Genomic DNA, 71,003 nt, shown 5'->3' with positions numbered 1-71,003 from the left:
GGAGCGTCACACATGTTCTCTGCTGAGTAAGTCGTGCTGATCACTGAAGAGTCCTGGCTGAGGACTAATTTTGGGATCTGCTCTGCTCTGTGATTGAGGACCCTGTATCCCGTCGCCCTCTCACTTCTGGGAGCCGAGCACTTGAGGGAGACTGACTCCCCTTGGACAGAGATGGGGTGCAGGGAGCCAAGAGACAGCGTGGGGGTGGTGGAGGGTCTGGAATGGAGATCGAGGGGGGAACCTCCACAAAGTGAGGAGGATGGGGAGATAAATGAACAAAGTTCCTAACATACACAAATCAACCTGATCTCCCTGCCCAGTGCCGCCTCCCCCAGGCTGGTGGAGAGGGGCTGGTTCATCCCAGCTGGGATCACCCGGTCAGACAGGCGCCAGTACACACACGTGCATGACCCAGAGCCCCCCTGACCCTGTGACATTCAGGGTTTGAGGGAAGCTACCCCCAGATGAGCCCCCAGGTGAGATGCTCCATGGCCCCAACACGTCGAATTGGATCCTGCATCTTTGTGACCCCAGTGGCAGCCCAGCCTGTGAGGGGAACAGGCTCTCCGGGGAGGTACACAGGGAGACCAGGGCTCAGGGAGAGGAATGGAGTTGCAGGGGGGGTTGGAAAAAGAAGGATCAGGATTAGTTACTGAAGAGTGTCACACCTGGCCGGGATCTCTGGAAGGCCTGGGAGGTGAGGGCAAATGTTACCAGGTTACATTCATCTCAGCAATTAGAGAGCGCTGGAGACTTATCTGGTCCCTGTCTCAGGTGTGAGCATCACCCAGTCATGCCACTGGGACTGAGGACCTCTTTGCAGATCAGATCCCTGCTTTCAGAGAAGAATTTGGATCTTATGGTGCTTTCACCCCTGGGGCCCTAGCACCTCAGGGTGCACCTTTGTCTCCCATAGACATGGGCAGTAGGGGATCCTGGTGTATTGGTGATGGCAGGGGGACGGGGTGACAAGAGAAACTGATCCATCTCCTGGTGATAATCATGAAAGAAGCAGCAGGGCTGGGTCCTCTGTGAGTCAGGAGAACAGGGCTGCGAGCTCTCCACAGCAGTGCCCAGGGCTGTGAGCTTGCCCCACAGCAGTGCTCTCTTAGTGCCAAACATTAGTGATCAGCTGGGACCCTCTCTCCCCACGGCGTGTCGGACACCAGGGCCTGACACTGACCAGAGAGGGGGGAGATTTGGGGTTTGTTTCAATAACCATCTTCAAGTTTTCAAATATTACGTCTGCCTGGGATCCTCCAAAATTTAAAATAGCACCAATGCCCCCCCCCAAACCCACCACAGGATCCAGAGAGCCAGGGAGTGACACTGACCCGGTGGGTGCCCTGTCACGAGCTGAGTGACTGGGCTGTGATTCACCCTGTGAATGGAGGAGAGATATCCTGCCAGAGGGCCAGGAAACAGCAGGAGACAGGGGGGTCTCACCTCTCAGTGCTATGGAGATGGGTTGGCTCGTCTTCGATGCAATTTCTCGCCCAGACACTGTCTTCCAGGATTTACAGCTGTACTCTCCAGCTCGCAATCCAGACACCCCCGACAGTCGAATCAACTCAGAGTAACTGTACCGGGGTGAGCGGAATTCCTTGGAGTGGATTTTTTGGCCGTTCCTGAAGAACCGGACCCCGGACACGGTGGACACCCCAGCTGAGCACGTCAGGGTCACAGCTTCTCCAGTTACGTAGACAGGCTGCTGCGGGGACACGGTGAGCTGGGGAGCCGGGTCAGGGTCTGGAAAAGACAAGGGGGTCGGTGAGGTGACGGTTCCTACTTGGGCGGCTGGTGACACAGACGCAGAGGAAGGGCCAAGAAAAGAGGAGACGCGGGAAAGATCCTGGCCACACACCCCAGCCAGCCCCAGCTCAGTGCCCAGTAATTTCATCACTACCAGTCCATGCAAACACTGAGCAGCAGAGATCTCACTGCCCGGGAAAGCACACGGGATCAGCGTCCCCTCCTTGGTACCTGAGGGGGGCAGCTCCTGCCCAGGGCCAGCTCAGCCTGCAGTGGCTGAGGCCGGGGGTGGCAGGGAGCTGCCCCCAGCAGGCACAGACCAGGGATCCCTGTCCTAAGGGCAGGTGGTAGCGACGTGTCTAACAGCCCCGGGCACTCCCTGGGGAGCATCACACAAGCTAACTGGGATCTGGCCCCATTGACTCCAAAGGAGTCAGGGTCATTTACATTGATCTGGCTCTACCCATAGACTCCTTTGGAGATTTTGCTCATTCTCACCTGCTGGGATCTCGCTCAATCCTAGCGAAGACTCTGAAACCAGCCCCTGGTCCCACTGGCCCCTTGGGCTGTTTTTTTAACCAATGTTTCTTCTGCGTCAGAGGGAGCGTTTGCACAGACGGGGAGTGACGGGCCCGGGGAGCTTTTCCAGTCCCCCAAACCCTGACCCTGTGCGATGGGTATTTACCCTGCACTGGCACTAAGAGGGGTAACAGGAGCTGGAGAACTTGTTACATCAGAATCCTGCAAGTTGGTGATCCCCAGAGTAGCCCAGCCTGTGAGGGGAACCGGCTCTCCAGGGAGGTACCCAGGGAGATCACGGCTCAGGGAGAGGCACCGGGCTACAAAGGGGTCTGGAAAACAGGGGTCAGTGTTAGATACAGAAAGTCTCACCCGGCAGAGATCTCTGGAAGGACCTGGGAGGTGAGGGGCAGATGTTATCCGTTGAGCCATGCAAACGCTGAACAGCAGAGATCTCACTGCCAGGGAACCCCAGTGGGACCAGCGTCCCCTCCTTGGTACCTGAGGGGGCAGCTCCTGCCCAGGGCCAGCTCAGCCTGCAGGGGCTAGGAGGGGAGGGCTCGTGTGGCTGAGACCAGGCAGTCAGGGAGCTGCCCCCAGCAAGCACAGACCAGGCTTCCTCACGCTAAGGGCAGGTGGTAGGAACATGCCTCAGAGCCCTGGATGTCCCCGGGGAGCGTCACACATGTTTTCTGCTGAGTAAGTCGTGCTGATCACTGAGGTGCCCTGGCTGAAGACTCATTTGGTGATCTGTTCTGTGATTGAGGACCCTGTATCCCGTCGCCCTCTCACTCCTGGGAGACAGGCACTTGAGGGTGACTGACTCCCCTCGGATAGAGATGGGGTGCAGGGAGCCAAGAGAGAGCGTGGGGGTGGCGGAGGGTCTGGAATGGAGATCGAGGGGGGAACCTCCACAAAGTGAGGAGGACGGGGAGCTAAATGAACAAAGTCCCTAACACACACAAACCAGCCTGATCTCCCTGCCCAATGCCGCCTCCCCCAGGCTGGTGGAGAGGGGCTGGCTCTTCCCAGCTGGGATCTCCCGGTCGGACAGGCATATCCAGTACACGCAGGAGCATGACCCAGAGCCCCCCTGGCCCTGTGACATTTGGGGTTTGAGGGAAGCTGCTCCCAGATGGAGCTGAGATGCTCCATGGCCCCACCACGTCGAATTGGAATCCTGCAGCTTTGTGACTACAAGGGCAGCCCAGCCTGTGAGGGGAACAGGCTCTCCGGGGAGGTACCCAGGGAGACCTGGTCTCAGGGAGAGGAACAAAGTTGCAGGGGGGTTTGGAAAAAGAGGGATCAGGGTTATTTACAGAAGAAAGTCACACCCGGCCAGGATCTCTAGAAGGCGTGGGAGGCGAGGGGCAGATGTTACCAGGTTACATTCATCTCAGCAATTAGAGAGGGCTGGAGACTTCTCTGTGGGAAACTCCCTGCACCCCTGTACCACACTGAACCCCAATGCAGCACTGTGCTCACATCTTACCCAGAGAGAGGTAGGGCCTCCCGGTCTGGGATCTGCTGGCTGGAATAGGTTTCCCAGTGCACAGCAGGGCTAAGGGACGGCTGGTCCCTGTCTCGGGTGTGAGCATAAGCCAGGCACTCCACTGGGACTGGCGACCTTTTGCAGATCAGATCTTATGGTGCTTTCACCCCCGGGGCGCGAGCACCTCAGGGTGCACCTTTGTCTCCCATACACATGGGCAGTAGGGGATCCTGGTGTATTGGTGATGGCAGGGGGACGGGGTGACAAGAGAAACTGATCCATCTCCTGGTGATAACCATGAAAGAAGCAGCAGGGCTGGGTCCTCTGTGAGTCAGGAGAACAGGGCTGTGAGCTCTCCACAGCAGTGCCCAGGGCTGTGAGCTTGCCCCACAACAGTGCCCTCTTAGTGCCAAACATTAGTGATCAGCTGGGACCCTCTCCCCCCACGGCGTGTCGGACACCAGGGCCTGACACTGACCAGAGAGGGGGGAGATTTGGGGTTTGTTTCAATAACCATCTCCAAGTTTTCAAATGTTACTTCTGCCTGGGATCCCCCAAAACTTAAAATAGCACCAATGGCCCCCCAAACCCACCACAGGATCCAGAGAGCCAGGGAGTGACATTGACCCGATGGGTGCCCTTTCACGAGCTGAGTGACTGGGCTGATTCACCCCGTGAATGGAGGAGAGAGACCCCGCCAGAGGGCCAGGAAACAGCAGAAGACGGGGGGGGGACTCACCTCTCACTGCTATGGAGATGGGTTGGCTCGTCTCCGATGCAATTTCTCGCCCAGACACTGTCTTCCAGGATGCACAGCTGTACTCTCCAGCTTGCAATCCAGACACCCCCGACAGTGGAATCGACTCAGAGTAACTGTACGGCGGTGAGGGGAGTTCCTTGGAGTGGATTTTTTGGCCGTTCCTGAAGAACCGGACCCCGGACACGGTGGACACCCCAGCTGAGCACGTCAGGGTCACAGCTTCTCCAGTTACGTAGACAGGCTCCTGCGGGGACACGGTGAGCTGGGGAGCCGGGAGGGGGTCTGGAAAAGACAAGGGGGTCGGGGAGGAGACAGTTCCTACTTGGGCGGCTGGTGACACAGAAGCAGAGGAAGGGCCAACGAAGAGCAGAGGAGGGAGGGATCCTGGACACAGACCCCAGCCAGCCCCAGCTCAGTGCCCAGTAACCACGTCCCCATCGGGCAATGCAAACACGGAGCAGCAGAGATCTCACTGACGGGGAAGCCAGCGGTACCAGCGTCCCCTCCTTGGTACCTGAGGGGGCAGCTCCTGCCCAGGGCCAGCTCAGCCTGCAGGGGCGGGGAGGGGAGGGCTTGTGTGGCTGAGGCTGGGGGTGTCGGGGAGCTGCCCCCAGCAGGCACAGACCAGGGTTCCCTGCACTAAGGACAGGTGGTAGGAAGGTGCCTCAGAGCCCCGGGCACCCCCTGGGGAGCATCACACACGCCAGCTGGGATCTGGCCCCATTGACTCCAAAGGAGCCAGGGTCATTTACATTGATCTGGCTCTACCCATAGACTCCTTTGGAGATTTTGCTGATTCTCACCAGCCAGGATCTCGCTCATTGCTGGCGAAGACTCTGATACCAGCCCTGGTTCCACTGGGCCCTTGGGGTGTGTTTTAAACCAATGTTTCTTCTGTGTCACAGGGAGGATTTGCACAGATGGGGAGTGAGGGGGATGGGGAGGGTTTCCAATCCCCAAACCCTGACCCTGTGTGATGGGTATTGACCCCGCTCTGGCACTACGAGGTTTAACAGGCACTGGAGAGCTTGTCCCATGAGAATCCTGCCGGTTGGTGACCCCCAGGGCTGAAAGTGAGCCGGTACGGGCCGGTACAGTGTACCGGTAAGAAGTCGGTACTGGTCCATAGCAGCCCACATTAAAGCGCTGCCGTGAGTGCTTTAACGTCCCTGCCCCTTTTGTGCCCCCCAACGGCGGCCCTGCCGGTAGGGTCCGTACTGGCCGGGTGACCGACGGGGAAGGGGAGTGACATTACAGCACTGCCGCTGCATCACTTTAAGGACCCTCAAAGTGCTGCTGTGGTGCCGCTTTAACGTTGCTGCCAATGCGGGGGGGGGAGTAAAAGGAGTATCTGCCCTGGGGCCGGCGATTTAAAAGGGCCTGGGGCTCTGGCCGACGCTGACACTACCGCAGCAGCAGCTGAAGCCCTGGGCCCTTTAAATTGCCACTGGAGCCCTGGGCAGTGCGGATGGGTTGGCTGGGGGACGCTGACCCCCCCCAGCTCTGCCCCTTCTGCCCGAGGCCCTGCCCCTTCTTTGCACTTACTTAGGGTTACCATATTCTGTGCCTCCAAATGGAGGACACTCCACGGCCCCCGGCCCCGCCCCCAGCCCCGCCCCCTCCCAAAAGTCTCCGCCCCCTCCCCTGCTTCCCGCGAACATTTGATTCGCGGGAAGCCTGAAGCAGGTAAGGGGGGTGTGGGGGGGAGGAGGAGGCGCGGCCCAGGCTGGCCCCCCGGCGGCTCCAGCCTGGGTCGGCTCGGGCCCTGGGGTGCCGGCCCCGGCCGACCACCCCCGGCCTGCCCAGCACTGCCGGCCCCCGGCAGCCCGGCGCACCCCCGGGCTCCCCGCGGGCCCGGCTCCCCGCGGGCCTGGCTGACCTGCTCCCCGCCGGCCCGGCTCCCCGCGGGCCCGGCTGACCTGCTCCCCGCCGGCCCGGCTGACCTGCTCCCCGCCGGCCCGGCTCCCCGCGGGCCCGGCTGACCTGCTCCCCGCGGGCCCGGCTGACCTGCTCCCCGCCGGCCCGGCTGACCTGCTCCCCGCCGGCCCGGCTCCCCGCGGGCCCGGCTGACCGGCTCCCCGCGGGCCCGGCTCCCCGGCTCCCCGCCGGCCCGGCTCCCCGCGGGCTCGGCTGACCTGCTCCCCGCCGGCCCGGCTCCCCGCGGGCCCGGCTGACCTGCTCCCCGCCGGCCCGGCTCCCCGCGGGCCCGGCTGACCTGCTCCCCGCCGGCCCGGCTCCCCGCGGGCCCGGCTGACCTGCTCCCCGCCGGCCCGGCTCCCCGCGGGCCCGGCTGACCTGCTCCCCGCCGGCCCGGCTCCCCGCGGGCCCGGCTCCCCGGCTCCCCGCCGGCCCGGCTCCCCGCGGGCCCGGCTGACCGGCTCCCCGCGGGCCCGGCTGACCGGCTCCCCGCCGGCCCGGCTCCCCGCGGGCCCGGCTGACCGGCTCCCCGCTGGCCCGGCTGACCGGCTCCCAGCCCGGACCCCGGCCCGGCACTGCGCCCCCGGCTCCCCGTCCGGCCCCGCGCCCAGCACTGCGCCCCTAGTTCCCGGCCCGGCACCATGCCCCCGGCCCCGCACCGGCCCCGCACCGCCGGCCCTGGCCGAGCACCACCCAGCCCTCCCGATTTTCCCGGACATGCCCGGCTTTTGGGGATTTCCCCCCGGACGGGGATTTGAGCCCCCAAAAGCCGGACATGTCCGGGAAAATCCGGACGTATGGTAACCCTACACTTACTTTCACCCCTGATGAACCCCGGGGCAGTGAAGTGTGTGAATGTCACAGACTCTCTGGGGAGGTACATGGGGTGCTCAGGGCTCAGGGAGAGAGGTGGGTTCACGGAGGGGGTGGGGGTCTGGAAACAGGGGTCAGTGTTACATACAGAAGAAGGGTCACACCCGGCTGGGATCTCTGGAAGGATCTGGGAGGTGAGGGGCAGATGGTACCAGGTTACATTCATCTCAGAAATTACAAGGGGATGGAGACTTCTCCGTGGGAAACTCCCTGTACCTCACTGAGGCCCAGCCCTGCACTGTGCCCACATATTACCAAGCAGGAGGCAGGGCCTCTCTGTGTGTAGGAGTCACTGGCTGGACTGGATTGCCCAGTGCACACCAGGAGTATGGGAGGTCTCTGTCTGAGCTGTGAGCTTCAGCCGATAACGCCACAGGTCTCAGGGACCTCTTCAGAAATCTTCCATAGAAAAATTTGCATCCGTTGGTGCCTTCACCCATGGGTGCAGAGTAACTTAGGGTAGCACCTTTCCCTCTCATACACATATGCAATAGGGGAACCTGGTGTATTGTTACCCGCAGGGGAACTGGGTAAGACGCCATAAACTTATCCATGTCCTGATGAGAATCATGAATGAAGCTGCAGGGCAGAGGACTTAGTATTGGGTCCCGTCAGCAGGGATCAGGGCTGTGAGCTTCCCTCCAGCAGTGCCATTATAAGCCAAACTTTAGTGTCTGACAGCAGGGTCTGACACGGGGCACAGACAGGGGAGATTTGGTGTTCATTGCATTAAACGTCCCCAAGTTCTCAAATGTTATTGCGGGCTGGCGCCCCCGAACCTCAAAGTAGCACCGACCCCCCGTTCAAAAAACCATCGTAGGGGCCAGAAATTCCAGTGGGTGGCTCTGTGCAGAGCTGAGTAACCAGGCTGTGTCTCACCCCATCCATAGAGAAGAGATACCTGCCACTGGGCCAGCAAACATCGGGAGACAGGGGCTCTCACCTGTTACTGCTATGGAGATGGGTCGGCTCCTCGCCGATGGGGTCTCTTCCCCAGACTCTGTCTCCCAGTAATCACAGGTGTACGCTCCGGCTCGCAGTCCAGACACCCCCGACAGCGGAATCGAGCTGGTGTAACTGTACCGAGGTGAGGGGAGATCCTTGGAGTGGATTTTCTGACCGTCTCTGAAGAACCGGACCCCGGACACGGTGGACACCTCAGCTGAGCACGTCAGGGTCACAGTTTCTCCAGTTACATAGACAGGCGGCTGCGGGGACACGGTGAGCTGGGGAGCCGGGGCGGGGTCTGGAACAGACAAGGGGGTCGGGGAAGAGATGGTTCCTACTTGTGCGGCTGGTGACACAGAAGCAGAGGAAGGGCCAGTGAAGAGCAGAAGAGGGCGGGATCCTGGCCACAGGCCCCAGCCAGCCCCAGCCCAGTGCCCAGGAATCAGGTCCCCTCCGGGGCAGGTAAATATAAGGGGACGGTTGCCCCCTTACTAACAGTCAATGGGGGATGTTTTGGTTGGCTGCTCCCAGCACTAAAAGGGGAAGAGTCAATGGAAATCAGGAGCCTGAGACTGACAGTCCCCAGGGGCAATGGGGAGAGGCCAATGCTCCAGGTCAGCCTGATTGACAGGACGGGCAGCTAATCAGAGAGTAAGGAGGCCAGGGGGGTCCCGCCCTGTGAGCTGGAATTGCCTGGGTCAGACAGAGGGGGGCCGAGCTAAGGAGAGAGCAGGGGCCCAAGCTGAGCTGGGAGCAGAGCTGGGCCAGCCGGAGGGGCCAGACAAGTGCCCAGGGAGCAGGTCAGAGCTGGGAGCAGAGTCACAGAAGCAGCCCCCAGAGCAGAGCTGCAGCCACCGCAGCCAGAGGGGCCAGAGACGCCGCCCAGGGAGACAGAGCAGCAGCAGCCGAGCTGGGGCAGGTGGTGGGGCTGGAGCTGGGGCAGGTGGTGGGGCTGGAGCTGAGGCAGGAGCCGGAGCTGGGGCTGGCGCAGTCCGGAGCCGGGTGCGGTGAGCAGCTGGGGAGAGCGGGGGTGGGGGACCCTGGGCAGTGGCCCCAGCACAGGGAGACGCCCCCAGCCAAGAGGCTCTGCAGGCCAGACTGGGAGGGGGATCGTAACCCCGACGGGGCGGGGGCGACGCTGGGAAGAAGGGTCCTGCCACCTAGAGCCTGAGAGCGTGTGGCCACCACCAGAGCAAGTGTCCGACCCGCAGCGTCCCTGCAGCACGGCCAGGGCTGGAGAAGGAGACCTGGGACGTGTGGGGAACAGACTGAACTTCCCGGGCATTGCAGAGACACTGGTTGTGCTGTCCCCGTGCCACAGAGCAGGGTGATGTGTTTTCCTTTCACCTTTCCCATTTCCCCCTTGTTTGTCTATATTGGTTGCTGTTTAATAAATTGTACATTTGCTTTGAACTGTGTGGCTGGGTATCACTGCATGTATATCAGTAGGCCAGGGAAGCGCCCAGTGCAGAGAGAGCACCCGGAGTGGGGACACCCCAGCCCCGCCCTAAGTGCCCACGACAAGGTTGGGGGTTGAGCCCCCAGGAATCCTGGGCCCAGCCTCATCGGGGTTACGAGGACTCTGCCACACAGGAGAGTGGAAGGGGAGCCTTGAGGTCAGGCAGCCTCTGGGGAAAGGGAGTGGGAGCGAGGACTCAGTTCCTTCCACTAGCCCATTTCACCAGGATAGTGTATAAACCAGGGAAGTTCCCCACAATAGTGGGACCATCCCCCACTAACATAATCCCTGAGCAGCAGAGATCTCACTGCCGGGGAACCCAGTGGGGCCAGCGTCCCCTCCTTGGTACCTGAGGGGGCAGCTCCTGCCCAGGGCCAGCTCAGCCTGCAGGGGCTGGGAGAGGGGGGCTTGTGCGGCTGAGGCTGGGGGTGTCGGGGAGCTGCCCCCAGCAGGCACAGAACAGGCTTCCTCACGCTAAGGGCAGGTGGTAGCGACGTGCCTCACAGCCCTGGGTACCGCCAGGGACCATCACACACACCAGCTGGGGTCTGTGCCACTGACTGAATGGAGCTACGGCCGATTGACACCAGCTGAGGATGTGGCCCCCTTGACTATAATGGAGCGACAGCGTTTTTCCATTGGGCTGGCTGTACATATAGGCTCCTTTGGAGGTGTTGCTGAGTCTCACCAGCTGGGATCTCGCTCATTCACAGCAAAGACTCTGATACCAGCCCCCTGGTCCAAATGGGCCCTTGGTGTGTTTTAAACTAATGTCTGGAGGTTCTGCGGTGGCTCAGGGAGCCTTTGCACAGACAGGGGCTGACGGGACGGGGGAGGGTTTCCAATCCCCAAACCCTGACCCCGTGTGTTGGGTTTTGACCCCGCACTGGCACAAAAAGGGGTAACAGGAGCTGCAGAGCTCGTCACATTGGAATCCTGCAAGTTAGTAACCCCAGGGTCAACCCCGTGTGTGAGAAGAACAGGTTCTCCGGAGAGGTACCCAGGGAGATCAGGGCTCAGGGAGAGGGTTGGGGCCGCAGAGAGGCCTGGAAAAGAGGGGTCAATGTTAGAAACAGGAGAAGAGTCACACCCAGCAGGGATCTCTGGAAGGACCAGGGACTTTAGGGTGAAATTCATCTCAGAAATTACAGGGGTATTGAGATTTCTCTGTGGGAAACACCCTGCACCCCTGTACCTCACTGAACCCCAAGCCTGCACTGTGCCCACATGTTACCCAGCAGGAGACAGAGCCTCTCTGTGTGGGATTCACTGGCTTTACTGGGTTGTCTAGTGCACAGCAGGGGTAAGGGACGGGTAATCTCTGTCTCAGCTGTGAGCATCAGCCGGTCACTCCACTGGGACCAGGGAGCCCTTCACAGACCAAATCCTGACCTGATAGAGGAACTTTGTGTCCTATTGTTTTTTTGCTGCCAGGCGCTGAGCACCTCAGCGGAGCACCTTCCCCTGCGATACACATGGCAGTAGGGGATCCTGGCACATTGGCGCCAGCAGGGGGATGTTGTAACATGATAGAAACCAATCCCTCTCTCGAGAGAAACCATGACCAAGGAATCCAGGCAGCTGCAGGGCTGAAGATTTACAGTGGGTGGCCCTGACAGTGCCCAGCCGTGTCCCTAGCACTGTGAGCCTCCCCACAGCAGTGCCCACCTTACCCAGCATTGTAAGCTTCCCTGTAGCAGTGCCCATTTTTTGTTGATCAGGTGGGACACCTCTGCCCACCACAGAATGTCTGAGATGAGGGGAGTGGCCCTGACCAGAGACGGGGTGAAGCTGAAGTGTTGGGATGTGTGACCATATGGGGTTTTTCCATAATATTTCCTATGATTTCTGTGCATGCCTCAGTTTCCCCTATGTGGTGCATGGCTAACTAGGTAGAGGGAAAACGTTGTTTAGTCTTTGCAGAGACGCAGAGATCTGGGTGTGAGTAATGCCTAGCGGCTTGGGTCTTGGGTCCCCATTCCCATGGAGAGCTCAAGAAGACAATGATCACTCCAAGTGCCTGGACATTTGTTGCCTTGCAACTAATGACCATGGATGGCCCACCCTCTGCAGGAAGGCAACCAGCATTGACCAACTAGAGAACAAAACTCCAGCCAGGCTTCTGCATTAGTGCTGAGGACTGCACTGGGACACTGCTCCCCTGTTTGATAGAAGAATCCGTATCCCGAAAACTGCTCATGCCGAGGAACCAAGCACCTGAGGGTAGCTCGCTCCTCTGGGAGATGCACTGTGTACCCATGGTCCGGAGAGACCATGGAGGCCAGTGGGTGAGCTGGAACAGAGGCAGAGGGGTCAGTGGAGAGGGAGAGGCCACAACGGAATGAGGAGATTGGAGAAGGGGGGAAGAGATGAGTCCTGAACAGACATGATCACAAACCAGGCTCATCTGACTGCACGGCACCCACCCCCCACGCTGAGAAATACACCACGGCAAATAAACCACGGCCCCCTCTCTCTCTCTCGGGGATCTTTCCATAGATCCCAAGACCAGAATGGACCATTGTGATCATGGAGTCTGACCCCCTGTGTCACTCAAGCCCTAGGACTTCCCTGAATTGATTCCTATGTGACCTAGAGCAGATCTCTGAGAAAAACATTTAGGGCATGGCTATACTTGCAGATGTAGAGCGCTGAGAGTTAAACCAGCCTTCAGAAACCACAGCAGGGAAAACACCGACGTGTGTTTATACTATCAGCTGCAAGCGCACTGGTGTGGCCACATTAGCAGCTCTTGCAACGGCCACAGAGAGCCGTGCATTGCGGTAGCTATCCCAGCGGGCAAGTGGCTGCAACGTGCTTCTCAAATACTGGGGGGGGGGGGGGGGGTGGAGTGTGACAGGCAGTGTGTTGTGTGTATGTGGGGGGAGAGGCAGTGTGTTTTGGGGGGCTGAGAGTGTGTCAGCATGCTGTCTTGTAAGTTCAGACAGCAGCAGACCCCCTCCTCCCCCTAATACACACTCACAACAAGAGCATTCCACACTAACGGTTGCTTTGTCGTGGAGCAGGTAAGCATGTGGGCTGTCAGAAACAGAGCTTTCAAAACAATGGGAAAAGTGGCCACTTGACTTGAGGGGATTATGGGACGTTTCTGGAGGCCAATCACAGCGCAGTAATGCAACACCTCGTTCACACTGACACATGGGCATTTCAGTCAGGGCGCAGAAAGCTTTATGCTTCTCGTAGAGGTGGATTACCAGGAGCTCTCCAGCTGCAGAGTCCAGGCCCTCTATGTGCCTTGCCAGTGTGGACACATCGGGAGTTAGGGCACCCAGGGCTGCTTTAATGCGCTCTCACTTTCAAGTGTAGCCAAGCCCGCAGGCTTGATTCAGAAGTTGCCAGCGCTGGAGAATCCACCACGACCCCTGGGGAACTGTCCCAGTGGTGAATTCCCCTCACTGCTAAAATCTGCACCTTATTTCCTGCCTGAATTTGTCTAGCTCCAGCTTCCAGGCACTGGGTCGTGTTAGATCGTTGTCTGTCGATTGCCCAATTTCTGTTCCCATGTGGGAACTGCTAGACTGTGATCAACTCCCTCTTAACCTTCTCTTTGTTACACTAAACACATCCAGCTCCTGGAGTCTCTCACTATCAGATGGACCCACCCTTTGTGCTGCTGGGCAAATTCCAGCTCCCCCCATCTGTGAAACTTAACACCCTCCATCCCACAGCCTGCTCCCCCCATATCCTCCCACTGACCCCAAATCTGCTGCTCCACCATCCTGTGCACAGAGGAGATGACAGGGTGGATGGAACTAGACTGTTGCAAGGAGCAATTCAGGGAAAAGGACAGGAGCCAAGGAGAGAATCTGCCTTTCTCACCAGGGATTAGGGGCATGAGCAGCAGAGCTGGGGTGGGATGGGTCCTTCATGTGCCTGGGGAGCACAGGACCCCCTCTGTGTCCATCCTGGGGGAGCGGGTGGGGGATGATGAGCATAGGAGGGTCCTTAATCCACCTGGGGCACCTGAAGATCCCCCACTTTCCCTCCTGGAGAAAGGGGGTTCAAATGGGGGCATGGTTGTTAATGCAAATATTCACCCCAAGTTCTCTGTCTGGGGGGAGGGGAAGAATAGAGGGAAGAACCCATCAGCCGGCCATGAGACCTGCCGAGCTGTAGCTAGAAGGCTTCAAACAGAAAGAGAAATGAGGAAGCTCAGGCGGATGAGGGGAAGGGAGGGGGGAGTTTTTCTACCCACCGCATTTCCTCTGGGGTCTCTGCAGAACCTGCTGGTAATGTTCTGCTGGGCAGTGCTGAACTGCTTCTGTGCCCCTTGACCCTGAGCCCTGTGTGGGAGCCCAGAGCTGGGGTAGGGAGAGCTCCCACCTCCACACAGCCCCACCCCTATGGACCCCTGCCCGGGGGTGGACTCAGTGTAATGAAGAGGTGGGTGCTCAGTCTCCACAGCCAGTCCAGCCCTCGCTCTCTCCGCTGAGGGTGCCAATGAGGGGCTGACTAGAGCCCATGGGGATGGAGGCATCTTCTTCCCTACAGCCTGTGCTGGGACCCACCACATGGACCCCCACCAAGCAGCCATCAGCTGAGGTCGCTCTCCCACCCCCATGGATGTAGCTCTGAAGTGGAGCTGCGGCTGCTGCAGGTTCCACAGGAGACACCTGTGAATGGGGCAGCCTGACCCACTCAGTGGATGACATGAGGGCACCCGGGGATCCCCTGTTCTTTGGAATGCCAAAAATCACAGTGTGAGAGGAGGGGGATCTGTGCCACCACCCCCATTGTCCAAGACCCCACCCCCACCGCGAGCATCTCAGCAAGGACAGGAGACGTTGTTACCTTGAGGGGACACCGGCCTGGGGAGCATCTGGAGAGAGGCTGGAAGGGAAGAGAAGAGCGGGGGTGAGAGCTCTGGGGAGAGGGTGAAGAGAGTAGAGGGATGGAGGGACGTGGGTGGGAGGATCACCAGGCAGACTGACAGAGGGAGGGATGTGGACCAAGGGAAGTGACTTACCCAGCAGAGGCAGAAGGAGAGTTAGCGCCATGCTGAGCTGGTTGCTCTGGGCTTGGAGCTGGGTTCTTAGCTCAACCACCGGCCCTGTCTGGACGCAGGGAGGGGAATGGGCTCCTCCTCTCTGACGAAGGCAGAGGAAGTCACAGCCTCAGGCGTGGTCACCGCTCAGCTCAGGGACTGGAGAGACACTGGTTCCTTATCAAGTATCGGGGGTAGCCGCGTTAGTCTGTATCTACAAAAACAACAAGGAGTCTGGTGGCACCTTAAAGACTAACAGATTTATTTGGGCATAAGCTTTCGTGGGTAAACACCTCACTTCTTCAGATGCATAGAGTGAAAGTTACAGATGCAGGCATTATATACTGACACATGGAGAGCAGGGAGTTACTTCGCAACTGGAGAACCAGTGTTGACAGGGCCAATTCAATCAGGGTGGATGTAGTCCACTCCCAATAATAGATGAGGAGATGTCAATTCCAGGAGAGGAAAAGCTGCTTCTGTAATGAGCCAGCCACTCCCAGTCCCTATTCAAGCCCAGATTAATGGTGTTAAATTTGCAAATGAATGTTAGTTCTGCTGTTTCTCTTTGAAGTCTGTTTCTGACGTTTTTTGTTCAATGATAGTGACTTTTAACTCTGTAATAGAATGACCAGGGAGATTGAAGTGTTCACTTACTGGCTTTTGTATGTTACCATTCCTGATGTGTGATTTGTGTCCATTTATTCTTTTGCGGAGGGACTGTCTGGTTTGGCCGATGTACATGGCAGAGGGGCATTGCTGGCACATGATGGCATATATAACATTAGTAGATGTGCAGGTGAATGAGCCCTTGATGGTGTGGCTGATATGGTTGGGTCTTCCGATGGTGTCGCCAGAGTAGATATGGGGACAGAGTAGGCAACGAGGTTTGCTACAGGGATTGGTTCCTGGGCTGGTGTTTCTGTGGTGTGGTGTGTAGTTGCTGGTGAGTATTTGCTTCAGGTTAGGGGGTTGTCTGTAAGCGAGGACTGGCCTGCCTCTCAAGGTCTGTGAGAGTGAGGGATCATTTTCCAGGATAGGTTGTAGATCGTGGATAATGCGCTGGAGAGGTTTTAGCTGGGGGCTGTATGTGATGGCCAGTGGTGTTCTGTTATTGTCCTTGTTGGGCCTGTCCTGTAGTAGGTGATTTCTGGGTACCCGTCTTGCTCTGTCAATCTGTTTCCTCACTTCCCCAGGTGGTTCCTTATGCGCAGGGCGTGCGGAGGGGAGCTGGCCTTTTCACATGGCTGACACTGTTGGGGAGGGCTAAAGCAACAGCCCCAGGTAACTGACACCTCCAGGTGTGGGCTAGGGACTCAGCGGGGCTAAAGGAACCTAAGGTGAGTTAAACTGGTTTACACCAGCTGGGGATCTTCCCCTTTGAGTCCAGTGGAGCTACGTCCCGATGACCCCAGCTGGGATCTGGCCTCATTGACTCCGGTGGAGCAATGTAACATGGCACTGACTGTAAAACCAGCCCCCTGGTCCTGCTGTGGCCTTGGGGTGTGTTTTAAACTAACATTTAGAAGTTCTGTGCCTCTGTCATGGACTCACAGGACTCGTGCTCTCTCGGCTCCGTACGGTTCCTGGGGGGAAAACCCTTCAGAGCCACAGCCCTTCTCGGGAAGCCACTCTCTCTCTCTCGGGGGTTAAGCCGTAGGTAGGGTTACCATATTTTGTGCCTCCTAATGGAGGACACTCCCGGGGGGCCCGGCCCCGCCCCCAGCCCCGCCCACGCCCCCGCCCCAACTCCGCCCCCTCCCAAAGTCTCCGCCCTCTCCCCTGCTTGAAGCCTGAAGCAGGTAAGGTAAGGTAAGGGAAGGGAAGGGAAGAGGGGGGGGGAGGGGAGGGAGAAGGAGGCGCGGCGCGGCCCAGGCTGGCCCCCGGCGGCTCCAGCCTGGGTCGGCTCGGGCCCTGGCCGACCACCCCCGGCGCACCCCCCGGCTCCCAGCCCCGCGGCCCGGCTCCCAGCCCCCCGACCCCGGCCCGGCTCCCAGCCCCGTGGCCCGGCTCCCAGCCCCGCGGCCCGGCTCCCAGCCCCCCGACCCCGGCCCGGCTCCCAGCCCCGCGGGCCCGGCTCGACTCCCAGCCCCGCGGGCCCGGCTCGACTCCCAGCCCCGCGGGCCCGGCCCGGCTCCCAGCCCCGCGGGCCCGGCCCCGTGGGCCCGGACCGGCCCGGCACTGCGACCCTGGCCTGGCCTGGCCCCCGGCCCGGCTCCCGGCCGGGCACCATGCCCCCGGCCCCGCACAAAGAGGCCCCGGCCGAGCCTCCCGATTTTCCCGGACATGCCCGGCTTTGGGGGATTTCCCCCCGGACGGGGATTTGAGCCCCCAAAAGCCGGACATGTCCGGGAAAATCCGGACGTATGGTAACCCTAGCCGTAGGCCTCTCTGCCTCCTGGAACCACACCTCTCTGAAACTTCAGCACGCCTTTCGCTCGCCTAGGCCCCCTCAGTGAGTCCACTCGCTCTGGCCCCCCGGGGCCTCCATGGCCAGAGGGAGCAATGCAACCCTGATCTCTTGACTGGAGTGACTCCCAGCTGGTGTAAAGCAGAAGGGTTTATTGAATGTCTGAACACAGTATAGGAAACTATCTGGGCCCTCGGGCCTAGCAACCCTCAGCACAGCACATCTAGGTCTCTCCTGCATCCAGGGGGGCTCTGGCTGCTCTCTCTCCCCAGTCCAGAAGCCCTCTCCTTCCAGCTAGCCATCCAATATCACTTTCCCCTAAGCCCCACCTCTGTTCTTTGTCTTTTGTCCCAGGTAAACAGGTCACCTGGGCCTCCTCTCCTCTCAGCCTCTCCTCTCATCCATGCTGTTTCCCCATTGGCTCGAACCAGCTGGTCGGGTCACTGGGGTCCTCTCTCCGCAGCCATTGTCCTCCCAGTGGCCAGAACCAGCTGTGACTTCTGAGCTGAGCCTCCCAGTCACCAGGTCACCAGTCGCTGGGGTATCCATTCTCCAGGCCCTGGTCCAGGATCCCTAGTGCCACCACTGGCCCTCTGTAACAACAAACTCCATCTCCCACCACCTCGCTAAGCCAGTAACACACAGGGAAACTGAGTCCCACACCCTCTGCATGCAAACCAGTGGGAAAAAAGAAACCCTCCTGCTTCGTCACATCTCTCCCACTTTTGAGTCGGAACAATAGAAAACTCTCCAGCATGAACCTTCAGCAAAACAAATGGAGTGTCTCAGAGATGGAGGGTGCCAGAGAATTTCACTGTTGTCCTACAGCTGTGTGGGCACTTCCTGGGAGCATCTTGTAGATCCTGGAGGACACAAACACAAGGAGCAATGCAGGGTCATCAACCCTTCTGGTTCCATTTCACACCATGTCCTTCCTCGTGAGCTGTGATTCACTCTGATCTCTCATTCTCAGCAAGATTGGGTGACCCCAACCGTGTTCAGTGCATTGCCCTGGGGGCGCCCTGCTGTAGGGAGCAGGACAGGGGATCAGCAGGGGGCGCTCTCCCCTGGCAGGCAGTGCTGGCTGCCATATCCTGTGTGGTGCCAGGGGGCGCTGTGCTTCAGGAAGGGGTGTGAGTGTCTCCTTGGGGTGCATTGTGCTGCTGGATTTGTCATCTCAGGAAAGGTGTCCATAGATGCTAATGACATGCCTGGTTGTTAAATACCCACTCTTCACATGCACAGTTCTTGTCCCCAAAATTCCCACGTCCACTTCAACTGGGCACATCAATCTCGCTCTGCTGAGCTCATGGATAGAGGTCCTGTGTCTTTGTACAACAGCTCCTGTGTCTTAACATAAGAACATAAGAACGGCCATGCTGGGTCAGACCAAAGGTCCATCTTCCCAGTATCCTGTCTACCGACAGTGGCCAACACCAGGTGCCCCAGAGGGAGTGGACCTAACAGGCAATGATCAAGTGATCTCCCTCTTGCCAGCCATCTCCACCCTCTGGCAAACAGAGACTAGGGACACCATTCCTTACCCATCCTGGCTAATAGCCATTAATGGACTTAACCTCCATGAATTTATCCAGTTCTCTTTTAAACGCTGTTATAGTCCTAGCCTTCACAACCTCCTCAGGTAAGGAGTTCCACAAGTTGACCGTGCGCCGCGTGAAGAAGAACTTCTTTTATTTGTTTTGAACCTGCTGCCCATTAATTTCATTTGGTGGCCCCTAGTTCTTGTATTATGGGAATAAGTAAATAACTTTTCCTTATCTACTTTCTCCACATCACTCATGATTTTATATAGCTCTATCATATCCCCCCTTAGTCTCGTCATTTCCAAGCTGAAAAGATCTAGCCTCTTTATTCTCTCCTCATATGGGACCCGTTCCAAACCCTTAATCATTTTAGTTGCCCTTCTCTGAACCTTTTCTAGTGCCAGTATATCTTTTTTGAGATGAGGAGACCACATCTGTACGCAGTATTCGAGATGAGGGCGTACCATCGATTTATATAAGGGCAATAATATATTCTCTGTCTTATTCTCTATCCCCTTTTTAATGATTCCTAACATCCTGTTTGCTTTTTTGACCGCCTCTGCACACTGCGTGGACATCTTCAGAGAACTATCCACGATGACTCCAAGATCTTTTTCCTGACTTGTTGTAGCTAAATTAGCCCCCATCATATTGCATGTATAGTTGGGGTTATTTTTTCCAAGGTGCATTACTTTACATTTATCCACATTAAATTTTATTTGCCATTTTGTTGCCCAATCACTTAGACTCATCCACCCTCCCCTAGCGTAAGACTATTTTGGCTGGGATCACTGGTCACTGACTGTGCAAAAGCCGCTATGCCAACAGCAAGGGGGTTGCATGGAAGTGCTGGGTGTCACGTTGGGGTTTGATCCAAAACCTCCTGCCCTGTAATCCTGGGTCCCTTGGAATGATCAGCTGCTACAGCTCCCTGCTGGACATTCCCCGACAGCAGACAACCGTGTACCAGGGCCGGCTCCAGGCACCAGCGCAGGAAGCAGGTGCTTGGGGCGGCCAATGGAAAGGGGTGGTCCGTCCGGCTCTTCGGCGGCAATTCGGTGGCGGGTCCCTAGAGGGAGGGAGGGACCCGGTGCCGAATTGCTGCCGAAGAATGAAGCGGCGCGGTAGAGCTGCCGCTGAAGTGCCGCTGATCGTGGCTTTTCTTCTTTTTTTTTTTTTGGCTTTGCCACTTGGGGCAGCAAAAAAGCTGGAGCCGGCCCTGCCGTGTACTGATGATGTACTGATTGATCGGTGTGTGACCCACCGCCACCGCTGCCCCTTCCGGAACAGGCTCAGGGCCCCGCGCCCCAGCGGCAGCTCACATGCCTGGGGAGCCGCAGAACCCGAGCACAGCGAGGCAGGAGCCGGGCGGCACATGGGGGCCGGCGCCCGCATGCATCTGTTGCAGCCTGCAGGAGCCCCCGGGGGGGGCGGGCCGCAGCCTGGGCAGGAAGGGTGCGGGACATGGCTGCTCCCTGGTAGCGGCACCACCGCCTTTGCAGGGCTGCTCCATGGCTGGAGCTCGCCGCCCCCGCAAGCCGACGCTCTGGCTCTCCTGTGCCTCCGGAAGGCGGCTCCTCCCTGCCGACCAAGGGCACCGCTTTTTCACGCCCACAACCACTTGGCGCACTAGGCGATCGCCTAGTTCACCTAGTGGTTGCACCGGCCCTGAGCCTCCGGCATTACACAGGCCAGAGAACTAGAGCAGAACCAGCGCTTACTTCCCTCTGGCCCCTACTCCTACTTCTGATTATTATCCTCTCTCCCTCCTTCTATGCTGGACTCCAGCCTTTGAATTAACATCTGCTCCTTTTATTCCCCTCCTTTTCTGCCCCCTCTTTGCTCGGTCATGTTCCTGACAAGCCTCACGACACAAAAGTCACACCCAACATAGCTGCACAGGTGAGAAAATGACCTCCTCCCTGCCCTACATGCCCACCCAATTAGCAACATGGCCGCTATACAGAGGTCAACACAGCCATAAAACATGACTTCTCAACACAGCCAAGGACAAATCTACCCACTGTGGCAGCTTGATTTCCAATATGGCCGCCCTTCAGAGAGCAGCACAACGTATGGCCGCTCAACATGGCCAAGAACAGCTGCCCAGTAGACATAGATCAATATGGCTGCTTTGCACATCTACCCTCTGGGATGGAAGAAACCAGCAGGACCATCGTACCCTCAGCCAGTCTGGTCAGAGGGGGTGAGATTGCCAGATGCTCTAGGCCCTCCCTATCTGCAGAGGGCTCCATAAATATCAGGCGCTGGGGCATTAGTAACGTGGAGGCAACAGAAAATTAGGCATCTCCTGGTGACCCTGGCTGCCTTCTGACCCCACTTCCCAGCTCCAGGTTATGTCTGAAGGACGCAATCCCCAGCCCCTAGCCTGGCTCTTGCTCATTTCTGTGGGGAGCCCCTCAGGATCCTCAGGTGAAGCAAGAGGCTCTGGAGAGAGAGCACAGGTCAGCTTTGAATTCTGGGCACCATCTCCACATTCCCCACTGCCATGTCCCAGCTGAGCTCTCCCCTTTGCTGCTCCCCACAGATCCCCCTCCCCAGCCAGTGCTGAGCATGGATCCCCATCTAGTGCGGTGAGCAAAGGGCTCCCCCTGTTGATCACCGGTGCGGCCCCTGGGGATGCTGGTGAACGGAGATTTCATTTCTACAAGAATGGAGCCGAGATCATCCCTGGGGAAACGGTGTCTGAGATCAGCACCACAGAGCTCGGCAGTGGCTCTGTGAATGTCTCTGTGCTCAGTATCCCGCGGGCCAGTTCCAACAACACTGGGGAAATTCACCTGTGGGTACAAGGAGAATGTGGGTGGGAGATGGATCCCATCCCCCAGCAGCCGGGCCGTGACTGTCACCGGGAACATCACAGAGACAGGTGAGGCAGCTCTTGGCTCCTAACATCTCCCCAGACAAATTCACCCTCCTAACCCCACACAGGGACATCATGTGCAACACGCTCAGCAGTGATGTTCACCTGCCGGATCCTCTCATGATTTTCCGCTCCCTTCAGCTCCAAGCTTCCTCTGGTTACAGAAGCTGGCGGTGGGTGGCTCCTTTTTCCTCATCAGTGGCCTCATCTTCCTTGTCTCCCACTGCTGCGTCTAGATTCAGGTAACTGGCGTGTTCTGGGAAGGGGGCCTTTCATTCTGTGCCTTGCATTGTCTCCACAAAGAAGCCCATTTGGGCTGCAATCGCTCCCCTTGAATTTCAGCCTGGGGGGAGGAAGGTTCTGGTGGAAAGTCCAAGAGTGAGATCTGAGAAACCTCCCCAGGATCTGAAAGGGCTTTAGGCACCATGAACGCTTTAGCAACTGTAACCCTTCTGCCCATCTGAGTTCTCAGCAACAAAGGCCAGGTTCAGTATCTAGGGGTTCCGTTTCAATAACGCAATGCAAAGCCGGCTCAAACCCCCAACCAGTGACCTGGGACAATTACATACCACTCCTTGGGTGCCTCTAAGAGGCAATACTTCCCCTCTCGCAAGCACGGAGTCTGAGTATAGCAGAAAACATTTAATAACATGAGGTAAACGACAGCAGCAGTAAATTGGAAAAACACCACAAACAAGATTCATAACACAAACCCTGAGCAAAAGACCCACCCCAGCAAATTGGGCCGTGTCCTTTCCCTTTGGTTCTTGAATCCAGCAACCCAAAAATCACCCAAAGTCCCAAAAGTCCAACAACCCAAAAGTCTTTGCCCCTGGTCAGTGCAGCCCCAGAGTTCTAAAGTTTATCTGCAGGGCTTTACCCCCCCAGCCTGGGTGGAAATGGGGGGGAGGGGCACACAGGGTCTTAAGGGGCACCTTACATGGTCCGAGGCCGACTGCCCACCTCTCCGTGGGGTTCCGCTGCAGCCTTAACCACGAGCCACTCCACTCCACCAGCTGTCCCATGAGCCGCTCCTGCTGCCCCATGAACTGCTCCGCTCTACCAGCTCCTCCAGCCATCCCCGCAAACTGCTCAGCTCCGCTCCACTCACCATTCCATGGGTCACTCCAACCATCCCACAAACTGCTCAGCTCCACTCCGCTCACCATTCCATGGGCTGCTCCACCAGCCATCCCACAAACTGCTCCACTCTACCAGCCGCTTAGCAATATAGCTTCAGGCTCCCCCACTAGTTAAGACAGCACTCAGTGATCTCAGCTCTTAGTGATTTTAGTTTGGAGTAGGGGAGCCCTAGTGCTAGTACGCTATTGGGCCAAAGTGAATTCCACATAGTAGCCTGTAAGTAGACTCTCAGTAGAATCAAAATTACTTCTGCCATTCAATATGAAAAGAGATGGTGCAATGGGTGCTTCAGACCCTCAAAGAAAGACCACCATGCTATCAGCTATAAATACCCATGCTCCCTCAATTCACTGTGCGTTGGAACCCATGTCCCTTGTCTAGTGAGTGCTACTTAGGTGATGGTGAGACCCTCTGTCATAAAATAGTTTCATTGTCCTTGATTCACATAATCAGGGTAACAACACTTTATTCCTCCTGCCCCAATAACAGAGAAACTGGGGATCCCACAGCAACCAAAGTGACCACTTTGGGCTGCCGTGGGCTCATGCTAAGCAGGATGGGTGTGCCTTATGCAAACAAGATCAGCCCCTGGAGTTCTTTTCCACACTCGCCATAATTCACCACCAGATGTCAGGGTAGAGCTCATCCTGACTCTGCTTACACAACCAACCAAAATACAGCTGCATCTGGGGTGGTGCATGGCCACTGTTTCACAGCTGCACAACCCTTGTGCACAGAGTTTGCTTGCTCGGTGAGGACCCAGGCACCCCTGCATTCACACCCTACACATGGCTGCAATGTCGTGTTTACACACTCTGCTTTGCAAGGTATCATTTCAAACTCCCACCACACTGGTCAATAATATCACTGTGGAGTATATGTGAGAATGCCACAGGTGGAGATATGGCTGAACTCCGTGAGTCTGTTTTAAAGCCTGCATTTGAACAAAGGGGAACCAAGTCTGCCCAGGGATTGAATACAAACGAAGCAGGGTGACTGGTGAGAAGACAATTAGGAAGTACATGTCTGGTAAACAAAGCCATCGAGCCACCAAGGAGAGGAAGTGATGACTCAGCTATCCACAGGGGCTGGAGATGGCACCCCCAGGAGACCTTCCTGATTCTTGAAGCAGTGTCAATGGATATAGCGAGACATGCTTTCCTGGTCGATAGAGAGAGGGGCAGCAAACCCCCAAGTTACCTTCCCCCAAGACAACAAGGGAAACCAGCACCTCGGTGGAAAGTACTGACCGAGAGCCAGTCAGACAGGCTGGACCAAACGTACTTGGAGAGTGAAACCATCTTCAATGCAGTCCATCCTTTGCTACATTGAGTTTGAGCCTTTCAGCTGTGTGCTCTCCCTTTGATTTACTTGTAACCGTCTGTAACTTGGTGTCACTTAACCCATAGCCTGTTGTTAATAAACGTGATTTATTTTAATCTAATCCAATCATAGTTTAGAATCATAGACTATCAGGGTTGGAAGGGATCTCAGGAGGTCATCTAGTTCAACCCTCTGCTGAAAGCAGGGCCAATCCCCGGACAGATTTTTGCCTCAGATCCCTAAATGGCCCCCTCCGGGCTTGAACTCACAACCCTGGGGTTAGCAGGCCAATGCTCAAACCACTGAGCTATCCCTCCCCAAGTTATCCTTTGCTGGTTAGTCACTGGTAACTCCAGTTAACCTGGCAAGCAGCTTGGGATTGTCTCTTTAAAGGAGCAAGCGACTCTTGTTATTTATGTAGATGGTCCAAGAGAGGGCTGCACATTTCAGGGTGGACGGTCTGGGGGGAACTTGGGTTGGGGCGGGGAAGGGTTTGGGGTCCCTTGGCTAGCACTAACCAAGGCTGGGGGAACCCAGAGCATGACAGGAAGAACCAAGCAGGCTGCTGGAGGTGGAGTTTCTACACCAGGGCTGTTGATCACACAGACACTCAGTACTGGCTTGTCTCCTGGCTAGGAGCATCCAGACAGAGCTGCAGCAGCCGAGCATTTCAGGGTATCCAGGCTTACAAAGCAAGTGGTTCTGGATCAAAACCCAAACGTTGCAACGTGAAATGTTGGGCCATGAACCTGTGCGTACTGGAGATGGAATCCAGTTGAGAGATCTTATCTAGAGACAGTGCCACCGTCTCCATCACAGTGACACGTGAGCCCCTCTTTTTCCTGCTGTTTGGTGGGAGGGTGACTGGGAATATGAAGCCCAGCCCAACACCCCAGCTTCACCCCCTGTCTCCGTGGTGGGCTTGCAAAGCGGGGGGTGTCCAAGCTGATCATTAGAGACTGGGCACCAGCTAGTCACTAGGAGGCTCTGTGGATGAGGGGAAAGCAGTGGATGTGTTATTCCTTGACTTTAGCAAAGCTTTTGATACAGTCTCCCACAGTATTCTTGCCGCCAAGTTAAAGAAGTATGGGCTGGATGAATGGACTATAAGGTGGATAGAAAGTTGGCTAGATCGTCGGGCTCAATGGGTAGTGATCAATGGCTCCATGTCTAGTTGGCAGCCGGTTTCAAGCGGAGTGCCCCAAGGGTCGGTCCTGGGGCCGGTTTTGTTTAATATCTTTATTAATGATCTGGAGGATGGTGTGGACTGCACTCTCAGCAAGTTTGCAGATGACACTAAACTAGGAGGTGTGGTAGATACACTAGAGGGTAGGGATCGGATACAGAGGGACCTAGACAAACTAGAGGATTGGGCCGAAAAAAACCTGATGAGGTTCAATAAGGACAAGTGCAGAGTCCTGCACTTAGGACGGAAGAATCCCATGCACTGCTACAGACTAGGGACCGAATGGCTAGGTAGCAGTTCTGCAGAAAAGGACCTAGGGGTCACAGTGGACGAGAAGCTGGATATGAGTCACCAGTGTGCTCTTGTTGCCAAGAAGGCTAACGACATTTTGGGCTGTATAAGTAGGGGCATTGCCAGCAGATCGAGGAACGTGATCGTTCCCCTTTATTCGACATTGGTGAGGCCTCATCTGGAATACTGTGTCCAGTTTTGGTCCCCACACTACAAGAAGGATGTGGAAAAATTGGAAAGAGTCCAGCGGAGGGCAACAAAAATGATTAGGGGTCTGGAGCACATGACTTATGAGGAGAGGCTGAGGGAACTGGGATTGTTTAGTCTCCAGAAGAGAAGAATAAGGGGGGATTTGATAGCAGCCTTCAACTACCTGAAGGGGGGTTCCAAAGAGGATGGAGCTCGGCTGTTCTCAGTGGTGGCAGATGACAGAACAAGGAGCAATGGTCTCAAGTTGCAGTGGGGGAGGTCGAGGTTGGATATCAGGAAAAACTATTTCACTAGGAGGGTGGTGAAACACTGGAATGCGTTACCTAGGGAGGTGGTGGAGTCTCCTTCCTTGGAGGTTTTTAAGGCCCGGCTTGACAAAGCCCTGGCTGGGATAATTTAGCTGGGAATTGGTCCTGCTTTGAGCAGGGGGTTGAACTAGATGACCTCTTGAGGTCCCTTCCAACCCTGATATTCTATGATTCTATGATTCTAGTCACTGCTGTGGGGAAGTTCAGAGCGCCTGTGTTCTGGCTGGGCACTGCTGTGGGGAAGCTCAGAGCGCCTGTGTTTTGGCTGGGCACTGTTGTGGGGAAGCTCAGAGCGCCTGTGTTCTGGCTGGGCACTGCTGTGGGGAAGCTCAGAGCGCCTGTGTTTTGGCTGGGCACTGTTGTGGGGAAGCTCACAGCGCCTGTGTTCTGGCTGGGCACTGCGGTGGGGAAACTCACAGTGCTGGTGTCCTGGCTGGGCACTGCTGTGGGGAAGCTCAGAGCGCCTGTGTTCTGGCTGGGTACTGCTGTTACATTCATCTCAGGAATTAGAGGGGGATGGAGACTTCTCTGTGGGAAACTCTCTGCACCCCTGTATCTCACTGAACCCCAACACTGCTCTGTGCCCACATGTTACCCAGCTGGAGGAAGGGCTGGATCTGCTGGCTAGACTGGGTCGCACAGTGTGAACCAGGGCTAAGGGACAGGTGGTCTCGGTCTCAGCTGTGCGAATCAGGCTGAGTGGCTGGCACTCACTACTGAAGCCAGAAAATGACCTGACTGGGGGCCGTCTGAGCAGCTGTGACGTCCTGCTGCCACGTGGGACCCTGCTCTTTGCCTGGCTCCTGCAATTCGCATCCAGCCCTGTTCCTGCTCCGCTCCCATCCTGCTTCCTGCCTTGCTCCGAACTTGTTCCTAGTTCCGGCCCTGCTCAGAGAATCAGGCCAGACCACCTACGTCCTGGCTCCCAGCACCCAGACGGGGGCAGAGAGAAGTGCCCCCACTGGTGATTTTTCAGTCTGGACGAGGTGTCTTTTCTAACAGAGCTGCCCCAGTCCAAGCAGGGTTAATCCAGGGCTGTTCCATGGCCGGTGTTCTGCCGGGGGTCAGAGCAGACGATCAGTCTCTCCCTCTGGCCCAGGAATCGATGTTTCTATGATACTGATGAATGTTACAGTCCTGGCCCTAAATCTGGGTTTCAATTAACACCCCAGGTGATCAAATCTTGCTATGAACTGAAGCGACTTTTATTGGTTGCCTGGAAGCTCCCCACCCTCCCTCCCTCCCCATATCACTGCCAGCACCCCTCCCCCTGCACCTCCAAACTACCAGGGTGCCCAAGAATCCAGGGAGTGATACTGATCAGAGACGGAGGTGAAACTGACCCAGTGGGTGCCCTGTCTGGAGCTGAGTGACTGGGCTCTATCTCATGCAGTACATGGAGGAGAGATGCAGCAGCAGGAGACGGGGGGGGTCTCACCTGTCACTGCTACTGAGATGGGTCGGCTCATCTCTAATGGGATCTCTCGCCCAGACTCCATCTTCCAGTAATCACAGGTGTATACTCTGGCATGCGATCCGGACACCCCTGACAGCTGAATGAAATCAGTGTAACTGTAACCAGGTAAGAACAATCCCTTGGTGTCAATTCGCTCGTTGTCCCTGAAGAACTGGATCCGGGCCACAGTGGACGCCCCAGCAACTGTAGCCCACGAAAGCTTATGCTACAATAAATGTGTTAGTCTCTAAGGTGCCACAAGTACTCCTGTTCTTTTTGCGGATACAGACTAACATGGCTGCTACTCTGAAACCTGCAGGTTCTGGATTGCCCACAGGAAATGGGGGGGTCTCCATAAAGCAAAGGCACCAAGGGAAGCTGGAGAAAGCACAGCACTCACCTGTCACAGAGATGGAGACCGGGGCACTCTGCACAGATCGGATCTCCCTTCTGGATAGGTGTATCCAGTTCAGGCAGGTGTACCACCCGGAGTGCTCTGGCTTCAATTTTAAGTCTGGGGCCCGGGAGTTTCTGCTTCTGGATAAGACGTCAGGTGAGATGTTGCTTCCCCCGGACTTGTAGAACTGAAACCCTGTAACTGCCTCATCTCCATGGGGAGATGAACATGTGAGCCTAACAGACTCCCTGGTGAGGTACAGCTGGCGCGGGGGGCTCAGGGAGAGGGTGGGAGCCGCCGGGGTGTCTAGAAAATGTTAGAAGAAGGAGAAGGTTGACCCAAAGACGGATTTGAGTACAGGGTTCTTTACTGCGATACTTGTTCCCCTGGACCCAATTGTTCAGTAAGCACTGATTTAGTTACAGCACATTTTTTTGTCTAAGTTAGTATGTAAATGCCTAAATCCGTTACAACACCCCCAAAACCCTTATTAAGTAATAAAAACACCCACTTTGTTAGTAAACCCACCTCTATCGATTACTCATAGCATTACACATGTTACTTTTACTTTGAAGGTACATTTCTTTGCAACACTCTGTTGCCATAAATCTTTCTCATTAGCAGTTCTCAGGGGAGGTGGGGAAGGGGCCCTAAGCCAGGGCTGGTTTATGTAGCTGGGAAAGGGAGGGAGGGAGGGGAAGATAACATTCCTTTTACCTTCTTTTACACAAAAGGCATTTCTCCTGCAGCTTTTGCAGCCGCATCCTTATCAATCTTTATGAGCAACAGAGATGGGAAGAATCTGGCAACTTATATTTTAGACAAAGAAATACTGAAGAATTTGCAACTTACGTATTAGAAACAAAAATATTGCCTACATATGCCTTTGTCCCCTAATACCATGTCAGCACATTGGTATACGGAACCCTAAAATATCCCAACCGAAGAGACAACGGGTGAGATTTCACTGCAGGAGAAGGGGCTCACAGAGCCGGGAGGAGGAGATGCCGGGGAGGAGGTTGTTACTGGCCAACAGAAGTGTGGGGGAGGGGATACCCATGGAGGAATTGTTGCCCCCTTGCAATCCCACTGCACCCCAATCTGACCCTGCACCCCAATCTAGCATCACACCACACCTCAATATAACACTGCACCCCGACATAGCCCCGCACCTCAGGATCTTACTGCAGCCCAATAGAAGAGGACATTACAGCCTTAGATACCTCCACACTGCACCCAATATGGCATCGACCTGCAACCCAATGTACCGTGTGACTTGTGTGTGATGTAGGAGATCAGGTAGGTCGGCCCCAGAGCTAAACACAAAAAGAAAGAGGCCTCACCCAGCAGTGATATTGAGAGAGGGTCACTCAGCATGGTTATGGCCTCTCCTGGAGCCTGGTGTATTGCGTAATCACAGGAGTAGGGTCCTGGCTCAGCCTTGATTTACATCTGGTCCCAATTATTGGGGTTGGGGATTTCACCGAAGTGCTGGTAGAACCTGGATTTCATCCCTCGGACAGGCCTGGGAGCTGAGCAGATGAGGGTGAGCGACTCCCCTCGGAGATACAGCGTGTGGGAGGGGGCAGGGGGGAGGCGATGAAAGCCTGAAGCTGGCAGAGACCTGCTGATCAGGTGGGACCCCCGTGCCCAGAGTGTCTGAGATGCAGGGAGTGGCCCTAACTAGAGGCAGGGAGTAAAGCTGAGGTGTTGGGTGGGGGGTGACCATATGGCACTTTTCTATTAATAGCGTGCATGCCTCAGTTTCCCCTATGTGCTGCATGGCTAATGAGGTGGCGGGAAAAGATTGTTTCCTCTTTGCAGAGACCCAGATATCAGGTGTGGCTGATGCCTAGCGGCCTGGGGCCCCATGCCTATGAAGAGCCCAAGAAGACAACGGCCACTCCAATTGCTCACCCTCATGGATGGCCCACCCTCCTCAGGAAGGCAGTGAGGTGTGACCAGCTGGAGAACAAAGGGCTAAGGAGAAGGGTCAGGTGACAAGGTTTCCCCGGTAACAAGAACAAAGGACTGAGGAGGGGCCAGGTGGGGTTGCTAAGTGTGGGCTGCTGGCAGCAGAAGACGCTCAGGGACTGGGACTACAGAGGGGCCAGAGGACTCCGGACTGACCCAGATGGTCTTTGCTGTAACTTTCTGTTCTCGACGGTAACTAAGGACTTTCTACGCTGGTTCCGAAATAGCCAATAAATCTCCTGCTGTTACCACACTCGCTGAGAGTCACTGCAGTTTAAGGAAGGTGGGGGCGCGTTGCTCCCTTTGGGTGTGCAAGTGTCTGTCTCAGGTGTGCAATGAGGTGGTATCACTGTGGGGAGCTCGAGGCATGACCCAGGGGTGCTGACGGCTCCAAGGTTCAGTCCCAGGAGGTGCTGCAGCCAAATGGCCCCTAGTGAGACTGTGACCCTACGGGGGCTGACACATGGAAGGGGCCCTCCCAGGGACTGCTCCAGAGCGGCTCTAGAGCACCGCACCTGAGGCTCTGTCACAGGGTGGGCGTCAGATCCCTAGAGACTCTCCCATCAAACAGCAGGAAAATCAGGGACTCACCTGTCACTGGGATGGAGACGGAGTTGCTGTTCCTAGATGAGATCTCTCGATTGGATTCCTGTCTCCAGTACGCACAGGTGTATGTCCCAGCATTTCCCTTCTCAGCTGTGAGCTCCAGCCGGGCACCTTCATTCCAGTGTGGGACTACGCTGGGGTCCTGCTGCCCTTCGTGATAGACGAATCTGTATCCCGAAAACAGCTCACGCCCAGGAGCCGAGCCCAGGAGGGTAACCCGCTCCCCTGGGAGATACACTGTGTTCCTGGTGTACAGAGAGAGTGTGGGGGCTGGCAGGTGATCTAGAACAGAGGCAGCGGGGTCAATACATAGGAAGATGCCATGATGGGATGAGGAGAAGGGGGAAGAGATGAGTCCTGGACAGACCTCCCAGCCTTCTGGGTTGTGTTTGATCTTTTTCTGTTCAATTGAAGAGCCGTCGATTATCAAATTTCTATTCCCAAAATCGGAACCTTCTCGTTGTTACGCTAAACAGCTCCAGCCCCTGGAGTCTCTCACTCTAAGACAGGTTTTGCAACCGTTTAATTATATCCCTAACCCTGCCCTGCCCCCTCTCCAATTTATCACCATCCTTGAATGGTGGAGACCAGAACTGGATGCAGGATTCCAGCAGCGGTCACCCCAGGGCCAAATCCAGAGGTAAGATGGCTCCTCTCACACTGACATTTTTGTATGCCATGGACATTTTGCAAGTGCCATAACCCCACCCCTGAAAGAGAAGGAGGAGGAATTATCCACATTCTAATGGGGGAAACTGAGGCCCAGAGTTCATCAGGAGCTTAAAGGATTTAGGCCCCCAACAAATTTCAATGGGATTTTGGCATCAAACACCCTTAGTCTCCTTGGAGATCCCCAGGGGAAGTGACTGGTCCAAGGTCACGGGGAGAGTCTGTGGCGGGACTGGGAACTGGACCCTCTCCAAGTCCTGGAGCACTGTTGAGTTGTCAAGAAACATCTGGCTCAGGGCTTCCTATAATCTCTGCCATGGCACTACCTAGCAGTATAAATTGGACCCAGACCCACTGAGACCCAGTTCAGTGTCCAAACCACGCATCCAATCTGCCACCGGTGGGGTTCCTGGGATGCCGATCGCTGTGGTGTCTAGGTGGGTGATCAGCTCCCAGTTGCTCTAGGAAATAAACCCTGGTGTAGATTTTGCCAGGGAGAAGTGGCTGAGGACCAGGGATGGGGAGAACCTTTGATGGTTGTTTTACAGCCACCAAGATCTCCACATTCTCTCTCCAACTATAAGTGGCCAGAAGGTGGAAAGCTGAGGCTAGGAGGATCATTGATGCAACCCTGACAGTCCCATTCCCATCGTCTGTGTCACCCCATGCTGTCCATCTGGGCATGCTGTGGAAGGGAGCTCAGCTGGAGGTGGGGGAAGGGGTTTGGGGGACTGGCATTCAGTAGAGATCCATGTATGTGTGTGTGGCTGGGTGGGTGTGTGTCTGTCCCTGCAGCCCCCTGTTGGAGGGGATCAGCCCTGCTATGTGTGTGTGACATTCATCTCATTGGTTGCAGGTCCTGGATTCCACAAAAGAAATGGGGTGTCTCGAGAATGTACAAACTCCAAGAGAAGCCAGGGATAGGTCAGAACTCACATGTCACATTGATGGAAACAGTGGGAGTCTCCACAGATTTCATCCTGTGACCTGATGGCTCTACCCAGTACACACAGGTGTATGATCCGGTGTCTTTTTGCATTATATAGCTCAGGGTGTGTGTGTCACTGTTACCGGATGAGATAATCTTTCCAGCAGCTCTGAAGAACTGGAATCCTGTAACAGCGTGATCACTGGGAGGAGCCGAACACATGAACATAACAGACTCCCCGGAGAGGTACAGCTAGCTGCGGGGAGGGGGCTCAGGGACAGGTTGGGGGCCACTGGGGTGTCTGGAAAAGACAACGGGTGAGATTTCACTGCAGGAGAAGGCGCTCACAGAGCCAGGAGCAGGAGATGCCGGGGAGAAGGTTGTTACTGGCTAAGTGGAGCGAGGGAGGGATCCCACAGGAGGAATAATTGCCCCCGGCAATTCCACTGCACCCCAACCTGACCCTGCACCCCAATCTAGCATCACACCACACCCCGATATATCACTGCACCCCGACATAGCACTGCACCACACCCCAGGAAAGGAGAGGAAGTTGCAGCCCTAGATACCTCCACACTGCACCCAGTACAGCATTGACCTGCAACGACAATGTACCGTGTGACTTGTGTGTGATGTAAGAGATCATGAAGGTCGGCCCCGGGGCTAAATACAAAGACCAGAACTGATATTGAGAGAGGGTCTTTCAGCAAGGATATGGCCTCTGCTGGAGCCTGTCATATGGCGTAGTCACGGGAGTAGGGTCCCGGCTCAGCCTTGGTTTCCACCTCGTCCCAGTTATTGGGGTTGGGGATTTCACCCAAGTGCTGGAAAACCTGGATTTCATCCCTCGGACAGGCCTGGGAGCCGAGCAGATACACAGTGTGTGTGTTTGGGGGGGGCATAGAGAGAGTGTGGGGGCCAGCAGGGAGTCTGGAATAGAGATAGCGGGGAGACCCCTAGAGAGTGAGGGGAAGAGCAGATGGGGGAACGAGGCACCGACACAAGGCTTCAACCCAGCCCCACCTTCCTGCCTCATGCCCCATGACTGTGAAATAACCCACGGCAGATATACATGGGGGAGCTCTCCAGTAAACCAGAGGGACAGAGCCCCCTCCCCAGTACCTGCTGGGCCCAGCACAGCATGGCTGGATCCTCTCCCAGTGGCTGAGCCCTACACCCACCCACCTGAACAGGAAAGGAGCCGGGGACAGCTGGGATTGGATACACCAAGGAATGAGCAGCCTCCGGTCCCTGCTGGACTTTCCCCTCCTTCCCGAGGGGTGTTGGAGTCTCAGCCAGTAACACGCTCATGCTAGGGAGTCATGGGGCTGGGTTCTCACTGCCACACATTCTCCATGCTGGGGCAAGTGGGGTGCAGAGAGGGGAGTGAATGAGGCAGGGTTGTTGATGCAAATGGTTCAACCTGAAGACCCTCATTCCCATCACAGTATTCACCCCACATCCTCCATCTGGGGGACAGCAGTGCAAGGGGGGGGTGAGAACCCATCAGCCGACTTTCAGACCTGCCTAGCAGTAGCTAGAAAGCATCAAAGTGAAAGAGAAATGAGGAAGCTCAGGCGGATGTGGGGAAGGGAGGGGGGAGTTTTTCTATCCCCCACGTTTCCTCTGGGGTCTCTGCAGAACCAGCGTTTAATGATGAAGGCAGAGCCACTGCTCAGCTCAGGGACTGGAGAGAGAGTTTGGGGTGGGGCTAAGCAGGGGGTGGTCTCCACTCAGACTCAGTTGTGATCCCACTGCTCCAGGGTGGTGCTAGGGGGCGCTGTGCTGCAGGAGCTGTATTGTCGTTTCAGATGGAAATCTGGCTGCCTCTTCACTCACGTTCTTTATTGTTTCCCTGGCACCACTGTGACCAGCTGATTCCCGAAAATGTCCCCTAAAGCCTCAGTTGGTGTCAGACTCCCCCCTCTCTTGTCCCTTAAGCAGTGTTGCCATGTGGCTCTCACACATCTGCCATGGCCCAGCTCAGAGGTGGCTGCATCTCAGCACCAGTGAAGTGACACCTGTATAGTCTTGAGTTTGGGCCTGTTTAAACAGCTTTCAAATCCCATCATAGATTCAGTTCTATCCCAGCAGGCCAATGATGCTAGCTCCAGATCAACTTGTGTCGATTTCACACTGATCACAATTTCCCCAGGACCAATCAACTCTTCCTGGCTGAGTATGGTAGGGAGAGTTTTCCGCCCACATGGGTCACTTTGCTGGGAGACTCGGAGATGCAGCATGATGGGCTGTTTACCGGGCTCTAGAAGCAGCAGTGGGTGACGAGGAAGATGAGGCTGTTGGTGAGGAAGAAGGAGCCACCCACTGCCAGCTCCTGGACCCAGAGGAAGCTGCAACCTGCAGAGAGAGGAGAATCAGAAGTGGAACCAGCAGGTGAACATCACAGCTAATGGTGACACACATGATGTCCATGTGTCTTTGCCTCTAGGACTTGTGACAAACTCCCCTGGATTTCAGGAGCCATCAAACCCACCCACAGCCCTTCTCTCTTAGACTGATGGATACCGACCCCTGATCCTTCCCTTCTATGTGTTTCCCTCTCCTCCAACACCCCTGTGACCTGCCCTGTCTTAGCTGGACTGTCAGGGGCTCTGGGTGCTCCCCCTGTGAAGTGTATGTGGGGTTAGAAGGGTGAATTTATCTGGGGAGACTTTAGCAGCCATGGGCCACCTCACCTGATATGGTGACATTCCAGGCCCAGCTCCTAGTGGACGGGACCCACCTTCCGCCCACATTCTCCCCGTACCCGCATGTGAATTCTCCAGTTCGGTTGGGCCTAGCCTGTGGGATGCTGAGCACAGAGATGTTCATAGAGCCAGTGCCAGGTTCCACAGTGCTGATTTCAGACCCTGCATCCCCTGGGGCCAATCTCAGCTCCATCCTTTTACAAGTGAAACCTCCTCTCGCTGGCGTCCCCAGGGGCCGGGCAGGTGATGAACAGGGGGAGCCCTTCGTTCACCACTCTAGACGGGGGATCTATGCTCAGCGCCGGCTGGGAAGGAGATCTGAGGGGGGCAACAAAGGGGACTGGGCAGCAGATGGGGGATGGGGAGGAAATGCAGACAGCCCCCAGACATCACTGCAGAGATGAAGGAAGACGGGGACATGCATCAGGACCCTAATTGGGCCCTCGGTGATCGCTACTTCCCAGCACCCAAAACAGATGTAATGAGGTCGAATAGTGCCCGTATAAGTAAAATTAAAATGACTAATTATTCCTCAAAAAGGGTTTTTAATGACTTTCGACTCTAAAGGCAACACAGACAAAATAGGAGAAGCAAGAATAAAGACCAGCACTGAATAAGGATCAATATAAATGGCAAGTTATACTGAAGCCAAGCACAAGTACATGTAAAGTTATTATTCATCAGCTACTCACTACTATTCTTAACACTATCGTATCGATACAACTTGAGATCAATTCAGCTCGAGTAACCAGACTTCTTTACTCCATAAACTTACCCTGCATTCGTCCAAAAATACGTTACCCTTCAGTCGCTGTTTTCCGCACTGGCCAGGTACAGACAGTCGACAACTGCACGTCCCTTCGGTTCAGGGGGTGTGAGTCAGGTTTCCTTTATGACTGAAACACACACACAGTCCCGAGCCTTCGTACTTTTTATCTGATCTGTCGGCCGTGTCTTAAAACAGGCCAACCAATTAGGGTCGGCCAAATCTTTAATGTGGTTAGCGTTGTCACTTTGGCTGTATAATTTATGCTTACTTATCTCCTCGTGTCGCTTTGACCGTATAATTTATGTTTATTTATTTCCTTGTAGCCAATTGTTTTAAATGTGGGTTAGACACGCTGTGCCTGGGGCAACAACTTACCTCACCTTATAGGAGTTAGCATAATGTGTTATCTGCTTGCAGCATGTTTTGACCACAAGACTTAGCTTACTTATGCAAAGCTTGCCCTTTTCACCTCTGCAAAGCGGAAGTTTGAGGTCTAACATTGACAATACCTTTGTTCATTTTAAGCTTGGCAATTCTTTTGTTCAGAGATTAATCACAGTCACCATGGCATGAATGGAGCTGGGTTCTCCCTCTGCAGCTTCTGCCCCTCCTCCCAGGTCCGGAGGGGGCTCATGTGGCAGTGGGGTGTGGTGGGGCTGGGGTAGATGCCGTGGTTGTGGGGATTGGGGGCTGGTCCTCAGGGGACCAGGGACAGTGGGACCAGACAGTGTCCAGCACCTCTTGAATGCTAATGCCTTGGCCCTGGCTGCATGGATCCCCCAGCTGAGCTTTCCCCTGGGCCAGCCTGATTGGGATGTGGGGTGCTGGGGGACCCTCCAAGGGAAGCAGGCACTGGGAGGGGGTGTTGGGTAGAGGGTGGTTTGGTGCAGTGGGAAGTTTCGCTGGAAGATCTCCTCTTCTGCCAACAGGAATTGATGCAGGTCAGGTATCTGGCCAGTGTTATGCAGGAGGCTGGGGACACACACACACTGAGCATGGCTCATTGCCTCCAGTAGCTGACAGCATGGACACAGACACACACACACACACACAGATTAAGTCTCATGTATGAATCTCTGAGTTTCCCAGCCTGTGACCTGCAGGTAGGTGACCTCACAATGCTTTAGACAGTGACATTAGTCAGGCCCTGAGTGGAGCCCGGGGCTGATCTACAATTAAGAAGAGGCCAGTGTTAAAAAGTCGCATTTTGGAGCTGATCTGCTCTTTAAGAAGAGAGAGACGGGTTGTTGGACTTAATATTAAGCGAGGGGAAGAAGGGGGGTCCTAAGAAAGGACAACTTAAATAACCTTCACTGGGTAGAAATTCATTCCCGAGGTTGCATATAAAAGTTCATGCAACTGAAGGAGTTGTTGGGAGTTGGGTTGTACCTCTTTGAATCCAGAGCTATGAGTGTAAATGTGACACTTCACTGCACAGAGTTGTAAGAAGCCAATAATCTCCTTTGTAGAATGAGGAAGCTCAAACAAGCAGCCTCCATGCAAAGCGCACACGTGTGGATATTGTTTTAATACAGGTATGACTGTGTTATGGATTAGGGTTAGGGTTAGGGTTAGAGGTGTGTGTGGCTGTCTTGCTGAATAGTGTGGTCTCATTATTCCCTTGTACTCCACTGTCTGTATCTGATTTCTCTTGTCTTAGATTTTCAGCTCTTTGAGGCAGAGACTGTCTTTTTGTTCGGGGTCTGTACAGCACCTAGCGCGGCGGGGTCATGGTTCATGACTGGCGTGAAGCTCCTGGTCACAGTTTACCTCTCTCCAGAGAGGCTCAGCAGCGGTGAATCATCTAACATACAGAGGGACACTTTGCTCTGAGCCTAACACATTTACTGTTCATTGCATAAAGCACAGATCATACAAAACAATGAACAGCTTAAACCGCAACATCTCTCACTGGGTCCCCTTCCCCTTGGGAATGCTGAGGAACCATTGTTGTCCAGGGAAACAGGGTTTTCTCCACCTTCTGGTCAGCCCCTCATGCTGCCCCTCACCGAGCTGCTGTAAACTTGCTGTCTCCTCTGCCCCACGTGTCCTCATCCTGTCTGGCCCCCTCTATTCTCGTTTGTTTCTTCATTTAACCCCCTCCAAGTCACCTTTGGTCTGTCTTTTCTGTAACTTCCCACTACTCCTACCTTCCTCCCTCCACTCAGGGGATAAGCTAATGTTGGTTTCTAAAGATGCAGATGCTCTTTTTAGCATTACCCTTGTGTGGTCAAAGTTCTGTCCTTCCCTGTAGTAGTTCCGGGGTGGGGTTCGTCCCTTCCTGGGGTGCCTGGGAGCCAGGCCGCCCCACTACAAAGCTAATAACAGTTCAGGACTCAGGCCCTTAGGCAGGGGCTGAGCACACAATAAACAGTTCAGAGCTCAGGCCCTTATGCAGGGAGTGAGCACGCAAGTAACAGCCCCGGCCCTGGGTCAGGGCGGGGCAGCAAACCAATAGTCAATCAGCAGCCCAGGCCTTGTAGCAGGGGCTGGGTCAATTTGTGTTAGCCCAGGCCCTAGGTCAGGGCGGGGCAGCCAACAAATAGTCTGTCAGAGGCCCAGGCCCCTTGGACAAGGAGGAGGAGAGACTGCCACCCGGCGTGGGGTGGCAGGGGGAACACAGGCCCACGCACTCCACTGTGTTCCAGCCCGGGGTCCTGTCAGCAGCAATCTGCTGCGCAGTCAGTGGGGATCCTGACCGCAACACACTGACATGGGTTTGGGGTCTGCTATCCCCGGGCCACTTCCCATCTCCTCCTCCATGGGTACCTGTTCTTCCTGAGTTCCGTCTGCTGGGTCGCAGATCATGGGCTCCTCCGGACCCCGAGCACCAGGTAGGTTTGTCACTCCCTCTGGGCCCTCGGCGGGGGGAAGCTCAGACCGCTCCTCAGGATACCGGGCTCTCGGCCGGCTCGGCCAGTCCCCCTCGGGATACCGGGCTCTCGGCCGGCTCGGCCAGTCCCCCTCGGGATACCGGGCTCTCGGCCGGCTCGGCCAGTCCCCCTCGGGATACCGGGCTCTCGGCCGGCTCGGCCAGTCCCCCTCGGGATACCGGGCTCTCGGCCGGCTCGGCCAGTCCCCCTCGGGATACCGGGCTCTCGGCCGGCTCGGCCAGTCCCCCTCGGGATACCGGGCTCTCGGCCGGCTCGGCCAGTCCCCCTCGGGATACCGGGCTCTCGGCCGGCTCGGCCAGTCCCCCTCGGGATACCGGGCTCTCGGCCGGCTCGGCCAGTCCCCCTCGGGATACCGGGCTCTCGGCCGGCTCGGCCAGTCCTCCTCGGGATACCGGGCTCTCGGCAGGCTCGGCCAGTCCTCCTCGGGATACCGGGCTCTTGGCAGGCTCAGGCCCGCGGGAGCTCGGGCACCAGCGTCTGTCCTCTCCCACTGCCGGCCAGCTACTGAGCGCTGGGGCCTGGCCTTTATACTTCCTGTCCCGCCCCTTGACTTCCGGTGGGGTGGGGACAGGCCACGGTGGCTCCGCCCACTCTGGCGGCTGTTCTGGCTCGTCCCTTCCAGGGGCGCCTGGGAGCCAGGCCGCCCCGCTACATTCCCTTATAATTTTTTTTTAAAGAATGAAAATCAATACAAAAATAAATTCCATTTCTGAGTAAATATTGAGGTTAATATGGGGGAGGGGGGACAGAAAAAACAACTAATAGAGAAATAAGAGTATTGCAAGTTAAAGCAGTTAAATGCTGTGGTTTATTCCATGAACTTTACATTAACAGTACAGAAACATATGCATGTTTTCGTGTGTGTATCTTCCACTACATCCCATTTACTCTTAGACTAATGTATTATTAACGTAAACACATCTATCTAATGTAATGTACTGGAGTTTAACACAGTGGCTCTCCAACTTCTTTACTGGTGACCCCTTTCACACAGCAAGTCTCTAACTGCGACCCCACCCCCTTATAAATTAAAAGCACTTTGTTATACATTTAACACCATTATAAATGCTGGAGGCAAAGCGGGGTTTGAGGTGGAGATTGACAGCTCACGATCCCCCATGTAATAACCTCGTGACCCCCTGAGGGGTCCTTACCCCCAGTTTGAGAACCCCAGCTTTAACATAATCAGTATTTTTGAGTGGTCCAAAATTAGGGTGAAAATTGGTTAAAAAAATAGCTTGGGGTAAATTTTCAGTAAAAATTGGTAAAAACTCAAAACGAAGGGCCTTTATATGTGATAGTGCTACTGTGTGTGTGTGTGGATGCATATCGTGTGGGGGGGCCTTTGTGTGAACCACCTTATATGGAATATGCTTGTGAGTGCCTCCTTTGTGTATTTCTGCATTGTGTGTGTCTCTCTGGGTGTCTCCTTGTGCCTGCCTGTGTATCAGTGTGTAACCAGGAAATGAATTCTTGGTTAGTGTTTGTGAGAGTTGTGATTTTCTGTGTAACAGACGGCTGAAGGGAGACCCTCAGCTGGGGTAAGTGAAAGTAGCTCCACTGTGGACAACTGAGTTGGGTGGTGAAAACGAGAGTGAGGCGCTAGCCCGATGTTCCAAATGTCTCCCTGATTGCTGCCCGTACCACTGATGTCCAGGTACAATGGTTCTCCACAGAGCTGCGCCTTCAACTGACTGATGCTAGATGCACCCCTGTCTGAGACATCCATGGGGCCATCTGCATCACTGGCAGCAAGTGTGTATTGCCTCGGTCTTGCAGCTCTGTCCAGCCGCTCTGGGAATCACTTGCTGGTCTCAGTCTAATCCACAGCAGCAACGGACCTGAATGAAGCTTCCTGGACTTCAGGATCTGAGACAAAAAACTCAGATCCGAACACCCCCAATAAACCTGGTGAGTCTCAGAATCCAGAACTGAATTTCACAGCCCTGGTCATTCAGCCCTGCCCTTAGTTGGACAAGCAGCCACATGTGGACCACACCAATTGGCCTCCTTCCTGGCAGGTTCAGATGCCGCATGAAGGGACAATAGACATGGAGTGTGAACAAACTTCTGGGTTCTGACCCATACAAATGAGCGCCTTGGGGCACTTATGGAGCACACTGCCTGATGTGGGTTGGGTCGGGGGGGGGGGGCGAGGCAGAGAGCATGCACGTGTATCCCCGCTGATCTACCTAATCATCTCTTTAACCAACTATCCATCCATCCAACTGTCCATCTGTATAATCATCTGTCCATCCATCTAATTGTCTTTCTTGCTGTCTGTCTATCAAGATGCCTGTCCATTTTCATAGAATCATAGACTTTAAGCTCAGAAGGGACCATTATGATCATCTAGTCTGACCTCCTGCACAATGCAGGCCACAGAATCTCACCCACCCACTCCTGTATCGAACCTGTGTCTGAGCCATTGAAGTCCTCAAATCATGGCTTAAAGACTTCAAGGTGCACAGAATCTTCCAGCAAGTGACCCGTGCCCCACACTGCAGAGGAAGGCAAAAAAACCCCAGGGCTTTTGCTAATGTGCCTTGGAGGAAAATTCCTTCCCAACCCCAAATATGGCGATCAGCTAAACCCTGAGCATGTGGGCAAGACTCACCAGCCAGACACCCAGGAAAGAATTTTCTGTAGTAACTCAGATCCCACCCTATGTAACATCCCATCACAAGCCATTGGGCATATTTACCACTAGTAGTCAAGACAATTAATTGCCAAAATTAGGCTATCCCATTATATCATCCCCTCCTTAAATTTATCAAGCTTAGACTTGAAGCCAGATATATCTTTTGCCCCCACTACTTCCCTTGGAAGGCTGTTCCAGAACTTCACTCCTCTTATGGTTAGAAACCTTCGTCTAATTTCAAGTCTAAACTTCCTGATAGCCAGTTTATATCCATTTGTTCTTGTGTCCACATTGGTACTGAGCTTAAATAATTCCTCTTCCTCCCTGATGTTTATCCCTCGGATATATTTATAGAGAGCAATCATATCTCACATCAGCCTTCTTTTGGTTAGGCTAAACAAGCCAAGCTCTTTGAGTCTCCTTTCATAAGATAGGTTTTTCATTCCTCGGATCATCCTAGTAGCCCTTCTCCGAACCTGTTCCAGTTTGAATTCATCCTTCTTAAACATGGGAGACCAGAACTGCACACAATATTCCAGATGAGGTCTCACCAGTGCCTTGTATAACGGTACTAACACCTCCTTATCTCTACTGGAAATACCTCGCCTGATGCATCCCAAGACCGCATTAGCTTTTTTCACGGCCATATCACATTGGCGCCTCATAGTCATCCTGTGATCAACCAATACTCTGAGGTCCTTCTCCGCCACTGTTACTTCCAACTGATGTTTCCCCAATTTATAACCAAAATTCTTGTTATTAATCCCTAAATGCATGACCTTTCACTTTTCACTATTAAATTCATCCTATTACTATTACTCCAGTTTACAAGGTCATCCAGATCTTCCTGTATGATATCCCGGTTCTTCTCTGTATTAGCAATACCTCCCAGCTTTGTGTCTTCCGCAAACTTTATTAGCACATTCCCACTTTTTGTGCCAAGGTCAGTAATAAAAAGATTAAATAAGATTGGTCCCAAAACCGATCCCTGAGGAACTCCACTAGTAACCTCCCTCCAGCCTGACAGTTCACCTTTCAATATGACCCGTTGTAGTCTCCCCTATAACCAGTTCCTTATCCACCATTCAATTTTCATATTGATCCCCATCTTTTCCAATTTAGCTAATAATTCCCCATGTGGAACCATATCAAATGCCCTACTGAAATTGAGGTAAATTAGATCCACTGCATTTTCTCCTCCTTCTGCTATTTATCCATCCAAGTCTCTACCCCTTGGTCTGGTTCATTGTCTGTCTACACTTCAGTGAATCTGCCTTCCAAGCTGTTCATCTGTCTAATCATCTCTCGGTCCACCTGGCTAAATGTGTTTACACTCTATCTATCTATCTATCTATCTATCTATCTATCTATCTATCACTAATGGATCCTTCCCTGTGGAAGTGGACTTCAGTGGGCAGGGGCTGCTGAGTGGGGACATGTCACAGCCACAGGCACTAAATTCAATTTACAGATATAACCTGATATTTGGTAACTAAGGAACATTCCTTCTCACTCTGTGTGCTGGTAATTTCACAGACAAAGCAGCTGTGAATTGGAGCTGGCAAGAGGCTGTCAGTGTGACTGTAACACTCTAAGGACAGCAGTGGGAAGGGGATAGACTGTAACAAGTGCTATCTTGGTGCCTGGTGGCTGATCAGAGAAGTGGCAATGAACGGTCTGTCCATGGGGCATAAGGTGCTTGACCTTAAGGATGCAGCTGATTCTACAGGTCTGATCACCGATTTGCTGTGACAGATCCCCAGTGTGAAGGAACCCAGATCAGTTTCATTTGGAACATGTTAATTTCACTGATGCTTTGCTTAGATAAAAATAATTCAAAAAATAATTTAGAAAATCCTGCTTCATTATGTGCTTGTTAAAACCACCCCAGTTAGCAACACACCTATTAAAAAGAAACCTCTCCAGTGAGCCACGCAGCACCTGTGACTCTAGAGAGATTTAAAGAAGGTCACAATGGTCATTAAAACTTCACGTGCCTTAATCAGCACTCAGGAATGTTAAACCCAGCCGAGACCTGGGCACTGCCTGGAGATTTAACAAACCTCTCAAGGTTCTGCCAGTGGCAGAAAAAGTTACTTGTTATTTTAATGGGTCCCGTCGAGGGCCATTAGACTGGAAACACTGTTGGTAAATGCAGGTTGCAGCGACAGTCCCATCGGGGCTGATTAGGAGAGAAAGTCAAAGGCACTGATTGAAGTTAGACAAAGGAAGGGATGAGTCTGTTCCTATGGCAAGTAGCCCCCAATGGTTGAAATGAAATGGACGAGCCCTTCACTCCCAGCCCCTGTGAACAGCGATCCCTTCCTTCATAAATTCCATCAGACCCCCCGAGAGCGAGGGAATGCAACGGGGAGGGATGGCTGCAATGAAACTGGCATGGAAACAGATCTGAGATTCCCACTTGGTTAGCCAAGCAGTGCAGCCCAGGTGTGGGGAGAAAGAGGCAATTTCAGATTTCTAGGCCTCAGGAACGGAGCTCAGCCAACGTACCTGGGTTGTGACAGGCCTTGCTGTGCTGCCCACGCACCCCAGCTGTGCCAGTGCCCCTCAGTCCGAGCCCACAGCCCCTTCCACTCTTCCATCTCTGGGTTCACACACGCACAGTTCTGTCATTGCCACGAGTCCCAGTCTGCAGCCCCTGCTATCCCAGCCCCGGGCTGCCCCACACCCATCTCTGCTGAAGTCCATTATTCCTAACACACAATCCCTCTGGTATCCCAGGGTTAGCTCCCTTCACAGCTTTGGTGAGATGCCTCAGTGCTGACTTACATCACTCCTACTATTCCTGTCCCCAAACTGTTCCCCAGCTCGGCCAATGCATCATAATAATGAGCTACAGCCCCCCCATCATTGCTGTCTGACCCCAAACACACCGCCTCCCGAGTTTGCCTCTTAGGGTACGTCTACACTACCCGCCGGATCTAGTGTAGACACAATAAAATCGATCCCCGATTGCTCTGCCGTCGACTCCGGAACTGCACCGCGGCGAGAGGCGGAAGCGGAGTCAATGGGAGAGCGGCAGCGGTTAACTCACCGCTGTCCTCACGGCCAGGGAAATCAACCTAAGATACGCCGACTTCAGCCTTGCTATTTGCGTAGCTGAAGTTGCATATCTTAGGTCGACCTCCCCCAGTGTAGACCTAGCCTTAATCTGGCCCTTTTCAGCCCTTTATTGGAAATGGCCTGATTTCCCTCAGGTGGGGACCCTTCTCTAGCCAGGGCTGGCTTGGCCCCCAGCTCTCCAGCCCAAGGGCACGCGACCCTGTCACAGGCAGGGATAGGCAGATATAGGTAACATGATGCAAACTGTATGTGTAGACAAGCCTTGCACATTTATTCCTTACTCTGGACACGAAGTGGACGGATAACGGGAGGTCTGACAACAGAGATGACAGAAAGAGAAGACTCAGTTTAGTTCTTTTATTGCACAATGCTCTCAGTGACAGACACGCAGTTATTAGGGTCTCATGGAACAATGTAAAATCTGAGAAGGAACTGGTGGGAAACATCCCCTGGGAGTGGAAGGAATTATCACACTAGTGGTTTGGCTGTAAATGGACAGGCTGGGTTTTCCCATAAGAGGCTGATGTTAGGCACCCAAATCCTATGGGCAGTGAATAAATGGAGATATCCCATCTCCTAGAACTGGAAGGGACCTTGAAAGGTCATTGAGTCCAGCCCCCTGCCTTCACTAGCAGGACCAAGAACTGATTTTGCCCCAGACTCCAAAGTGGTCCCCTCAAGGATTGAGCTCATAACCCTAGGTTGAGCAGGCCAATGCTCAAACCACTGAGCTATCCCTCCCCCCCAATGGAAGTTGAGCACCTAACACCCTTCAGTCCCATTGTCAATTACAACTGGACGTGGTGGAGCAGACAGGGCACTGGACTGGGACTCGGGAGAGATGGTTTCCTGCCACGAGCCCGCTGAGTGACTCTGGGCAGGTAACGTCACCTCGTTCTGCCTGACTTTCCCCAGCTATAGCATGAGGTTAAGGGTGAGGAGCTCGGGCTAAAATCACAAAGCTCCCACTTTAGGCACCCGAATCCCAGAGTCGGGCCCCCGGGATTCACAAACCCAGCTCGGCTGCTGGCAAACCCTGCAGGCACCCAAGTGTTTGCAGTAAACGGGCTGTAGGTGCCCCCGGACGTGCCTCTGCAGCCCCACCCCAGGCATCCGGACGCCGAGGCCCCGAAGTGACGCACAACCCTGGGGAAGGTGGGTGTTCCCCTGCCTGACTCCTCCAGGGCCCATCCCACAGGCCAGGTGCCCAGATACTTTGAAAAATCCCACTGGGCCCCCAAGTATCTGGAATCAACTGGCCCTAAATCGTGGCTGAAAAGTGGGCAAATACGAGTTCTGCGCTGGCGTCCTGTGGCCAAGGCCAGAGAGTTTCCTCTGGCTTTTCTCTTCCTTTGAAAAGCAGCCTGGGGATGAAATACACACTAGGAAACAAACGTTAATGGTACAATCACCTAACACTGGAATTCCAGGCAGATGTTGCAAGCCTATGTTTTAATAATGTAGGTATCATATATTTTTGTGTAGGTGTGCGTATGCGTATGTGTGTGTGTGTGTATGTGTGCATATGCATGCATGTGTGTGTATGTGTGTGTGTGCATATAAGTGTGTTTTTGTATGTGTGCATGTGTGTGTGTGTGTTTGCGTATGCGTGCATGCATATGGGTGCACGTGTGTATGTGTGTGCGTGCATGTATGCATGTGTGCATTTGTAAGTGTGTGCATATGTGTGTGTGTGCATGCATATATGTGTGTGTATGTGTGTGTGCATATGTGTGGGTTTGTGTGCATATGTGTGCATGTGTGTATATGTGCTTGCATTTGTGTATGTGTGCATGCGGGTGTGCGTATGCATGTGTGTGTGCGTCCATGTGTGCATGTGTGTCTGGGTAAGTGTGCATGGGCATAAGTGTGCGTGTGTATACACATATGCATGCATGTGTATGTGTATGTGTTCATGTATGCGTACGTGTGTGTGCGTGTGTGTGTGTGCGTGTGTGTATCTAGACGTCTCCCATCCTACAATGAACGGACGCTGAGCGTTCCTGCTGAGTAAATTTCACCTGCACCCTCTCACGGAGCACAATCGCGGGTCATTGTCTGAACTCTGAGCAGCCACAAGTTCAAGTCTCCCACCAGCCCAGTGAAACCCACCTGTGGAATCTGAGACAGGCCCTAACAAGACTGGGGTCCCAGGTTTTAAGAGGTCTCTCCATCTCCACTGTCTCCCAGGGCTGTCAGAGCATTGGTTCTCAACCAGGGCCATGTGTAGCTTGCGGGTTGTCAAGGCTGCTTCCCCACTTTGAACTTTAGGGTACAAATGTGGGGGCCTGCATGAAAACTTCTAAGCTTAACTACCAGCTTAGATCTGGTCCGCTGCCAACACTCCCAAATGATAATTCCCTTCCCTGGGTAGCCTTGAGAGACTCTTCACCAATTCCCTGGTGAATACAGATCCAAACCCCTTGGATCTTAAAACAAGGAAAAAATCAATCAGGTTCTTAAAAAGAAGGCTTTTAATTAAAGAAAAAGGTAAAAGTCATCTCTGTAAAATCAGGAGGGAAAATAACTTTACAGGGTAATCAAACTTAAAGAGCCCAGAGGAATCCCCTCTAGCCTTAGGTTCAAAGTTACAGCAAACAGAGATAAACACTTTAGCAAAAAGGTACATTTACAAGTTGAGAAAACAAAGATAAAAACTAACACGCCTTGCCTGGCTGTTTACTTACAGGTTTGAAATATGAGAGACTTGTTCAGAAAGATTTGAAGAGCCTGGATTGATGTCTGGTCCCTCTCAGTCCCAAGAGCGAACAATCCCCAAAACAAAGAGCACAAACAAAAGCCTTCCCCCCACCAAGATTTGAAAGTATCTTGTCCCCTTATTGGTCCTTTGGGTCAGGTGTCAGCCAGGTTACCTGAGCTTCTTAACCCTTTACAGGGAAAAGGATTTTGGAGTCTCTGGCCAGGAGGGATTTTATAGTATTGTACACAGGAGAGCTGTTACCCTTCCCTTTATAGTTATGACAGGGGTACATAAAGGTGTTCCAGGGGGTACATCAGCTCATCTAGAGATTTGCCTAGATTTACAACAGGTTACATAAAAAGCACTAGCAAAGTCTGTCCAAACTAAAATTTCATACAGACAACGACTTGTCTATACTGCTCTATAGACTATACACTGAAAGGTGAGAACAATATTTGTATTCTAATTTATTTATTTCATAATTTTATGGTAACAATGAGAAACTCGGCAGTTTTTCAGTAGCAGTGCGCTGTGATAGTTTTTGTATTTTTATGTCTGATTTTGTAAGCAAATAGTTTTTAAGTGAGGTGAAACTTGGGGATACGCAAGAGAAATCGGACTCCTGAAGGGGGTAAAGTCGCCTGGAAAGGTTGCGAGACACTGTGTAAGAGCAGGACATGAAGCCCAATGAAGCTCAGGGAAACACGACCTGGGACTACAGCAGGATTCGCTTCAGGCCCTACCCCAACCCATGTTATATCTATTTGAACCCAAGGAAATTGACAGGTTAGCGTGGTCCAAACATGAACTTTCTACAAGCTTTCCTCAGGGCCTCCTGGACCTCTTTGTTTCTCAGGCTGTAGATGAGGGGATTGACCAGGGAGTCAGGACTGTGTAGGCAACAGACAGAACTTTCTTGAAGTCGCTCAGGATGTCGGTGGTTGGGAACATATACACAGTCAGCAGAGTTGAATAATAAATGCTCACGATGATGAGGTGGGAGGAGCAGGTGGAAAAGGCCTTTCGTCTCCCAGTGGTGGATGGGATTCTCAGGATGGTGGCGATGATGCAGATGCAGGATATCAAGGTAAGCAGGAATGGGACCAGTGAGAAAAGCAAGCTGAGTGTGAAAGTCACCATTTCCATCAGGTGAGGGTCATTGCAGGAGAGTTTTACAAGGGGGATGAGATCACAAAAAAAAAAAAGGTCAATACAATTGGGCCCACAGAATATTAACTGAGATATCGACAACATATTTATGCTATTACCTAGGAATCCACCTATCCAACAGCCACCTGCGAGCTTCAGGTAAGACCTGTGACTCACACGGGTTGGATAGCGCATAGGATTGCATATGGCTAAATATCGATCATAAGACATCACTGATCAGAGAAGGCGTTCTGTAGCAATCAGAGAACCAACGAAATAAAATTGTGTGACACATCCATTGAATGAAATAGTCCTGTCCCCAGCCAGGGGACCAGCCATCATCCTGGGCAGGATGGTGGAGCTGTAGCAGGTCTCCAAGCAGGCCAAGTTCCCCAGGAAGAAGTACATGGGATTGTGAAGGTGCTGATCAGTCACAACTAGCACAACGATAAGGACGTTCTCTGCCACAGTCGTGATGTAGAGCAGAAGGTGAGAAAGTTTGCTTTGCGACTCCGGTAGTTTCTTAAGCAGATACTAGGAAGCGTTTTATCTTTATTTTTCTTGGAACAATTTCTGACTTTGATGCTTCATTGCTCATACTTTCTTGAAATTTGTCTTGTTGTAATTAATAAACTTGTTCTACTGTTTTATCTAATCCAGTGTTGAAGTGTCTAAGTAAGTGTGGTGTTATTGACATGAACTGTGATCGTATAGATCATTGTTGCAACCAGGGTACAATGGTTATAGTTTGCTGGTTATGGTTATGCTGTCTGTATGTGTGGGGGCTGGAGCAGCAGCCCCAAGTGATTGATACCTCCGATGTTGGGCCAGGGACTGAGCTGGGGTAAATGGACCTTAGATGAATTTCAGTGTAATACACCCTCTGGGGATCTGGCCCCATTGACTCCAGTGGAGCTATGGCCCATTGACACCACCTGGGGATCTCGCTCATTCACGGTCATGACTCTGAAACCAGCCCCCTGGTCCTGCTGTGTCCTTGGGGAGTGTTTTGAACTAACATTTGGAGGTTCTGCTGCAGCGCAGGGAGCTTAGCACACACGGGGAGTGACGGGACTGGGGAGGGTTTCCAGTCCCCAAACCCTGACCCCGTGTGATGGGTATTGACCCCACACTGGCACTAAGAGAGGTAACGGGAGCTGGAGGATGGGCCCAGACCAGTTGGAGATTGAGCTCAGCTGGGGAAGGGCTGGGCAGTGAGTAGAAAGGGAGGCAGCCCAGACGAGATGGGGGTGTGGGGAGAAGCTCTCCCATTTCTCTCTGGTCGCTGGAGGCTGGAGGGAAGGTCTGGAGAGAAGCGGCTGTGCGGACAGCCCAGTCAGCGTTGGTCTGTGCAAGAGCAAGATGACAACCCTGCAGAAGCTGGGGAGCGGTGAAGGGGCTGCACGGGGGATGGCGGGGGGGGGGGGAGAGAGATAGGGAATTATGTTGATTTGAGTTTAATTTATTGGACTCTGTTTAGCCCATAGGAGGCAGCTGGCTGGAGGGCCCATCACAGGAGCAGAAATCACTGCAGGGCCTGAGGAACTGTCGGCAGTGGTGCTATGCCAGGCCCTGCCACAAGGGGGAGCTCCAGCGGTGAGTCCCCTCTTCCCCACCCAGCCAGACTCTTGGCCTGGGGACAGACCGTTTTGCCAGAGTGAAATTTTCATGTCCCCTGATGAGAAAATCCATCATTTTCCGTTCATCGTGAACCTGCCGTCTAGAGACCAGCATTGAACCTCCTGCGGCTTTGCTCTCCGGTTCTGCGCTCTGAGCGTTGTGAGTTTCAAGCCTTCGTACGAGGCAGAGATTTCGATGAACCCAGTGACAAAGAGCTTTAGGGATTTTCTTTGTCTTCTCTTGCACGGCCCATAAACACCATGGGTGTAATTTTCCAAGCTTTGTGGACATTTTACAGTAAGAAAAAGCATAAAAGAGAACAGCAACCAAAGCCGGCTGGAAAGGTTAACTGAAGGCGGAGTAACTGTGTTATTCCCATCTCCATCCCACTGGCTCCCACTTCCCTCCCAGAGCTGGGATTAGAACAGAGGCTTCTGACTCTGAGCTCCCCTCTGCTCGAACCCATGAGACTCCTCCCCACTCCCAGAGTCCAGAATAGAGCCCAGGAGACCTGGTTCCCAGTCCCCCTGCTGGCTGCCTCAAAAGAACAAAAGGGAGGACCAGAGACAACTCTTCATCATGAACCTTCAGTCAAACCAATGGAGTGTCACGGAGATGAAGGGTGCCAGAGAATGTCACTGTTCTCCTAGAGCCCCTGTGGGCTCTGCCTGTGGGCCTCTTGCAATCCCCGGAAGACAGTAGCACAAAGAGCAGTGAAGGGTCACCAACTCTTGGGGCTCCATTTCCCACAATGTCCTGCCTTGTGAGCTGTGATCTACTCCAATCTCTCGTGCTCAGCAAGACTGGGTGACCCCAACCATGTTCACTGCATTGCCCTGGGGGTGCCGTGGGTGGCACAGGGAGCAAGGCAGGGGATTAGCAGGGGGTGCTCCCCCCTGCCAGGCAGTGCTGGCTGCTATGCCCTGTGCAGTACCGGGGGGGTGGGGGCTGTGCTTCAGGAAGGGGCGTGAGTGTCTCCTTAGGGTGCATTGTTCTGCTGGACTTGTCACCTTGTGAAAGGTGTGCAGAGAAGCTAATAACATGCAGTGTCATGAAATACCCACTGTCTTTTCACATGTGTAATTCTTGTCCCCAAAATTCCCACCTCCTCTTCCACGGGGCACAGAAATCTCATTCTGCTGAGCTCATGGATAAAGGTCTGCACTTTTGTACAACAGCTCCGGTGTCCTACACGGCGGGGGTTGGATGGGTCAATGTTGGCTGGGATCGCTGCTCACTGACATGGCAGAAAAGCTGCTATCCCCCACAGGAGAGGGGCTGAATGGAAGCGCTGGGTGTCATGTTTTGGGGTTTGATCCAAAATCACTTGCCCTGTAACCCTGGTGCCCTGAAATGCTCGGCTGCTGCAGCTCCGTGTCTGCACATTCCCGGCCAGCAGACAAACATTTACTGAGTGTCTGCGATCAACAGCCCTGGTTTAGCAACACCAACTCCAGCAGCCTGCTTGGTACATCCCGCCATGCCCTGGTCCCCAGCAGCCTCGGTTACTGCTAGGAAAGGAACCCCACACACACCCCGGTCTGCATTTCCCTCAAACCACCTGCCCTGAAATGTCCAGCCCTCTCCTGCAGCATCCAGAGAAATAATAGTGGTCACTTGCTCCATTTAAGAGACAAACTTCAGCTGCTCGCCACGTTAACTGGAGTTACCAGTGACTTGAATTCAAACCCAGCCCTGGGTTGGTTTAGATTAGAATAAACCAAGTTTATTAACAAAAGGCCATGGGTTAAGAGATTCCAAATAAAAAGAAACCCAGTTAGAGATGGTTACAAGTAAATCAAAGGGAAAACACACAGCTGAAAGGCTAAAACTCAAGGTAGCAAGGCACGGTCTGTGTTGAAGGTGATTTCACTTTCCAATTACTCTTGGTCTGGCCTGGTTCTTGATCCTGACCTTCCTGGGAAGTGTGAGGTGCTGGTTTCCCTTGTTGTCTTAGGGGGAAGAGAATTTGGGGGTTCACTGCCCCTCTCTCTGTAGTTCAGGAGAACGTCTCTCTTTGTTCATTGACACTGCTTCAGGAAGGAAGGTCTCCTGGGGGTGCCTTCTCCCGCCCGGTTGATAGCTGAGTCCTCACCTCCTGTCCATGGTGGCCATATACATCCTAATTCTCTTGTTACTGGCAACCCGGATTAATTTCTATTCAAGCCCTGGGCAGACCTGGGTCTCCTTTGTTCAAATACAGACTCACAGAGGTCAGTCATATCTCCACCTGCAGCGTTCTCACCTGTGCTTCACAGTGATATTATTGACCAGTGTGGTGGGATTTTCAAATGATAACTCACAAGGCAGAGTTTGTATAGGTCACTGCAGCTGTGTGTAGGGTGTGAATACAGGGGTGTGTGGGTTCACACCGGGCAAGCAAACCCTGTGCACAGGGGTTGTGAAGCTGTGAAACAGCAGCTGTGCCCCAACCCAGATATAGCTGCATTTTGGTTGGTTGCTGAAGGGTTCATGGTGCCTAAAACCCTTTCAAACCCTGTGGATGTTTCTCAGATCTCACTCTTGGACTTTTCACCAGAACCTCCCCATCCAGGCTGTAATTGAAGGGGAGAGATTGCAGATCAAACGGGTCACCTTGTGGAGAGAATCCAAGGCACAGAATGAAGGGCCCCCTTCACAGAGGAAGCCAGTTACCTGGATCTAGAAGCAGCAGTGGGAGCCGAGGAAAATGAGACCATTGATGAGGAAGTAGGGGCCACCTACTGCCAGCTCCCGGACCTGAGGAGGCGGAAGCTTCGAGTTTCAGAGAGACGAGAAGCTCAAATGGAACCAGCAGGTTAACGTCCCTGCTGAGCGTGATGCACATGATGCCCGTGTGTCTGTGCCTCTAAGACTTGTGACAAACTCCCCTGGATCTCAGGAGCCATCCAGCTGAGATGTGAAACCCATGTGAAATTGAGGGAGGAACCTCCACAAAGTGAGTAGGATGGGGAGCTAGGTGAACAAAGTCCCTAACATACACAAACCACCCCATTCTCTCTGCCCAGTGCAGCCTCCCCCAGGCTGGTGGAGAGGGGCTGGCTCTTTCCAGCTGGGCTCTCCTGGTCAAACGGGCATATCCAGTACATGCAGGAGCATGACCCAGAGCCCCCCGGCCCTGTGACATTCAGGGTATGAGGGAAGCTACCCCCAGATAGCCCGCGGCTGACATGCTCAATGCCCCCACCACGTTGTATTAGAATCTTGCATCTTTGTGACCCCAGGGGGTGCCCAGCATGTGAGGGGAACAGGATCTCCAGAGAGGTACCCAGGGAGACCAGGTCTCAGGGAGAGGAACAGAGTTACAGGAGGGTTTGGAAAAAGAGGGATCAGGGTTATTTACAGAAGAATGTCACACCCGGCCGGGATCTCTGGAAGGCCTGGGCGGTGAGGGGCAGATGTTACCAGGTTACATTCATCTCAGGAATTAGAGTGAGTTGGAGACTTCTCTGTGGGAAACTCCCTGCACCCCTGTACCACACTGAACCCCAATGCTGCACTGTGCCCACATCTTACCCAGATGGAGGCAGGGCCTCCCGGTGTGGGATCTGCTGGCTGGAATAGGTTTCCCAGTGCACAGCAGGGCTAAGGGGCAGCTGGTCCCTGTCTCACGTGTGAGCATCAGCCGGTCACTCCACTGGGACCGGGGACCTCTTTGCAGATCAGATCCCTGCTTTCAGAGAAGAATTTGGATCTTATGGTGCTTTCACCCCAGGGGCCCGAGCACCTCAGGGTGCACCTTTGTCTCCCATAGACATGGGCAGTACGTGATCCTGGTGTATTGGTTATGGAAGGGGGACGGGGTGACAAGAGAAACTGATCTGTCTCCTGGTGATAATCATGAAAGAAGCAGCAGGACTGGGTCCTCTGTGAGTCAGGAGAACAGGGCTGCGAGCTCTCCACAGCAGTGCCCAGGGCTGTGATCTTGCCCCACAGCAGTGCCCAGGGCTGGGAGCTCTCCACAGCAGTGCCCTCTTAGTGCCAAACTTTAGTGATCAGCTGGGACCCTCTCCCCACACAGCATGTCGGATACCAGGGCCTGACACTGACCAGAAAGGGGGGAGATTTGGGGTTTGTTTCAATAAGCATGTGAAGGCTGCTTCCCCACTCTGAACTTTAGGGTACAAAAGTGGGGGCCTGCATGAAAACTTCTAAGCTTAACTACCAGCTTAGATCTGGTCCGCTGCCACCACTCCCAAATGCTAATTCCCTTCCCTGGGTAGCCTTGAGAGACTCTTCACCAATTCCCTTGTGAATACAGATCCAAACCCCTTGGATCTTAAAACAAGGAGAAATTAACCATCCCGCTCCTTTCTCCCACCAACTCCTGGTGGATCAAGATCCAACCCCCTTGGATCTAAAAACAAGGAAAAATCAATCAGGTTCTTAAAAAGAAGGTTTTTAATTAAAGAAAAAGGTAAAAATCATCTCTGTAAAATCAGGAGGGAAAATAACTTTACAGGGTAATCAAACTTAAAGAGCCCAGAGGAATCCCCTCTAGCCTTAGGTTCAAAGTTACAGCAAACAGAGATAAACACTCTAGCAAAAAGGTACATTTACAAGTTCAGAAAACAAAGATAAAAACTAACACACCTTGCCTGGCTGTTTACTTATAAGTTTGAAATATGAAAGACTTGTTCAGAAAGATTTGGAGAACCTGGATTGATGTCTGGTCCCTCTCGGTCCCAAGATCGAACCACCCCCAAAACAAAAAGCACAACAAAAGCCTTTCCCACACCAAGATTTGAAAGTATCATGTCCTCTTATTGATCCTTTGGGTCAGATGTCAGCCAGGTTACCTGAGCTTCTTAACCCTTTACAGGGAAAAGGATTTTGGAGTTTCTGGCCAGGAGGGATTTTATAGTATTGTACACAAGAGGGCTGTTACCCTTCCCTTTATAGTTATGACACGCCCCACCCAAATCACAGATAGTGTTGGACAGCCGGTTCCACAGTGGCTGTGATTTCTTCCTGGAGCTCTCGGAGAAAACAGAGTTAATAAGACACATGCACCTTTAGACATACTACTGATTATATAAAAACTAACAATATGTTTCACTTTCCAAGAACAATGTTTAACCAGTTGATTCTGGGAAATTTTCCCAGGAAAGTGCATCAGCCACTTTGTTAGAAGCTCCCGAAATGTGTTGTATTTCAAAATCAAAATCTTGGAGAGCTAAACTCCACCGAAGAAGTTTTTTGTTATTCCCCTTGGCGGTATGAAGCCACTGTAGCGCAGCATGGTCTGTTTGTAGTTGGAAACGCTGTCCCCAAACGTACGGGCTTAGCTTTTCCAGCGTGTACACAGTGGCATAGCATTCCTTTTCGCTGATTGACCAGTGGCTTTCCCTCTCAGACAGTTTCTTGCTGAGAAACACAACAGGATGAAATTCTTGATCCAGTCCTTCCTGCATTAAAACTGCTCCCACGGCCCGCTCGGACGCATCTGTGGTTACTAGGAACGGTTTGTCAAAGTCTGGGGCCCTTAGCACATGGTCAGACATGAGTGTCGCCTTAAGCTGGTTAAAGGCCTTTTGACACTCATCAGTCCACTGCACTGCATTTGGCTGTTTCTTTCTGGTTAGGTCTGTCATTGGGGCGGCGATTTGGTTGTAGTGTGGTACAAATCGCCCATAATATCCGGCCAAGCCTAAGAAGGATTGGACCTGTTTCTTTGACTTTGGAACCGGACACTTTTGGATAGCAATCACTTTGGCCTGTAGGGGATTTATAGTTCCTTGACCCACCTGGTGCCTCAGGTAAGTCACTCTGTTTTGGCCTATTTGACACTTTTTAGCCTTAACAGTAGGTCTTGCCTGCCTGATGCGCTCAAAGACTTTTCCCAGGTGCTCCAGGTGTTCTGCCCATGAATCAGAAAAAATGGCCACATCATCGAGGTAGGCAACTGCAGATTCTCCCAATCCTGCTAGGAGACCATCTACAAGTCTTTGGAAGATGGCGGGTGCATTTCGCAGCCCGAAAGGGAGTACATTAAATTCATACACCCCTGCGTGGGTGAAGAAGGCTGACCTTTCCTTGGCGGGTTCATCTAGTAGTACTTGCCAGTACCCCTTGGTTAAGTCTAAGGTAGAGATGAATTGGGCATGTCCCAATTTCTCCAATAGCTCATCTGTGCGTGGCATTGGATAGTTGTCAGGACGAGTTACAGCATTTAGCTTACGGTAGTCCACGCAAAAGCGTATTTCCCCATCTGGTTTGGGAACTAGAACCACTGCAGATGCCCATGCACTCTTAGAGGGGTGGATTATACCCATCTGTAGCATGTCCTGGATCTCCCTGTTTATAGCAGTTTGGGCATGAGGTGACTCCCGGTAGGGTGGGGTTCTAATTGGGTGAGCATTACCTGTGTCAATGGAGTGGTATGCCCGTTCCTTCCATCCTGGGGTGGCTGAGAACATTGGCGCAAAGCTTGTGCACAGCTTCTTGATCTGCTGCCGCTGCAGACGTCCAAGGGTCGTGGAGAGGTTCACCTCTTTCATGCCACCATTACTTTTTCCTTCACAGTAGACACCTTCAGGCCACTCCACGTTATCTGTTTCCTGGCTGTAAACTGGGAAACCTTTAATTCTCTGGAATAGAAGGGCTTAAGAGAATTAACATGGTATACCTAGGCTTTATGTTGGAGGTGGGGGATGCTATGAGATAGTTAACAGCTCCTAGGCGCACCTGGACCATGAATGGTCCTTCCCACGACACTTCCATTTTATGGGCCTGGAGCGCCTTTAAGACCATGACTTGGTCTCCTACTTTGAAGGACCGTTCTCTGGAATGTTTATCATACCAGGCCTTTTGCTCTTCCTGAGCATCCTTGAGGTTTTCTTTAGCAAGAGCTAAAGAGTGTCGGAGGTTGCTTTGTAGGTTGCTTACAAAGACTAGAATATTAGTTCCCGGAGAAGGCGTAAACCACTACCATTGCTGCTTCACCAACTGTAATGACCCCTTAACCTCGCAGCCATACACAAGTTCAAATGGTGAAAACCCTAAACTGGGATGTGGTACAGCCCTGTAGGCAAAAAGCAACTGCTGCAACACTAGGTCCCAATCATTGGAGTGTTCATTTACAAATTTACGTATCATGGTCCCCAAAGTTCCATTAAACCTCTCCACCAGACCATTGGTTCGATGGTGGAAAGGGGTGGCACCCAAGTGATTCACTCCATGAACTTCCCACAGGTTTTCCATGGTCCCTGCCAGGAAATTAGTTCCCGAATCTGTAAGGATGTCGGAGGGCCAACCTACCCTGGCAAAAATGTCTGTTAATGCCTGGCACACACTTTTAGCCCTGGTGTTGCTTAAGGGTACTGCTTCCGGCCATTGGGTAGCAAAATCCATGAAAGTCAGTACGTACTGCTTTCCTCTGGGTGTCTTCTTTGGGAAAGGACACAGAATATCCACAGCGACGCGCTGAAATGGGACCTCAATTATGGGTAGTGGCTGGAGAGGGGCTTTGACCTGGTCTTGGGGCTTTCCCACTCATTGGCACACCTCACAAGACCAGACATAATTAGCAATGTCCTTGCCCATTCCCTCCCAGTGGAAGGACTTCCCCAACCGGTCTTTGGTTCTGTTCACCCCAGAATGGCCCCTGGGATGATCATGGGCTAAGCTCAAGAACTTTACCCGATACTTAGTGGGAACTACCAACTGTCTTTGAGGATGCCAGTCTTCCTGTTGTCCACCAGAAAGAGTCTCCTTGTATAAAAGTCCTTGTTCTACAACAAACCGGGATCGGTTAGAAGAGCTGAGAAGAGGTGGGGTTCTCCGTGCCGCCGCCCAAGCTTTCTGAAGGCTGTCATCTGCTTCCTACTCAGCCTGGAACTGTTCCCTTGATGCTGGAGACATCAGTTCCTCCTTGGACTGTGGACTGGGGCTTGGTCCCTCTGGAAGCGATGCAGGTGCTGGGGCTGTTTCCGTTGACTGTGAACCGCTGTCCGCTGGTGCACTATGTTGTATTTCAGGCTCTGGCTGAGCCTCTTGGGTAGGGTTATCTGCTGCTTCTGCCAGGTCAGGCTCGCTGGTGCCCTCTGGCGTTGGAGTTGTAGACGGGTTTGCAAGCGCTGGACTCAGTGCTGGCAATGGTTCTGGTGCTGGTTGTGTTGCCAGTTCCGGCTCTGGGACTGGCTTTGGCTGGGTCTCTGGGATTGGATCCACTATGGCTGTTGCAGTCGTTGGCAGGGGATCCGGTTCCACCGCCTTTGTCTGGTCTCTGGGGCTGGTGTGGGCAGGGCAGGGGGTGCAGGGGCTGGAGGCAGGGCAGAGGGTGCAGCAGGGGCTAGCTGCAGGTAGGGCAGGGGCCCCCCTGCTTCTACCACCCTGGCCCTTTAGATAGCTGCCGGAGTCCCTGGGAAGGACCTAGGCAGCAGAGGGAGCTGGAGCCCCAGCACTTTAAAAAGCTTCCGTCAGCTGTGGACCGGCCCCATTGCAACCCCCCGCCCCATGGCATTACTCCCCCTCCCCCCTTGCAACCCCCCGCCCCATGGCATGACTCCCCTTTCCCCCATTGCAACCCCCCGCCCCATGGCATGAGTCCCCCTCACCCTATTGCAACCCCCTGCCCCATGGCATGACTCCCCCTCACCCTATTGCAACCCCCCGCCCCATGGCATGACTCCCCCTCCCCCCTTGCAACCCCTTGCCCCATGGCATGACTCCCCCTCCCCCCATTGCAACCCCCCGCCCCATGGCATGAGTTCCCCTCACCCTATTGCAACCCCCGGCCCCATGGCATGACTCCCCCTCACCCTATTGCAACCCCCCGCCCCATGGCATGACTCCCCCTCCCCCCTTGCAACCCCCTGCCCCATGGCATGACTCCACCTCGCCCCATTGCAACCCCCCACCCATGACATGACTCCACCTCACCCCATTGTAAACCCCCACCCCATGGCATGACTCCCCCTCGCCCCACTGCAACCCCCGGCCCCATGGCATGACTCCCCCTTGCCCTACTGCAATCCCCGGCCCCATGACAGCCCCTCATCTGCAACCCCCCGCCCCATGGCATGACTCCACCTCGCCCCATTGTAAACCCCCACCCCATGGCATGACTCCCCCTCACCCCACTGCAACCCCCGGCCCCATGGCATAACTCCCCCTCCCCCCATTGCAACCCCCCACCCGATGGCATGACTTCCGCTCCCCCATTGCAACCCCCCACCCCATGGCATGACTCCTCCTGCCCCCATTGCAACGCCCCACCCCATGGCATGACTCCCCCTCGCTCCTCTGCCACTCCCCTTCCTCCCATTGCAGCCCCCGGCCCCATTGCATGATTCCCCCTCGCCCCACTGCAACCCCCGGCCCCATGGCATGACTCCCCCTTGCCCCACTGCAACCCCCTGCCCCTTGGCATGACTCCCCTTCACCCTATTGCAACCCCCCACCCCATGGCATTACACCCCCTTCCCCCATTGCAAGCACCGGCCCCATGGCATGACTCCTGCTCCCCCACCACTGGCCCCATGGCATGACTCCGCCTCGCTCCTCTGCAACCCCCCCTGCTTCCCACTGCATGACTCCGCCTCCCACCACTGCAGGGGCTGGCTGCAGGCAGGGGCTGGTGCAGGCAGGGCAGGGGATGCAGCAGGGGCTGGCTGCAGGCAGGAGGTGCGGACTGGCTGCAGGCAGGGGCTGGCTGGAGACAGGGGCTGGTGCGGGCAGGGGGTGTGGGGCTGGAAGCAGGCAGGGGCTGGCTGCGGGTAGGAAAAGGTGTGCGGGGCTGTTGGGGTCACTAGGCCTACCTGAGCCAAAGTTCTTCCATGTTTAAACTCTGTCCTTCCATGTTTAACTCTAATCGGCCTTAGAAACCAAGGACAGGAATTGGAATGTGTAAACAGTCAGTTAGCAATTACGACCTTGCTCAGACCAGGTACCAAACGATAACGATGAGGTTTGCATGTTTCTAGCTGGGGAAGGGGTAATAAACTCAGGGTAAACAGAACCAAATAACTGTTTAGAGGAGTGTTACTAACAAGCTAGATTTATAGCCCTAGAATGATTTAATTGCTTAAATGTATAAACATGCCTTCGGTAGAGAGGGGAGGGGGAGTATGGGGGGGTGGTAGAGACGGGGAGGGAGCGGGGGCTTAGTTGTAAAATGTATAAGAAGAGAGAAACTGTTTTTGCTGGTGTGCTTGATTTGAGACTTGCCTGTCTCCTTGCATCACTTTGAGATCTCAAATAAACTTTGATTGTTTCTCCACCCCGGTATGTTTATTGGCGCGAAGCACACCGGGCAACGAACCCCACTGTTGCTGTCCTCGCACCCCCTGCCTGCCGCCAGCCCCTGCTGCACCTCCTGCCCTGCTTTCAGCCTCGCACCCCCTTTCCTGCCCGCAGCCAGCCCCGTCTCCAGCCAGCCCCTCACCCCTTGTCCTGCCCACAGCCAGCCCTGCACCCCTTGCCCTACCCGCAGCCAGCCCCACACCCCTTGCCCTGCCTCCAGGCAGACCCTACCTCAAATCAGCCCCTGCCCTGCCCCTGCCCTGCCTCCAGCAAGCAATATATGTAATATATCATTTTGATTTTATTTATATAGTTATGGAAAGTAAATAATACATGGAAGAAATGAAAGGGGGTTTTTTACATTTTTTTTTACTCATCCCTGTCAGGGCGCCGCCTAAAATGTTCAAATTGGACCCCGCACTTCCTAAAGCCAGCCCTGCATACAGTAATGGCAAAGTTCTTGGTTCAGGCTTGTAGCAGTGATAGAAGCACAGATCAGAATGAAGTGCCTCTACCTTCAGCAGGGCTAGATAGCGTGCCTGAGGAAACATCAGACAGTGATGATACAGTCTGAAATGGAAGAACCAAGTCTAGAGTCAGCAGAACCACTGGAAGTTTACATGGAGGAATATCCTCCATACCCACCACCACCTTACCCACAAGGAGAACCAGAGGGACTGGGAGAGGACTCCTTCAGCATGCGACCCCCTGAAGTCACTGGACAGTTTTCCTTATCTCCTGGGAAGAGGACGAACTTACGTAAAACTGGCTCAGAGAGGATTGCCCATGGAATGAGAGTGAAATTCAACCCCCTTGCATTGCTTTTAGATTCATCTTTGGAGGGAGAATTTGACCTTGTGCAGAGAATCATTTATGAGGTTGAAGATCCCAGCCTGCCCAATGCTGAAGGAATGACAGCACTTCACAATGCCGTGTGTGCTGGTCACACCGAGATTGTAAAGTTTCTGGTACAGTTTGGTGTGAATGTTAACGCTGCAGATAGTGATGGATGGACCCCTTTACACTGCGCGGCATCTTGCAATAACGTCCAGGTGTGCAAATTCCTAGTGGAATCAGGTGCTGCTGTGTTTGCTATGACCTACAGTGACATGCAGACAGCTGCAGACAAATGTGAAGAAATGGAAGAAGGCTACACCCAGTGCTCTCAGTTTCTGTGCGGAGTGCAGGAGAACATGGGGATAATGAACAAAGGAGTGATCTACGCACTCTGGGATTATGAAGCACAGAATGACGATGAGTTGTCCATGAAAGAAGGAGACTGCATGACAATACTACGCCGGGAAGATGAAGATGAAACTGAGTGGTGGTGGGCACGGCTAAGTGACAAGGAAGGATATATATCACACAACCTGCTGGGGCTGTACCCAAGGATTAAACCAAGACAAAGAAGCTTGGCATGAAATTGCACAGAATCCCGAGTTATGAAGTTCTAATCAAGGGTGATTTATCACTTCTCTAAAAGAAATCATTTTGTGTTAGTTCCAATTTCATGAGACTTATTTTAATAACAATGTAACTTGAAAGCAATGAAGAATGTGCTTGAAAACAAATGAAGGATCAATGGATTCACAAATGGAGGAGGGCATTCCATAAGCTGAAATGCTGCTTACAAGTAAATGGCATTGTGCTACATCTGGCCTAAGCAAGCCTGACGTTCAACTAGTGCCCTCTGCTTTTCTAAACTGCAGGTTCAAATCAAGTCTTTGGAGCACATCCACAGCTGGGATGGGTCATTCAGTCCTTTGTATAGAGCTTCCTTTTTTAGCCAAGTCCCTCCAGAGGTATGAAGCAGGATTGAAGACAAGATGGAGACAAGGCATCAGCCTTTTATAGTCTCTTGCCCTGTGGTCTTTGCTTTCTTTGTCCCAAGGACACTCTCTCCAGCATGTGGCATAGAAAAACCTTAGAGTTCTGTCCAGAGGCAGGTCCCTGCATGCCTTGCTGAGTCACAAGGTGTATCTACCTTCTCTCAATGGGTCAATTGTATAGCTCATGGTCCTTAGAGGGCCATCAAGCAGGCTAGGCAGAACTAACACCAACTTGTCTGGGGTGTTCCCCGGAAACATAGCACAAGTTTGAAATACAGACAGTATAGAGCCAATATTCAGAACGTCAACTACAAAACTGCTACACATATACAGAGAGCATAATCCTAATCAGCCAATCAGAACCTCTCCATAGACCCCTTCCACGACAACCTTTATACAATATTGGCTGCAAATATATAACAGTGGTGGCAACGGTGAGCTATAGTTACAGATTATGTCAATAGCATCACAGGAGGTGACACGGCATCAGTGAGACTGATATTGGAATACTGCATCCAGTGTTGGTGTCCTCCTTTGAAAAAGATGTTGTGAAATTGGAGCTGGGGCAGCAAAGAGCCACCAAATGTTCTGAGGGCTGGAGAAAAATGCCTTCTAGTGAGCGATTGAAAGAGCTCAACCTCTTTAGCTTATCAAAAGAAGATTGAAAGGTGACTTCATTGAAGTGTTGAAGGGCCTTAATGGAGAGAAAAGATTGGCTATTAAAGGGCTCTTTAATCGAGCAGAGAAAGGCAGAACAAGACCCAGTGGCTTGAAGGTGAAAAGAGACAAATTCATATTACAAATAAAGCACAAATATTCAACAGCGAGAATGATTCACCACAGGAACAAGCTACCAAGGAAAGTGGTGGATTCTCCATCTCTTGATGTCATTGAATGAAGACTAGATGCCTTTCTGGAATGTGTTTGCCCCCAAAGTAGCTATGGTGTCATACAGGAGGCCTGTGACATGCAGGGGGTCAGATTAGATGCTCTAATGGTCTCTTCTGGCCATCAAATCTAGTAATTTCTGAAAAACGGAGTGTGGCATTGGGAGCAGCGTCTGAGGTTTTACGGTCCAGTCGGCTCGCTTCCTAAAATGAACACGCCTTGAGTGGGGTGATCCACAGGGAGTAGCTCAAACCTCCCAAGTGCCTGGCCAGGGGCAGGACATTAGCACAGCAAGGGAGGGGCGTGGCAGTGACATCACAAAGGCCTTTTGCAGGACCTCAGACTATTGGTCAAAGGTGGTGACCTCACAGAGAGATGCTGACATCAGCCAGGCAGGACAGAGGCGAGTGGCCCGGGAAAGCTCAGAGACCTCTGGGGCTTTGCTTCAGCAAGTCTCTGTCTCGAGGTCTCTCTTTGAGGACTGAGAGAACATTTGGGTTCATGTACGTGAGCGGCAGGAGGAACCTCTGTCGAGTTTTCTCCTTCCCTTTTCGTGATTGTACGAGAAAGCAGACGTCCCTGTGTAGAAGGTAAGAGCCTCCCCCAGGTGTGAAACCTGTTCGGTCTCATCCAGCGGGTGGGAGTTGAATTCTAGGCATGGAAAACACGAGCTTAAGGAGGCAGAATTTTATTCCGCACCCGGGATTTTGTCCCTTAGAATCACTGGGGACATTGGGGTTTGTCCGTTTTGTTTCACCTTTTCCTCCAGCCCTCCCTCCTTTCTCTTCTTCTCTTGCTTCTTTTGTCCTTTCCCCTGTTCCCCTCCCAGCACCAGGGTGTGTGTGTTTGTGTGTCGCGGGGGAGTGCTCTGCAGCTCCCACTGTGGGAGGTCCACCCAAAAATGTGGGGCTGAACTAGTGCCCCGGCAGTGATCCCCACCAGTAGCGTAGCTGGGGGGGTGTAGGGGAAGCAGCCACTTCCCCTCAGCACATTTTCCAAAAGCGGCGCCTTAGTTAGGAGTTACCACGGCGCCAGCAGGCGGGGCCCACGCTCGGCTCTGAAGCTTGGCCTGCCTGGCCGGCGCTGACCTCCTGCACGCAAAGGGGGGGGCATGGCCAGAGAAGCCATGGGGGGACCGCGGGGGCGGAACGGCACGGCCAGAGGAGCCATGGGGGGGCCGCGGGGGCGGCACGGCATGGCCGGAGGAGCCATGAGGGGACCCGGGGGGGCAGGATAGCATTGCTGGAGGAGCCATGAGCGGGGGCCGCAGGGGCGGAACGGCATGGCTGGAGGAGCCATGTGGGGGCGGCACGGCCAGAGGAGCCATGCGGGGTCCGAGAGAGCGGCACAGCAATGCAGGTGGAGGCATGTGGGGGGGCACGGCTGCAGGAGCCATGGGGGGAGCTGCGGGAGTGGAACGGCATGGCCGAAGAAGCCATGTGGGCGCTGAGGGTGCGGTACGGCATGGCCGGAGGAGCCATGCGGGGTCCGAGAGGGCGGCACAGCATGGCCGGTGGAGGCATGTGGGGGGGCACGGCTGGAGGAGCCATGGGAGGACCCCGGGGGGGGCGGCACAGCATTGCCGGAGGAGCCATGGCGGGGCCGCGGGTGCGGCACGGTATGTCAGGAGGAGCCATGGGGGCACCCGGGGGGGACGGCATTGCATCGCCGGAGGAGACATGGGCAAGGGGGCGGCACGGCACAGCCGGAGGAGCCATGGGGGGACCGGGGGGGCGGTACGACATGGCCAGTGGAGCCATGAAGGGGGCCGAGGGGGTGGTACAGCATGGCCGGTGGAGCCATGGCGGGGCCGGAGGAGCCATGGGGGGGGCATGGCCGGAGGAGCCATGCGGGGGGCGGCGCGACCAGAGGAGCCATGGGTGGGGGCTGCGAGGGCAGAACGGCACAGCCAGAGAAGCCATGCGGGGGCTACGCCACTGATCCCCACCAGTGACCTCGCCCATCTTTTGGGCTCTCTGGTGAGAACCCTCAGCCTCCCGTCCTCAGCCTCTACCCTGACTGGCTGAGCAGGGGGTTATTGGCAGGGAGGAGACTCAGGTCCTTGTTCTCTTTTAAGACCAAGTAAATAAGTTATAACCAGTTCTAGGTTTGATGAATTTTGCTGCTTCTCTGCATTAATTGTCTCTGAGCAGCTCATGATTCTCTCTACCATTGCAGTTCTCCTCAAATACTTGCTGAATAATTACTGTGCACTGTTGTTGGTCTGGAACTCATCTGAGAGCACTTTATTCAGGTCATTCAATGTATGAAATTCAAGATCCGATGGTTAGTTTGAAAATCAGGGCTCTTGGGTCCTAGTCCCAACTAGATTTACAGACTAGCCAGCCTCACTTCCATAGCTGGAGAGAGACTGGACTACATCATTAAACAATCCCTTTGTCAGCACCTACAGGATAATTTGGTTCTTAGGACTAGTGAGTGTGGACTTGTCAAGAACAAATCATTCCAAACCAATCCTAGCTCCTTCTTTGGCAGGGTTCCGGGCCTAGTGGAGGTGGGTAAACAGTAGATGTGATCTCTCTTGGTGTCACTAAGGCTTTTGACAGTGTCCCATGGGAAATTCTCACAAGCGAACGAGGGAAATGTGGTCTAGATGTAATCAGTGTAATGGGAGTGCAGAGCTGGTTGAAAGCCCAGACTCCAAGAGCCCTTCTCCATGTCTGGCTGTCCAACGGAGAGGCAGTACCTACTGGGTCCGGCAGAGATCAGTCCGGGGGCCAGTAGTATTCAATATTTTCCTTAAGGATTTGGAAAATGGAGTGGAGAGCATGCTTCTACAATCTGCAAATGACACCAAGCACTTTGGAGCACAGGATTGGAATTCAAAACACCCTTAACAAATTGGAGACTTGGTCTTCTTGAGCCAGACTCCATGGCTGGGCCCCTCCCTCTAGACTGGGCTGAAGTGAAACCCCAGAGCCAAACCCTCCTCCTCCTGGGCAGTGCGCTCTCACCTTCAATGGGCAGATGCTGCTTAGCGCTGTCAGAGCAGCTTTTGCTGGGGGCTTCTCCCAGCACTTTCCAATAGTGGGAAAGTATTAAATTCCCATTGGACTGCTGGGGACAGAGCCAGAGACTGGGGAGCAATTTGCTCAAAGTCCCACAGGGAAAGGGAAACACCCAGCAGTGGAACCAACAGGAAACCCAGCAATGGAACTCAGGAGACCTGACTCCCAATCCCCTGGTCCAGTCACTCCAGCGGAGCACACTCCCTCTCAAAGCAGGAGGAGCGGACGTGAGGGCCTGGTTGTAATTGCCAGCTGTGGGAGGGAGTGTGCAGCAGTGGTTAGCGAAGGGGCCTGGAAAGAGGGCCTGCTGGGTCCCATCCATTCTTCTGACACTTGGTGTGACCCTGAGACAGTAGCTTCCCCTCCCCAGGCCTGGTTCTCATCATTGGGATTGGGGTCGCAGTCCCGACAGCACAGGGGGGTCAGGAGGCTCCAGGAAGGTGTGTAAAGTGCTGGGATGTCGGGATCCCAGATGCGCTGTCACCCCCGCACTAGAGCGGTGTCCAGCACCCCCTGCTGCTGGCCGAGTTTCTCTGTCCCTTGGCAATAAGAAAGACTCTTCTTTTCACAGTCAGCCGATCGCACCGTGCCATCACCCTGCCTGCTTGCTGGGCAGGGTAACTCTTCAGCTCACCACCACCTCTCCAGCCTGCCTTGGGTTTGGAGAGTGAGAAGACGGGCGAGGGACAACCCTGAACATCCTCCATCCATCGCTCCGTCACCAGAGCAAGTGAGTGGCATGAGGATTCCTCGGTGGCATTCCCGTCTGTCCAGGGAGAGGCAGAAAGAGAGCGAGAGAATCTCTCCCAAAGGAGATTGGATTTGCAAACAGCCCCCAGGAACCCCTCGCACTCAGACCGGGGAGGGGTTTCTCCAGAGCCATCTCCAGTGTGTTTGGCAAGATCCCAGCAATGGGGCTCCCAGCCCTTCCCTTGTGGGATACTGTTCCCCAGGCTGAGAGTCTCTGAGCTGGGCCAGACCTGGTGAGCTGCTGAGCATGGAAATCAATGGGAACTGAGGGGGCCCTGGCCTTGCTATGCCTAGGGACTTTGAAGTGGGGAATGGTTTCCCAGAAGAAGTCCGGATTCCTGGGTTCAGGGCTGGCTTTAGCAAGTGCGGGGCCCGATTCCTGGGGAGGCACTTCAGAGTGCCGGCTGTGGGAGGGGGCCCCGCGGGGCTTGCCGTGCTCCGTCTGGAGGTCTGGCCAGGGTCGCGGAGCTGCGGGGCTGTCACGGTCCAGCCAGGGTCTTGGGGCTGCGGGGCTGCTTCGCTACGGCCGGAGCTCCAGCTGGGATCACGGGGCTGCCGCGGTCCGGCCGGGTTCGTGGGGCTGCGGGGCTGCTGTGGTCCGGCCGCGGTCGTGGAGCTGCCGCGCTCCGGCCGGGGTCACAGGGTCACAGGGCTGTCGTGCTCCAGCCTGGGTTGCGGGGCTACGGGGCTGCCGTGCTCCGGCCGGTGCTCTGGCCAGGGGAGCGGGGCCCCTGAAGATGACTGCTGCCGGGGTGAGTGCGCGGGGCCCTCTTAGGCGCGGGGCCCGATTCCAGGGAATCGGGCCAATCAGCCTAAAGCCGGCCCTGCCTGGGTTCAGTTCCTTCTCTAGCTTGGGCCGGGGGTGGGGGGGTGAGTGTGGTCTGGGGTGGCAGGAGGGAGCTGCCTGTCCAAAGTGACCAGTGGTCTTTGTGACTGACCCCAGTGCTCGAAAAGGACGAGACTCCCCGGTTCTTGCAGCCCCAGGGATGACGAGGGGGAGCGTTGAGGTGGAGCAGAGCATGCAATGAACTTCTGCCAGTGTGTGTAGCTTGCCCTCCCTGCACCCCTGTGGGGGGAGCAGGAGCTGCTCTGGCTGGGGCAGGGATGGGGAGGGACCAAACAGGCTGGTTAGTGAGCGGCTGCCTTGACCCCAGACTCACGCCTGCTCCCCGCTGGGTTCCAGGATGGCCGGGCTCCTGAGGAGGTTCAGGAAGAAGGCTCTGCAGGTGGCCCCAGAGCCTGAGGGAAGCAGCCACCATCTTCCCCAGGAGCGGAGCGGCCCCTCCGTCCCCGCTGGCAGGGAAGCAGATCCCGGCCGCGCCAGGAGGTGGAAGTGCCCAGCCTTCTGGCGGAGGAAACCCACTCCCGGCGCAGACGCCGAGGTGGGAGCATCACCTCCCAGGCCAAAATGGAGCTGGGCCAGGCTGCGGCTGGGCAGGCAGGACCCAGCCCAGGGGCGGAACCGGGCAGGGTGGCTCTGGGGCTTGTTGTTGTGTGGGCAGCAGCGGCCCCAGGAGCCCAGCCCCAACTTCCAACAGGGGCCATCGCCCTGCTCGGTCAGTGAGGACCTTCCAGCCTCCCCAGGGCAGGAGGTGGAGGATCCCTCTGCCAGCCCCAGCAGCTCGGGCCGCTCCCCATCCGACAGCAGCAGCGCCTGCGACGCGGACAGCAGCCTGGCCGACGGACGCTTCTGCTTCGTTCAAGGTGAGGAGCCAGGCTGGGTTCAGGGAGGAGTGAGGAGGGGGCTGTGAACACCCTGGGCCCAGGCCCTCGAGCAGTGCTATGGGGGTGGCTCTCCAGCCCAGGTGTCTGGCCTGAGCCATGTGAACCCCACGGACACTAGATGCTGCCACTTTGGTCCTTGGTCCTCCATTTTGCCTGGGGGGTGGGGAGGGGAGGCACCTCCAAGGGAGTCCAGGACAGTGCGAGGGGTCTCTTTGCTATGGGCTCCTGAAGGAGTTGGGGGCTGACGACATCACTGAGAGGGGGGAGTGCGGGGCCCAATCTGCCCTATGTCCCCGAGGTGGGAAGGGGACACATTGTCCCACCATGCCCCTGTCCTTCCCCCGAGTGGCAGCAGGCATCACGCTGTCCCCATCTCTCCCTGGTGCAGCGTCCGCCAGGCACTCCGAAGACGAGGAGGAGGAGGAGGAAGAAGAACGGGTAGACTTGGTAACAGAGGAGGCTGCTCTCATGAACATCCGAGATCAGCTCCATGGCTGAGAAAAGGTACAAACCTTCCCCAGCTGTGCTGGAACTGAGATTGTCCTGCTCCTTCCCAGCATCCCGACCCCCTGCAGAAGGTCTTGGCCCTAATGGGGACCTTTCTCCTTCATGATCTGGGACCCCCAAGATGGGGGTGTTGTCACACACCATCCGGGGTCTCCTCCCCCCCACAGGCACTGTCCCAGTTCCTGATCCTGATTGTGGAGGAGTCGTGGGTGATTTGGACAATAGGCGGGTCCCCACTATCCCCCATTCAGGCCTAAGTCCTGCAGCTGGTGTGGCTGGGGCAGGGAGGTCCCTGGCTAACTGGCTCTCTCTCCCCTAACCCGACTCCTGGTGGGCACAGGACCAGGCGCAGCAGCTCGATTTCCTGCACGCCATCTACCCCGCGTGCCTCGCTGCCCAGCAGAGAGGGGAGGACACATTGGAGCCATATTGCTCGAAGGCGGCTGTGGCGGAGAGGATTGTGGTGAGTGAGACACGGCGCCCGGCAGCTGGAGGGTGGACAGAGATATGGGAGGGGCAGGGGTCTCCCCAGGCCGACGGTTGGGGGATGGCTGGTGCTGGAGGGCAGATGAGGGCAGGGATTGCTGGGGCTGAAGATTGGGGAGAGGAGACAGCAGAACTAGTGGGCAGGCATCGGAGGAGGGGGAGGCAGCTGGGGGGATCCTGCTGGCTGTGTAATCTCCTCCTTGGGGAGTGTCAGTGAGGCCCGAATCTCACACGCTCCTTTGTCTCCTTTGGGTCTCACAGGAGCTCATTGAGGAGCTTCCTCCTGACTCTCCACCCGGAGCCGTCCTGGCCAACTCCCTCATTGCTGTGGCCAACCGCAGGTACCAAGACCCTCCTGCCCGGTTCCCCTAACCATGGTGCTGCTCAGGCCCCTGGCTGGGAGTCACTGCCCCTCCCACTCCCAGGTCCCCTCCCAAGCTGGGGGGGGTCCTCTGTTAGAGGTGGGGGGAAGGGTCACTCCCACTCCTGGCTGCTCTGTTCTTTTCACTCCAGTCACATTGCAATGGCTTTGGGGAGAGGCTGATTCCCAGGATCAGATACAGGAGGGGCAGCAGGGTCCAGGCAACAGGTGCTATTCCTGCCCTGCCACAGTCTGTCTGGGAAACCTCGGCCTTATCATTCCCTGGCTTGGTGCCTCAGTTTCCATTCTCGCCAGCCTCTGCCTATTTCCCTGCAGTTTCACGTCCGTGTCGGTGCCAGTCCCACCCCCGCACTGCACAGTCTAATACCGGCTCCACTCTCTTGCCAGCACCATGACACCTGCCCTGGAGCCGGAGCTGGAGACCCACCTCCTCCAAGCCGCCCTGCACGCCGTCTTCACCCTGGGCACGGAGAAGGGCACCACTCAAGTCCAGGTAGATCAGCGAAATCATGGATTCAAGAACCAGCTGTCATCCTGCCTGAATACTTGCTAATTGCCTGCAGTGGGATGTGAATGAGAGAGGCCAGGATATGTGTTTGGGGGTCTCACCAGTGCTTCCCAGAGACCCCTCTTCCCATCCTGTGGCAGGTGTAGCCCCAGTTTCCCTAAGTCTGACCCATGGCTCTCCCTTGCTTTGCAGGATCTGCATAGGGTCATACCACACCTTCTGGACGCCATGCTGGGGAACCTGCTGGCAAAGACCCCAGACACGGACAAGCTCCACTACATCTTGGAGGTGAGCCCGATGAGGGGGTGGGGGCAATTTGACCTTCTCTCTTAGATCCATTTTCCAGTCTGTCCTCCTAGCTGGGCCCCCAGTGGCCGTCCTTGGTCAGGGCAGTCAGTGCAATGCAGGGTCAGGCCCTTCCTCCTTGAAGGACAGAGAAAGGAGCTGGGACTTCACCCAGAGCTCTGCCTCGTTGTGTCGAGCACTAAGCACAGGGCCGCTGGCTGGCTTGGGGAGTGAGAGTCTGAACCCCTCCTGGGAGATCCAGAAGATGGTCCTCAGAGAAGAGCCACAGCCTCATTCCTAGAGAAACAGGAGGGCCCCAGAGAATCAGCCCTTGTCTCTCACGGCCCCGAGATTCCTGGGTGGATTGTGCTCACACTCAGTCCCTTCACCCAGCCAAGGACTTGAGAACCAGGGAGATGGGGAGGGGTCTGTCTCCTTCCTGGGTTGCTGTTCAGGAATCAGGAGTTCAGGGAGGATGGGACCAGCCCCGACACCGAGCATTGTCCCAATCTAGAGAGACAATGACAAGCTGTGACCTGCAGGATACAAGCATCGTCCTGGGGGCAAGAGTCCCCTTCTAAAGCTCTGCGGTCAATGAATCTGATATTCCACCCCCACCGCATACAATGTCTCAGCCTCCTGGGGATGGAGGGGGCCATTAGCACAACACATGCACCCCCCCATCAATCCTGAGCTGCCTCCTTTCCCCACAGCACATGAACTACTGGACCGTGTCCAGGGTGCCACGA

At 54.4% G+C, this 71,003-nt stretch overlaps 1 long non-coding RNA gene and 1 pseudogene across 1 annotated transcript; one reads left to right on the top strand and one right to left on the bottom strand.

The window, feature by feature from the left end:
• Positions 1-8,460: 8,460 nt before the first annotated feature.
• LOC128845854 (uncharacterized) lies at positions 8,461-14,777 on the bottom strand. Its single transcript, XR_008446743.1, has 3 exons — positions 14,708-14,777; positions 14,533-14,571; positions 8,461-8,559 (listed from the first exon to the last, which is right to left on the bottom strand). It is a non-coding gene; the product is annotated as an uncharacterized LOC128845854 (long non-coding RNA).
• Positions 14,778-47,839: 33,062 nt separating this feature from the next.
• Positions 47,840-61,329, top strand: LOC128846142 (apoptosis-stimulating of p53 protein 2-like; annotated as a pseudogene).
• Positions 61,330-71,003: the final 9,674 nt, after the last annotated feature.

This window comes from Malaclemys terrapin, chromosome 12 (assembly GCF_027887155.1).
Source record: "Malaclemys terrapin pileata isolate rMalTer1 chromosome 12, rMalTer1.hap1, whole genome shotgun sequence".
In the NCBI taxonomy this organism is placed as follows: Eukaryota; Metazoa; Chordata; order Testudines; family Emydidae; genus Malaclemys; species Malaclemys terrapin.
This window is presented reverse-complemented; position numbering and strand designations above follow the sequence as displayed.